We start from the raw sequence: 72,089 nt of genomic DNA on the forward strand, positions 1-72,089 counted from the left end.
CCTGTTTCTTGAAACGGTGGTCTTGTTGACCATCAACACTTGGTGCTCTTTCTTGATCTCAATCTCAGCAGCTTTTAGCATGCCAAAGAGTTCAGGTAACTCCTTGTTCATGTTCTCGCATATTGTAGTTCATCACAAAGTTCTTGTAACTTGGTGGCGGTGATTGAAGGACACGATTAATCCCCGATCTGTTAGGAATCACTATTCCCAAGTCATCGAGTTTCTTCGCATGCCCGGTCATGGCGAGCATGTGCTCACTAACGGAGCTGCCTTCTTCCATCATACAGTGAAGAAATGTTTCGATGCTTCATAGCATTCCATCGCCGCATGAGTCTCGAATATAGCTTTCAGCTCATTCATCAACTCATGAGGATCATGGTGCTCAAAACGTTTTTGAAGATCGGATTCCTGCACCGCACAGGATGGCACACTGAACTTGAGAGTACCGAGTTTTCCGAGTTGCGTAAACAGCTTTTACTTCATCGGATTCATCTTCTGCAGGAGGGTCACCTAGCGGTGCATCAAGCACAAATTGCAGATTTCCGCCGAGAGAGGAAGATCCTCACATGACGGAACCGATCGGTGAAGTTGCTACCGTTGCTCTTAAGTTTCTCTTTCTCTAGGAACTGATTAAAATTGATTGAGGACGCCATCTCTACAACATATATTTGCAATAGTTTAGACTAAGTTTATGACAAATTGAGTTCAAATTTTAATTCAACATAATTAAAACCCTAGGTGAACTCCCACTCAAAACAATATCCCTCGCATTGTCTTAGTGATCACACGAACCAAATCCACCGCACCTAAACCCGATCATCACGAGAAAAGGTGTGATTTCAATGGCGAACACTCATAGTGTTCATCATATCAACCATATGATTCATGCTCTACCTTTCGGTATCACGTGTTCCGAGACCATGTCTGTACATGCTAGGCTCGTCAAGGCCACCTTAGTATCCGCATGTGCAAAAGCTGTCTTGCACCCGTTGTATGTACTTATCGAATCTATCACACCCGATCATCACGAGATGCTTCGAAACGATAAGACTTAATAACGGTGCTACTAAGGATGAACACTTTATTATCTTGAGATTTTAGTGAGGGATCATCTTATAATGCTACCGTCGCGATCTAAGCAAAATAAGATGCATAAAAAGGATTAACATCACATGCGGTTCATATGTGATATGATATGGCCCTTTTGTTCTTGTGCCTTTGATCTTCATCTCCAAAGCACGGATATGATCTCCATCATCTTCGGGCATGATCTCCATCATCGTCGGCGTAGCACCAAGGTCAATGGCACCGTCTTCATGTTTGTCCTCCATGTAGCAACTATTACAACTACTTTGAAATACTACTCAACATGAAATTTAAAGACAACCATAAGGCTCCTGCCGGTTGCCACAATACAATAATGATCATCTCATACATATTCATCATCATATCATGGCCATATCACATCACCAAACCCTGCAAAAACAAGTTAGACGTCTCTAATTTGGTTTGCATATTTTACGTGGTTTAGGGTTTTCGAGAGAGATCTAATCTACCTACGAACATGAACCACAACGTTGATACTAATGTTTTCAATAGAAGAGTAAATTGAATCTTTACTATAGTAGGAGAGACAGACACCCGCAAAGCCTCTTATGCAATACAAGTTGCATGTCGAACGAGGAACAAGTCTCATGAACGCGGTCATGTAAAGTTAGTCCGAGCCGCTTCATCCCACTATGCCATAAAGATGCAAAGTACTCAAACTAAAGATAACAAGAGCATCAACGCCCACAAACCATTGTGTTCTACTCGTGCAACCATCTATGCATAGACACGGCTCGATACCACTTTGTAGGATAACGTTGCATAGAAAACAAAAATTTTCCTACCGCGAACACGCAATCCAAGCCAAGATGCAATCTAGAAGACGGTAGCAACGAGGGGGTATCGAGTCTCACCCTTGAAGAGATTCCAAAGCCTACAAGATGAGGCTCTTGTTGCTGCGGTAGACGATCACTTGCCGCTTGCAAAAGCGCGTAGAAGATCTTGATCACGATCGGTTCCGGCGCCACGAACGGGCAGCACCTCCGTACTCGGTCACACGTTCGGTTGTTGATGAAGACGACGTCCACCTCCCCGTTCCAGCGGGCAGCGGAAGTAGTAGCTCCTCTTGAATCCGACAGCACGACGGCGTGGTGTCGGTGGCGGTGTAGAAGTCCGGCGGAGCTTCGCTAAGCAAACCGGACAATATGAAGTGGAGGAGCAAAGCTAGGGTTTGGGAGGGGGTGGCCGGCCACTCAAGGGGGGCGGCCAAGCTATGGTCTTGGGGTGGCCGGCCCCCTCCCTTGGCCCCTCATTATATAGGTGGATCCCAAGTGTTGGTGTCCAAGTCTTCGAATAAGACCCGAAACCAAAACCTTCCATAGGAGGGGGCAAACCTAGCCCAACTAGGACTCCCACCCAAAGGTGGGATTCCCACCTCCCATGTGGGGGGTGGCCGGCCCCCTATGGTGGAGTCCACTTGGGACTCCACCCCCACTAGGGCTGGCCGGCCATGGAGGTGGAGTCCCTTGTGGACTCCACCTTCCTTGGTGGTTTCTTCCGGACTTTTCTAGAACCTTCTAGAACCTTCCATAGAACCTTCCGCGACATTTTATTTCACATAAAATGACATCCTATATATGAATCTTATTCTCCGGACCATTCCGGAACTCCTCGTGATGTCCGGGATCTCATCCGTGACTCCGAACAAATATTCGAACTTCATTCCATAATTCAAGAACTACCATTTCAACATCCAACTTTAAGTGTGTCACCCTACGGTTCGAGAACTATGCGGACATGGTTGAGTACTCACTCCGACCAATAACCAATAGCGGGATCTGGAGATCCATAATGGCTCCCACATATTCAACGATGACTTTAGTGATCGAATGAACCATACACATATATTACCAATTCCCTTTGTCTCGCGATATTTTACTTGTCCGAGGTTTGATCTTCGGTATCACTCTATACCTTGTTCAACCTCGTCTCCTGACAAGTACTCTTTACTCGTACCGTGGTATGTGGTCTCTTATGAACTCATTCATATGCTTGCAAGACATTTAGACGACATTCCACCGAGAGGGCCCAGAGTATATCTATCCGTCATCGGGATGGACAAATCCCACTGTTGATCCATATGCCTCAACTCATACTTTCCGGATACTTAATCCCACCTTTATAGCCACCCATTTACGCAGTGGTGTTTGGTGTAATCAAAGTACCTTTCCGGTATAAGTGATTTACATGATCTCATGGTCATAAGGACTAGGTAACTATGTATCGAAAGCTTATAGCAAATAACTTAATGACGAGATCTTATGCTACGCTTAATTGGGTGTGTCCATTACATCATTCACACAATGACATAACCTTGTTATTAATAACATCCAATGTTCATGATTATGAAACTAATCATCCATTAATCAACAAGCTAGTTTAAGAGGCATACTAGGGACTTCTTGTTTGTCTACATATCACACATGTACTAATGTTTCGGTTAATACAATTCTAGCATGATATATAAACATTTATCATAAACATAAAGATATAAATAATAACCACTTTATTATTGCCTCTAGGGCATATCTCCTTCAATGATAATTTCAAAACCACTCTGTTTTTCCTTCGTAGGGTCATGTCGTGGCAGAGCAGAACCGCTTCAGTATCTTTTCATCATGATACCCTGTCTTCTCAACTTCTGCACGATTGACAGTTTTGGCACCGCATCCTCGAAAACTGCTCAAGCATTAAATCTCCACTATATCCCCTTTTATTTAAACTCATCGAGCAGTTCGCCTCTTCATCCCCCTTCTCCGTACTAGCCATCGGCAAAAAAACCCCTCTCTGCATCCATTGCTTTCTCTTCCTCCTCTGCTTCTTCCGGCCTTTCCTTCGACTCCTTCTCCTCCAGCGAACTAGAGCCGGAGGTCAACCTGATGGCGATATACGAGGCCCTCGCCCCCGAGTATTGGGACGCGAGGGATTGGGACTCCTCCATCGAGTCGGAGGACGACGAGCCCCTCACCGATGGGGAAGAAGACCCCCAGTTCCTCGTCGACGGGGAGCTGGAGGCGGCGAGCGACGACGACCTCTTCTCGTGGGAGGCGGACCTCTCCTCCGACGAAGAAGAAGAGGAGACGGAGGAGGACTCCTCCTCCGAGGAGTACCCACCGGGCAAGCGCTTCCGCGCCGGGTCGGATGACGACGACGACGACGACGAGGATGAAGCCCCTGCCGGCGGCGTCATCAGCAGCGACGAGGAGCCCGCCGGCAGCAGCGCCGACGGCAGCTACGACGGCGATGACGAGGGCAGCGACGGCCCGTAGATTAGGGACTTAGTAGTAGTGCATTAGGCATCGGATGATCCTTTTGAGAGCCATTGGCTCTTCCTTGTAAAATCGCTTTGAATCAATGAAAAATGTTCTTCCAATTTGATTTTTCCATTGTCCAATTTCAAATCTTCCGATTGTCAAAGCAAGTCAACGCACCAAGAACCGATAGCAGCGTATCGGTCTTTCACCATCAAACGCCCATAAGGCTGCTCATAATATTTTGTAGTTCTAGAGTCGATGGCTGCGCATCGGCTGTTTTATTCTCAAGTCGATGTCTGTGCATCGGCTGTACTTAGCATCATGTTGCTTTGCACATATATTTCTTTTTATCAGCCGATTTCATACATCGGCCCCCATATTCCACTGTTCATCATCCCTATACTTGGGAAGAGAATTGTTTTTTTTTACTGGCCGATTTCGTGCATCGGCCTCCATATTTTACTGCCCATCATCCCACATACTTGGGAAATATTTCTTGAGATGCTGGCCATTGACGGCCACCGGGAACTTCACCCCATCCAACTGCTCGAGCATGTATGCATTGCCCTTCAAAACTTGGTCGACTTTGTACGGTCCGTGCCAATTTGGAGACCATTTACCATACACTTTATCCTTAGTCCCCAACGGCAATACAGCTTCCCATACCAGATCACCAACTTGGAACTCCTTTGGTCTCACCTTCTTATTATATGCGCGAGCCACCTTGGCTTTATTCTCCTTGATTTTCTCAAGCGACCATAGTCTGAGTTCTGTTACATCCTCAATGCTGTCACTCATCAGGGCTGCATATTCTTCAGTAGTTAAGTCATTCTGAAATGTAATCCGTCTCGAGCCAGCCGTGATTTCCCAGGGCAACACGGCTTCTTGTCCATAGACCAAATGGTATGGCGAGGTTTTTATTGCTCCATGACACGACATGCGGTAAGCCCACAAAGCCTCTGACAACATCTCGTGCCAACGTCTAGGGTGCTCGTCGATTTTCCTCTTAATCAGTTTGATAAGGCTAGGGTGCTCGTCGATTTTCCTCTTAATCAGTTTGATAAGGCTCTTGTTGGATGCTTCAGCCCTCCCATTTGCTTGAGCATAATATGGAAACGATCGGATCAGCTTGATTCCCATATCCTCGCAGAACTTTCTAAACTCCTTAGAAACGAAGACCGAACCTCCATCGGTCGTGATAGTCTGGGGAATCCCGAATCTATGAATGACATGCTCCATCACGAAACTGATGACATCTTTCGATGCTACTGACTTCATAGGGACGGCCTCCACCCATTTAGTAAAATAATCTGTAATGGCCAGAACCCATTCATGGCCTTTGCTCGATGCAGGATGAATTTTGCCGATCATATCCATACCCCAACCTCGAAATGGCCAAGGTTTGATGATGGGATTCATTGCTGATGCGGGTACCATCTGAATGCTCCCAAATTTCTGACATGCTTGGCACCCTTTATAGTACTTAAAACAATCTTCAAGCATGGTGGGCCAATAAAATCCCGATCGCCTGATCAGCCACTTCATCTTATGAGCCGATTGGTGAATTCCACAGGCACCTTCATGCACCTCATGCAAGAGCCGATTGGACTCGGCTGGTCCCAAACATTTGAGAAGTAGCCCTTCCAAAGTCCTGTAGAACATGTCATCGCCAATCAGGACGTACTTCATGGCTTTGTATCTTATCCGTTTAGGTGCCCCCCGAGCCGAATCTTTCAAGTAATTGAAGATATCGGCTCTCCAGTCATCTGGATCCATGAACTGCACCTGGACATTGGTTCCATCTGCTACGTCCTTGTATCCTGATGCCTTCTGTGCGAGGTCGTTCGCCTCGGTATTCTGCGACCTTGGGATCCAATTGAAATTTATATACCTGAACTGTGCCATCAGCTCACGGCATTGCATCCATAATGGGAAGAGCAACTCGCTCTCATATTTGTATTCCTCCGTGAGTTGAGAAATCACCAATTTGGAATCTCCAAAGATCTCCACTGCTTCTGCCCCGGCTTCAAATAGCAACTCCATTCCCTTGCAGATTGCTTCATACTCAGCGACATTGTTGGTGCAAGGGGTAGGTAACCTGATGGAGAAGGAATATGTTGCCCCCCGAGGCGACACGAGTAGCACGCCGATGCCGCAACCATCCTCACAGACCGATCCATCGAAGAACATGGCCCATGCATGCACAGACAGTGCTGCTATATCAGTGTTTATTCGTTCAGCGATAAGATCGGCCAACGCCTGTCCTTTGACTGCTTTCGCAGGTTGATACCGGATATCAAATTCCGATAATGCAAACATCCATTTACCGAGTCGGCCTTTCAATACAGGAGCCGACAACATATGCTTGATGACGTCTGATTTGCATATAACGATAATTTCTGCTGACAGCAAGATGTGCTGAATCTTGGTGCAGGTAAAAAACAGACAGAGGCACAACTTTTCGATCTCAGGGTACCTCGTTTCTGCATCCAACATCCTTCTGCTGAGGTAGAAAACCACTCTCTCCTGACCGTCATAAACTCGCACCACCACTGAGGCGATGGAGGTGTCAGCTACTAACAAGTAAATGTAGAATGGCCTGTCTTGCTGTGGTGGAACCAACACAGGTGGCTTCGTTAGATACTCCTTAATCTCGTCAAATGCTTGCTGTTGCTCTGCCCCCCAGCGAAACTCTTCATCAGCCTTAATTTTCACCAAGCCCATGAATGGCTCGATTCGCCCTGACAGATTGGAGATGAATCGTCTGACGAAGTTGATTTTGCCGATGAGAAACTGGAGTTCTTTCTTCGTGGTAGGTTGATACGTCCAATTTGCATCACTATTTTATATCGTAATTTGCTGTTATTCATTGATATATTTCATATTGGGACACAATACTTATGTTATTTCATCTATTTTGCATGTTTCATCATTATTGGAGGATCAAGCACCGGAGCCAGGATTCTGCTGGAAAAAGCACCATCAGAACGCAATATTTCGGAAGATCAACTGTGGAAGGAAATTATACCAAAAATCCTATTTTTCAAGATGACGAAGGAAGCCAGAAGGAGGAGCTGAGAGGACCCAGGGTGGGCCCACACCATAGGGCGGCGCGGCCCATGGCCTGGCCGCGCCACCATGTGGTGTGGGGGCCCCATAGCCTCTTTCGCCTCCTTTTCTTCGCGAAACCCTTCGTCCCGAAAACCTAAGCCACAGAGGGTACCTCGCGAAGAGTTACAGCCGCCTCTGCGGGGCGGAGAACACCAGAGAGAAAAGAGCTCTCCGGCGGGCAGGAATCCGCCGGGGAAATTCCCTCCGGGAGGGGGAAATCGACGCCATCGTCACCGTCATCGAGCTGGACATCATCTCCATCACCATCATCATCATCTCCACCATCATCACCGCCATCTCCACCACTGGATACCGTCACCGCCGTAGCAATTTGGGTTTGATCTTGATTGTTTGATAGGGGAAACTCTCCCGGAATCGATCTCTACTTGTTGTTGATGCTATTGAGTGAAACCATTGAACCAAGTTTATGTTCAGATTGTTATTCATCATCATATCACCTCTGATCATGTTCCATATGATGTCTCGTGAGTAGTTCGTTTAGTTCTTGAGGACATGGGTGAAGTCTAAATGTTAGTAGTGAACTATGGTTGAGTAATATTCAATGCTATGATATTTAAGTTGTGGTGTTATTCTTCTAGTGGTGTCATGTGAACGTCGACTACATGACACTTCACCATTTATGGGCCTAGGGGAATGCATCTTGTATTCGTTTGCCAATTGCGGGGTTGCCGGAGTGACAGAAACCTAAACCCCCGTTGGTATATCGATGCAGGAGGGATCGCAGGATCTCAGAGTTTAAGGCTGTGGTTAGATTTATTCTTAATTACTTTCTTGTAGTTGCGGATGCTTGCAAGGGGTATAATCACAAGTATGTATTAGTCCTAGGAAGGGCGGTACATTAGCATAGGTTCACCCACACAACACTTATCATAACAATGAAGATTATTTAGCCGCATGTAGCGAAAGCACTAGACTAAAATCCCGTGTGTCCTCGAGAACGTTTGGTCATTATAAGTAAACAAACCGGCTTGTCCTTTGTGCTAAAAAGGATTGGGCCACTCGCTGCAATTGTTACTCTCGCACTTTACTTACTCGTACTTTATTCAACTGTTACATCTAAACCCCCTGAATACTTGTCTGTGAGCATTTACAGTGAATCCTTCATCGAAACTGCTTGTCAACACCTTCTGCTCCTCGTTGGGATCGACATTCTTACTTATCGAAAATACTACGATACACCCCCTATACTTGTGGGTCATCAAGACTATTTTCTGGCGCCGTTGCCGGGGAGTGAAGCGCTATTGGTAAGTGGAATTGGTAAGGAAAACCTTTACTGTTTTTGCTGATTTTATTTCTGCTTGCTGCTATAAGTCATTATGGAGAGATCTTCTCTTCAATTTTTATTTGGGAAATCTACTACTACTGCAACTATAGTGGATGAGGCGCCAGGTGAGGAAGTGATACCATATAAAATACCTATGAAAATTATTGAACGTGTTATGGATAACCGCTATGAAGGGGATGGAACTGTCCACCCTGGAGATCATTTATTGTTCTTACATGAATTATGCGGTTTATTCAAGTGTGCAGGTATTGCTATGGATGAAGTGAGGAAGAAACTATTCTCTTTATCGCTGTCTGGTAAAGCGGCGCATTGGTATAAATTACTGGATAATGGGGATTCTCTTGAATGGAATGATATTGTGCCCCGGTTTTATTCTAAGTTCTATCCTCCAAGTGAAATTGACAAGGATCGGAATCGCATATATAATTTTTGGCCTCATGATGGAGAGAGTATTGCCCAAGCTTGGGGGAGATTGAAGTCTTTAATGCTCAAATGCCCCATTCATGAGCTTCCTGGTAATGTTATTATTGATAATTTCTATGCAAGACTTTCTTTTCAAGACAAGACCTTGCTGGATACTTCTTGTTCTGGATCATTTACACGCAACAAAGAAGATTTTAAGAGGGACCTTCTTGATCGGATCCAAGAAAATACTGAAGGTTGGGAGAACGACAAGGATAGAGAATCAGGTATAATTTATGATTATAAATGCATTGAAGCTTTTATGGATACTGATAAATTTCGTAATATGAGTGCTACATATGGTCTTGATTCTCAAGTTGCTGCAAATCTTTATAAAGCTTTTGCCTCTCATTATGAATTGCCAAAGAAGAATTTTGATAAGTATCATGAACCGTATAAAGATAAAATTGATTCATCTATTAATAAATGCGTTGTAGTTGAAACTGCTGATCATGTTATTCCTGAAGCTTATATTGAAAAAACTCCTTTCCCTGCTAAAATGAAGGAGTACTCTGTTATAAATAGTGTGGTTCATAAAAGTGAAAAGAAACCTGTAGAACCTGAAGAACAAATAAAAGTTGAACCTACTGTTGCAATAGTTAAAGATCTTGTGACTGAAAATGTAGAGGATGGTCATATTATTTTCTGTGAAGATGCTTCTAATATTGTTTCACATCCTAATAAACCCAAACAAGCTAGTGTTCCTATGCTATCTGTTAGAATTGGTGATCATTGCTATTATGGATTATGTGATATTGGTGCAAGTGTTAGTGCTATTCCTTATGAGCTTTACACGGAGATTATGCACGAAATTGATTCTTGTGAACTTGAAGATATTGATGTGGTTATTCAGCTGGCTAATAGAGAAACTATTTCTCCAATTGGTATTGTTCGAGATGTGGAAGTTCTATGTGGTAAGATTAAATATCCTGCTGACTTTTTGGTACTTGGTTCTGCTGCTAGTGATTATTGTCCTATTATTTTTGGTAGACCTTTTCTAAATACTTGTGGAGCTATTATAGATTGCAAGAAAGAGAAAATTTTGACTAAATTTGCTGGTGAATCTTATGAGTTTAACTTCTCTAAATTTACCAAAACTCCTTATAAAGCTGATCTGCCTAGTGATGATTTTAAAATGGAACAGTGTGCATCTATTGTTCTTGTTCCTAATAATCCTTTGCAGCAACATTTGGAGGATAGCGAGAGTGAAGTTTTTAGGAAAGAAAGAAATGAGCTTGAGGAAATTTTTCTTCGCCAACCTATTCTCAAGCATGATTTACCGGTGGAAGATTTGGGTACAACACCGCCACCAAAGGAAGATCCTATTTTTGAATTAAAGCCTTTGCCTGATAATCTTAAATATGCTCATATTGATGATAAGAAAATATATCCTGTTATTATTAGTTCTAAGCTTTCAGAGATTGAGGAAGAAAGGTTATTGGAAATATTGAAGAAGCACCGAGGCGCTATTGGCTACACTCTTGATGATTTGAAAGGGATTTCTCCTTCTATTTGCCAACATGCTATTAATATGGAAGATGATGCAAAGCACATTGTTGAACATCAGCGTCGTCTAATTCCGAAGATGAAGGAAGTGGTAAGGAATGAGGTATTAAGACTTCTTGAAGCTGGTATTATATATCCTATTGCTGATAGTAGATGGGTTAGTCCTGTGCATTGCGTTCCCAAGAAAGGAGGAATGACTGCTGTGCCTAATGATAATGATGAGCTCATCCCTCAAAGAGTAGTTGTAGGGTATAGAATGTGCATTGATTTTCGAAAAGTTAATAAAGTTACTAAGAAAGATCATTACCCTTTACCATTTATTGATCAAATGCTAGAAAGATTGTCTAAAAATACTCATTTTTGTTTTCTTGATGGTTATTCTGGGTTTTCACAAATTGCTGTTAAAGCTAAAGATCAACAGAAAACCACTTTCACTTGTCCCTATGGAACTTATGCTTATAGACGTATGCCTTTTGGTTTATGTAATGCTCCTGCTACTTTTCAAAGATGCATGTCTGCTATTTTTCATGGTTTTTGTGAGAGTATTGTAGAGGTATTCATGGATGATTTTTCCGTCTATGGGAATTCTTTTGATAGTTGCTTATAAACCTTGATAAAGTTTTGCGAGAGATGTGAAGAAACTAACCTTGTTCTTAATTGGGAGAAATGCCACTTTATGGTTAATGAAGGAATTGTATTGGGACATAAAATTTCTGAGAGAGGTATTGAAGTTGATAGAGCTAAAGTTGAAGCAATTGAGAAGATGCCCTATCCGAGGGATGTTAAAGGTATTCGTAGTGTTCTTGGTCATGCTGGGTTTTATAGGAGATTTATTAAAGATTTCTCCAAGATTTCAAAGCCTCTTACTAATCTTCTTCAAAAAGACGTACCGTTTGTTTTTGATGATGATTGTAAGGAAGCTTTTGAAACTCTAAAGAAAGCCTTAACAACTGCTCCTATAGTTGAACCTCCTGATTGGAATTTACCCTTTGAGATTATGTGTGATGCTAGTGATTTTCTTTGTAGGCGCTGTTCTTGGACAGCGAGTAGATAAAAAACTGAATGTTATTCATTATGCTAGTAAAACTCTTGATGCTGCTCAAAGAAATTATGCTACAACTGAAAAAGAATTATTAGCTGTAGTCTTTGCTTTGCGATAAATTTAGATCTTATATTGTTGATTCAAAAGTTACTATTCATACTGATCATCTTTGCAATTAGATACCTTATGACAAAGAAAGATGCTAAGCCGAGGCTTATTAGATGGGTACTTCTTTTGCAAGAATTTGATTTACATATTGTAGATAGGAAAGGTGCTGATAATCCGGTTGCTGATAACTTGTCTAGATTGGAAAATATTGCTTATGATCCTGTTCCTGTTAATGATAGTTTTCCAAATGAACAATTGGCTGTAATAAAGGTGAGCTCGCGAGACAGTCCTTGGTATGCTGATTATGCTAACTTTATTGTTTCCAAGTACTTGCCTCCAACCTTTTCAGCTCAGCAAAGGAGGAAATTCTTTTATGACTTGAGGCACTATTTCTGGGATGACCCACACTTATATAAAGAAGGAGTGGATGGTATTATGCGAAGATGTGTTCCCGAATATGAACAACAAGAGATATTGAGTAAATATCATGGTAGTGCTTATGGAGGACATCACGCCGGAGAAAGAACCGCGCAAAAGGTTCTACAATCAGGTTTTTATTGGCCAACTCTCTTCAAGGATGCGAGAAAGTTTATTTTATCTTGTGATGAATGCCAAAGGGTTGGTAATATCTCCAGACGTAATGAAATGCCTATGAATTATACTCTTGTTATTGAACCGTTTGATTGTTGGGGATTTGACTTCATGGGACCTTTTCCGTCTTCAGAAGGTAACACTCACATACTTGTTGCTGTTGATTATGTTACTAAATGGGTGGAAGCAATACCTACAAAAAGTGCTGATGGTGAGACCTCTTTAAGAATGCTTTTAGATATTATTTTTCCTAGATTTGGAGTGCCTAGATATATTATGACTGATGGAGGTTCTCATTTTATTCATGGAGGTTTTAGAAAAACTCTTGCTAAGTATGGTATTAATCATAGAATTGCTTCCGCTTATCATCCTCAAACTAGTGGTCAAGTAGAATTATCAAATAGAGAGATTAAATCTATTTTGGGAAAGACCGTTAATAAAACTAGAAAGAATTGGGCTAGTAAATTGAAGGATGCACTATGGGCTTATAGAACTGCTTATAAAAATCCCATGGGAATGTCACCTTATAAAATGGTTTATGGGAAAGCTTGTCATTTACCTTTAGAATTAGAGCACAAAGCTTATTGGGCTGTTAGAGAATTAAATAAAGATCCTAAACTTGCCGGTGATAAGAGGTTGTTGCAATTAAGTTCTCTAGATGAATGGAGAAGTGAAGCTTACGAAAATGCTAAACTCTTTAAAGAGAAAGTTAAAAAATGGCATGATAGAAGGATTATCAAAAGAGAATTTAATATTGGGGATAAAGTCCTATTGTATCGGTCTCGTCTCAGACTCTTTGCAGGGAAATTACTCTCGAAATGGGAAGGACCATATGTTGTCGAGGAGGTGCATCGTTCAGGAGCAATCAAAATTAGCTCTCTCCAAGGCAATGCTACGCAAGTGGTGAATGGACAAAGACTCAAGCATTATATCTCAGGTGATTCCTATAATGTTGATGTTGATATTATTCAAATGGAAACACCGGAGGCTTTCATCAAAGGGCAAATTGACAGTCCGCCAGAACTCGACTTTGAATAGGTAACAGTACTGGTAATGAAAAGTACGCAATTTACTTTCCGAACAATATTTTTGCTGTTTTTGGAAAATATGAAAAATTACGAGTTCGAAACGGAGTGGAAAGGACGCACGAGGGGGTACCACCATAGGGCGGCGCGGCCTGACCTGGGCCCGCGCCGACCTATGGTCTGGCCGCCCCGTCGCCCCTTTCCGACTCTGGTTCGATCTGGTACTTTCCGTTTGTCGTGAAATTTTTTGCTATATAATCCCCCGGACCCCTGGAGGTCCGTATATCGTTTTCTCGACGTGTTTTGTTTCGAGTTGTTTCTGCCAGGATCTGTTTTCAGTTTAGAAGCACCATGGTCTCCAAGAACAAGGGCAAGAAGTTTCCGGATGAAGATGATCGAGATCTTGGGTGGAAAGAGGAAAACAAGGACGTCAAGGAAGAGGATGAAGAAGAGGTGGAGGAAGATTCACGCGCACACCCGCGTGCTACCATCGCAAGCATCAAGGTGGTGGACAACCCTTTTAGTGCAAACAAGAGCGCAAGAATTCGCACTGGAGGAGCAGTTCCACGTCATTACCTAGCTCCAAAAACATCTCTATCAGGAGGGAAGGAGCCTGAGGCTGAAGAGTGGGGAAATAACTCCAAGAGCTGGGACTCGCCGTCGGACAGACTCCTTAACTGCGTCGAGCACAATTCAGAGATGATTCGCAATCTCACATACAGGATTGATGAGCTTCAGGAGCTTATTGAGAAGCTTGTCAGGAATTCATCACCACCATCGCCAAAGGAGAATTCATCATCGGTATTGGCATCCCCTTGGTTTGTTCCAAGCTTGGGGGAGTGCCGCGGTATCACATTATCACTACCTTTTACTTTTATTGTCAAGTAGTGTCATATCATGAGTAGGGAAGTTATCATATAAGATGGGTTGCAGTTTGGAAGTATCTCTCCTTTAGTTGGTTATCTATGTATCCCTTGGTGTGAGTTATCGTTATGGAATATTAATGAGAAGTCTTATCATTTACATATTGCACATCTTATTCTAGTTTGCAATCTCTATCATATGATTTACCTTGTTGTTAGTATTGGTATCACTTTGGGAGCATTGAATAAATCTATTTGGTTTTGGCAAACTTAGCATTGGTCAATAGCAACAACACTTTGAGGTTTAAGTAGAAAAGAGAAATACATGTAGTTGTTTCATTTGTCTTTCTTTCTTGTTAGCTCATAGCTTTTTATTCTGAAGTTAAAATTGTTTGTGCTTACAAGGAAGATGCATGATTGTTTCTATCACATGTATATTTGTTTGTTTCCCTCAACTCTTATGCTTGCTAATTAACCTTGCTAGCCAAAAACCTGTACTGAGAGGGAATACTTCTCGTGCATCCAAACCTTAACCCAAACCTATGCCATTTGTGTCCACCATACCTACCTACTACATGGTATTTTCTGCCATTCCAAGTAAATACTTCATGTGCTACCTTTAAACAATTCAAAACTTAGTATCTCTTATTTGTGTCAATGTTTTATAGCTCATGAGGAAGTATGTGGTGTTTTATCTTTCAATCTTGTTGGGCAACTTTCACCAATGGACTAGTGGCTTCATCCGCTTATCCAATAATTTTGCAAAAAGAGCTGGCAATGGGATTCCCAGTCCCAAATTAATTAAACTAAATAGACACTCCTCCATGGTATGTGATTGATGGACGGCACCCGAAGGATTCGGTTAGCCATGGCTTGTGTAAGCAAAGTTTGGGGGGAGTGTCATCATCATAATAAAGCTAAATAAAAAGGCACTCCTTCATGGTATGAGATTGTTGGCAGGCACCCGAGGATTCGGTTAGCCATGGTTTGTGAAAGAAAGGTTGGAAGGAGTGCCACACAAAATAAAAATAATATGGGAGCCGCTCTTTGAAGGTTTGTCTGGCAAGGGGGTTAGAGTACCCGCTACCAGTCGTTGACAACAACAAACACCTCTCAAAATATTACCTTTATTATCTCTATATGATTTCAAAACTGAAAAAGCTCTAGCACATGATTTAATCCCTGCTTCCCTCTGCGAAGGGCCTGTCTTTTACTTTATGTTGAGTCAGTAAACCTATTTCCCTCCATCTCAAGCAGGCATTTGAGTAGTTGTGATCAAACCATTATATTGTGATTTACTTCATCATGTCTTTTATTCTTCCTTGTTTAGTACAAGTTTTATCTGAATGAATATAGCTTTGCAAGTTATCAATGATCATGAAGAGACAATTATGATTGAGTATGCAAGTTGTGCCTTATAAACTTTAACATGAGAGCGCTGCTCAATGAGATAAGTATAATCTGTTAATTGTTCTCTGACCAAGAACGAAGTTTGCCATCACCAATTATGATTTCTTATGCACCTTTATTTGTGATTACCTTATACTTGTTTCAAGTTGAGTTATATGAGGAAGTTGTTTACTATAATGTCTTGTGTGAATGAATATGATGCTTCTTGTCCATATTTTATTTATCGACTCTTCACTCTATAAACATGTGGTCCTGTTTACCGAGCTCAGTTTCGCTTGGGGACAAGCGAAGTCTAAGCTTGGGGGGAGTTGATACGTCCAATTTGCATCACTATTTTATATCGTAATTTGCTGTTATTCATTGATATATTTCATATTGGGACACAATACTTATGTTATTTCATCTATTTTGCATGTTTCATCATTATTGGAGGATCAAGCACCGGAGCCAGGATTCTGCTGGAAAAAGCACCGTCAGAACGCAATATTTCGGAAGATCAACTGTGGAAGGAAATTATACCAAAAATCCTATTTTTCAAGATGACGAAGGAAGCCAGAAGGAGGAGCTGAGAGGACCCAGGGTGGGCCCACACCATAGGGCGGCGCGGCCCATGGCCTGGCCGCGCCACCATGTGGTGTGGGGGCCCCACAGCCTCTTTCGCCTCCTTTTCTTCGCGAAACCCTTCGTCCCAAAAACCTAAGCCACAGAGGGTACCTCGCGAAGAGTTACAGCCGCCTCTGCGGGGCGGAGAACACCAGAGAGAAAAGAGCTCTCCGGCGGGCAGGAATCCGCCGGGGAAATTCCCTCCGGGAGGGGAAATCGACGCCATCGTCACCGTCATCGAGCTGGACATCATCTCCATCACCATCATCATCATCTCCACCATCATCACCGCCGTCTCCACCGCTGGACACCGTCACCGCCATAGCAATTTGGGTTTGATCTTGATTGTTTGATAGGGGAAACTCTCCCGGAATCGATCTCTACTTGTTGTTGATGCTATTGAGTGAAACCATTGAACCAAGTTTATGTTTAGATTGTTATTCATCATCATATCACCTCTGATCATGTTCCATATGATGTCTCGTGAGTAGTTCGTTTAGTTCTTGAGGACATGGGTGAAGTCTAAATGTTAGTAGTGAACTATGGTTGAGTAATATTCAATGCTATGATATTTAAGTTGTGGTGTTATTCTTCTAGTGGTGTCATGTGAACGTCGACTACATGACACTTCACCATTTATGGGCCTAGGGGAATGCATCTTGTATTCGTTTGCCAATTGCGGGGTTGCCGGAGTGATAGAAACCTAAACCCCCTTTGGTATATCGATGCAGGAGGGATCGCAGGATCTCAGAGTTTAAGGCTGTGGTTAGATTTATTCTTAATTACTTTCTTGTAGTTGCGGATGCTTGCAAGGGGTATAATCACAAGTATGTATTAGTCCTAGGAAGGGCGGTACATTAGCATAGGTTCACCCACACAACACTTATCATAACAATGAAGATTATTTAGCCGTATGTAGCGAAAGCACTAGACTAAAATCCCGTGTGTCCTCGAGAACGTTTGGTCATTATAAGTAAACAAACCGGCTTGTCCTTTGTGCTAAAAAGGATTGGGCCACTCGCTGCAATTGTTACTCTCGCACTTTACTTACTCGTACTTTATTCAACTGTTACATCTAAACCCCCTGAATACTTGTCTGTGAGCATTTACAGTGAATCCTTCATCGAAACTGCTTGTCAACACCTTCTGCTCCTCGTTGGGATCGACATTCTTACTTATCGAAAATACTACGATACACCCCCTATACTTGTGGGTCATCATAGGTGGCTTCATCGTTCGCATTGCCTCCTGGCTCTTCAGGCCGATCTCAATTCCGCGTTCATGAACCAAGAAACCCAAGAATTGACCGGCCGTGACACCAAAAGCACACTTCTTTGGATTCAATCTTAGTCTGAACTTTCTAGTTCGGTCCAGGACGTGTCGTAAATCCTCCAAGTGCCCTTCCACTGCAACAGACTTGACCACCACGTCATCAATGTAAATCTCCACCAATTTGCCGATCAGATCATGAAAGATGTAATTCATGGCTCTTTGGTACGTTGCGCCGGCATTCTTCAGCCCAAATGTCATGACTACATACTCAAACAAGCCCACCGAGCCTGGTACTCTGAATGCAGTCTTGTGTATATCTTCCGGAGCCATGAAAATTTGGTTGTAGCCGGCATTGCCATCCATGAAACTTAGAACCTTATGACCAACAGCTGCATTGATCAATGTCTCTGCTACCGGCATTGGGTACTCATCCTTTGGAGTGGCTCTATTGAGATCCCGAAAATCTATGGCGACGCGTGATGACCCACAAGTATAGGGGGTGTATCGTAGTATTTTCGATAAGTAAGAATGTCGATCCCAACGAGGAGCAGAAGGTGTTGACAAGCAGTTTCGATGAAGGATTCACTGTAAATGCTCACAGACAAGTATTCAGGGGGTTTAGATGTAATAGTTGAATAAAGTACGAGTAAGTAAAGTGCGAGAGTAACAATTGCAGCGAGTGGCCCAATCCTTTTTAGCACAAAGGACAAGCCGGTTTGTTTACTTATAATGACCAAACGTTCTCGAGGACACACGGGATTTTAGTCTAGTGCTTTCGCTACATACGGCTAAATAATCTTCATTGTTATGATAAGTGTTGTGTGGGTGAACCTATGCTAATGTACCGCCCTTCCTAGGACTAATACATACTTGTGATTATACCCCTTGCAAGCATCCGCAACTACAAGAAAGTAATTAAGAATAAATCTAACCACAGCCTTAAACTCTAAGATCCTGCGATCCCTCCTGCATCGATATACCAACGGGGGTTTAGGTTTCTGTCACTCCGGCAACCCCGCAATTGGCAAACGAATACAAGATGCATTCCCCTAGGCCCATAAATGGTGAAGTGTCATGTAGTCGACGTTCACATGACACCACTAGAAGAATAACACCACAACTTAAATATCATACCATTGAATATTACTCAACCATAGTTCACTACTGACATTTAGACTTCACCCATGTCCTCAAGAACTAAACGAACTACTCACAAGACATCATATGGAACATGATCAGAGGTGATATTATGATGAATAACAATCTGAACATAAACTTGGTTTAATGGTTTCACTCAATAGCATCAACAACAAGTAGAGATCGATTCCAGGAGAGTTTCCCCTATCAAACAATCAAGATCAAACCCAAATTGCTACGGCGGTGACGGTGTCCAGCGGTGGAGACAGCGGTGATGATGGTGGAGATGATGATGATGGTGATGGAGATGATGTCCAGCTCGATGACGGTGACGATGGCGTCGATTTCCCCCTCCCGGAGGGAATTTCCCCGGCGGATTCCTGCCCGCCGGAGAGCTCTTTTCTCTCTGGTGTTCTCCGCCCCGCAGAGGCGGCTGTAACTCTTCGCGAGGTACCCTCTGTGGCTTAGGTTTTCGGGACGAAGGGTTTCGCGAAGAAAAGGAGGCGAAAGAGGCTGTGGGGCCCCCACACCACATGGTGGCGCGGCCAGGCCATGGGCCGCGCCGCCCTATGGTGTGGGCCCACCCTGGGTCCTCTCAGCTCCTCCTTCTGGCTTCCTTCGTCATCTTGAAAAATAGGATTTTTGGTATAATTTCCTTCCACAGTTGATCTTCCGAAATATTGCGTTCTGACGGTGCTTTTTCCAGCAGAATCCTGGCTCCGGTGCTTGATCCTCCAATAATGATGAAACATGCAAAATAGATGAAATAACATAAGTATTGTGTCCCAATATGAAATATATCAATGAATAACAGCAAATTACGATATAAAATAGTGATGCAAATTGGACGTATCAACGCGCCATCGGCCGTCCTTTTTCTCTACAGGTACGACGTTAGAAATCCACTCAGCATACCTGCATGGCCTGATGAATCCTGCGTTCAGCATTTTCTCGATCTCTTTCTTGACTTCCACTAGAATTTCGGCCTTCATCTGTCGTGCTCGCTGCTGGAACGGCCGAAATCCTTTCTTCAGAGGGAGCCGATGCTCAATGATGCTCCTGTCTAACCCTGGCATCTTTGTGTAATCCCATGCAAAACAATCTGGGTATTCTTTCAACAAAGCTATCATCAGGCTCCTCAGATGTGGATCTAATTTTTTGCTGATAAATGTTGGTCGTGGCTTATCCCCAGGACCAATGTCAATCTCTTCTAGCTCATCAGCTGATGTAAACCCATATCCTAGCTTTCCGTCACCTGCTAGATCGATGCTGAACACAGGCAAAACATATGGTGAGGATATTATGGGCCGATTGCCTGAATCGGCCTCCTTTTCCATTGCATTACTCAATGAGGGTTTACACCTTAATTGTGCTCTACGACAACTACGTGACATGCTTGTGGCGAGATCATTGCTTTTTATTTTTTGGGGCCGATCGCAGGGATCGGCCTTGCCACGTACGTCTACTGACTTTGGACTCGCTACTCTGTCAGGCCGGTGGATAAGACCAGCCTCACCCCGTTTTTTGACGCTTCGATGCGCTCACAGCCGTCCAAACTGATTCCAGAGATCGGCTCTTGGTCGTCTGCATCCCAAATATTCATGCCAGCTAATGAGATCTCGATCGAGTCATCTGCATGAATGACCTCCACTTCATCTCCATCCCACTGTATCAGGCATTGGTGCATCGTGGATGGAATGCAGCAGTTGGCGTGAATCCAATCTCTCCCTACCAGGACAGCGTAGGTGCTTTTGCTGTCGACGATGAAGAACGACGTAGGGATGGTTTTCCGGCCTACGGTTAGATCCACGTTCAGAACGCCTTGCGCTTCTGACGCTTGGCCGTTGAAATCGCTTAATGTGACGTTGGTCTTGATCAGATCTTTGTTAGAGCGTCCCAAACGCCGTAGCATGGAGTATGGCATTATATTGACTGCCGCTCCCGTGTCAACCAGCATCTTGTTGACAGGCTGCCCATTGATATAGCCTTTTAGGTAAAGGGCCTTCAAGTGCCTGTAGCTCCTCTCTCGTGGCTTCTCAAAGACGACTGGCCGTGGACCGCAGTCGAACTGTGCCACTGGCACTTCTTCAGTTCTTGGAGCATAAAACTCCGACGGCAGTATGAACACCATATTTGTGTCAGCCGATGCCTCTGCATCGGCTTTTGTCTGCTTGGGGCGCCATTCTTTCTTTGGCGGGCGCGCCTCCGTCTCCAATGTTTGCTGAATTTTCACGGCCAGATCGGGCCGTGCTTTCCTTAACGTGTACAGGTAATGCGCTTCGGCTTCCTCCAACTTACGTAACCGCTGAACCCTGCGCTTCTGGGAATGACTGAGTCCATCAGGGCACCACCTTGGCCGGTGGTACCTATCTTCTTCTTCCTCTTCTGACTCCTCGAAGTCTTCATCTTGGGATGACTCAGCTCGTTTATTCTGAGGTGGGAGAGGCCCTAGACGCTTGAACACTGACACTTCACTTGTGCCCTTCCTCTGCTGTCTACATTCTAGGCAGTTGTCGATTGTAGGCAATCGGCTCATTCCTGATTCCCAGCAATGCTTGAAGAAAGGACAATCCCAGTGCCTGTCCATGTCTTCCTGCTCTCTTGACCTCCCTTTAGCGCGGCGTTCATATCCTTCATCGTCTCTGTCATATCGACGATGTTTTCTGTTGTCTGCATCAGACCGACGATATCTGTCGTCATCTACGTCATACCGCCGACGTCGGTCATACTGATATTCATATTTGTTAAGGAGATGCGCGGAGAGTGGTCGTTGGTACCGCACGCTTCTCACTTCTTCCTCGGTGAGGTACCGTCTGTTATCATATCGGGGCCGGTCGCGTGGATCGGCCTCCTTCTTATCCTTGCCATGGGAGTGACTGCTCTCCTCTTTATCTTTACCATGGTGGTCTACAGGCCCTGCCATGTTGATATCGAACGAGAAACCTGGCTGACGTTTCGTGGCATGGTTGAGCTCCACCATGTTGACGCCAGGAAACGGTTGCATGTCCACTTTCATGGCAAATTGACCGAAGATTAATCGGCCTTGCTCTATCGCCATCTGAATCTGTCCACGCAACACTTTGCAGTCGTTGGTGGCGTGGGTGAACGTGTGATGCCATTTGCAGTATGGTCTCCCATTCAACTCTTGCACCGTAGGGATTTTATGGCCTTCGAGTAACTTCAGCTGTTTTTCCTTCAGGAGCAAATCGAAGATCTGCTCAGCTTTGTTTATGTCAAAGTCAAACCCTTTTGCAGGCCCTGGTTGTTTCACCCATTTGCAGGACACGGGTACTGCCCCCCGAGCCCATTCAGCCACAGCGACTTCCTGATCTTCTGCAGAGTCTTCAACTTCATCTGCCTCGACCAGGCTTATCGGGCGCTTGAACTTGTCTTGGTACAATTCTGGGTGGCGCTGTTCATATAATGTTAACTTCTGAACCATATGCGCCAGCGAATTGTACTCCACTTGGAAAGTCAGATCCTTGAGTGGCGCTGCGAGGCCTGCCACTGCCAGCTCGACTGCTTCTTTTTCAGTTAAACGAACCGAATAACATTGGTTCTTGAAAGTTCTGAAACGCTGAATGTACTCAGACACTGTCTCTCCCCGCCTTTGCTGCACCTGTGTCAGATCGGCAATGCCAGCTTCGGTAGCTTCTGAGTGATATTGTACATGGAACTGCTCTTCCAGTTGCTTCCAGGTACGAACTGAGTCTGGTGGCAATGAGGTGTACCACCCAAAAGCTGGACCCGTGAGCGATTGCGCAAAGAACCTTACACGTAGCGGGTCAGATGCTGAAACCATGCCCAAATGTGCCAAATATCGGCTCACATGCTTAATTGAGCTAGACCCTTCTGATCCACTGAACTTTGTGAAGTCAGGGAGCCGATACTTGGGTGGCAGCGGGATCAGGTCATATTCGTTGGGATACGGCTTGGAATAGCCGATTGTTCTCCTCTTTGGCAGGATACCAAACTGGTCTCTCAGGATTGCAGTGATTTGATCCATGGTATGAGCTGCAGGGGTTGAGCTTTCATGACTCGTTCCGGTGGCATATTTAGCTAGCCACGCCTGTTTCTCAGCGTCTGCTCCAGAACTCCCTCCTGCTCCAGCAATCCCTCCTGCTGTAATCTGGTTCGTGTGCGTCCAGTTGTTGCAGTCCGGCACGTATGTACACACGTATCCATGTGGGATCTCTTTGGGCGGCTCATACAGGAATTGGTAATCGCCAGGATCACCTCCAACCTTGTAGACAACGTATGCCGGTGAACCTTGTTGCTGAGCCGCCAGCGTGAATGGGAGTTGCGGCCTGGTGTGGAACGGTATCTCTCCCTGGTGAGTCCCTAAGGCAGGTCCTGACGGAGAATACTGATGCTTCATGATTTCCTGAACCACACGGAGCGCAACACGCTCAAAAGCGTTCACCAGGCTCTCAGAATGACGATGTAGAGAATGAGCCACCATATAATTGGTTTCCTGGCGCAGGGCTCTAGTGCGCTCCTCCGAAGGAAGAGACTGATCTACTCCATCGAGCACGCCTTCAGGTGTGAATCCTTTGAACCTAATGCCATGAGAACGGGTTTTTTCGAAAGAGCCGATGAGATCGGCTTCGAAGAGAGCCTTAAGCTCGTCATACTTCTTCTTGTGCTCGTCAGGCAGCTCTTCGTACTTGACTGGTTCGCCTGACATCTCAGCTGCAGATGTTGACGTGGTTGTTGCAGATTGTCCCACCGGGCGTGCCAGAATGTGTTGCCTGCCAAAACCCACCGGCGAGCAGCGGCGAGCAACACGAAGAGCCGGGAGGCTTCCAAGACTGATGGTGGGCCCTGGTCCCTCGACGTCGTCCCGCAATGCTCTGGCACACGTCCTGACGGTCGCAAGGGCGTGCCACCTGACCTATACCTGGTCAGGGAGGTGTTGGATCGCTTCGATTAGTTTCCTGCATGGTAGACACGTAAACATTAAATGAGCCTCGATCGGCTCTCAGGTTACCCTGTTCATCGGCTCAAGGAGCCGATTGACCCATGGTTCATGTTAGATCTTGCAATAACATGGGTGTCCTGCTTCATTAATATTAAGCTAAGTCGATCTACGACAGTTTAGGGTTTTCACCGTATAACCGGAACATCCTACGCGTAGTTGAGCCTAGCAGATACGAAAGATGATGGAAAACTAACCCTAAAAGAGGCCTAAAAACCAACATAGAGTCGATTCCCGGAACATCCCTTCTAGGATCGGTAAGCCATACCTAGCGCACTACCAGATCGTTCAACCCGTTTGCAAGGCCTAACCATACGGATATCAAACTAATCCTTGAAGAACAAGGAGCAACTATAACAGATCAAATCTACTAAATAAAGATGAAGCAAGATGCCACCCTTACACCTAAGATAGGTGTAAGGGCGGCTAGATATCGAGGGGCAGCATAACTAAGCAAGCATATCAGAAGAACAACGATGCAAGCCCCAAAACATCTACGATAAGTAGTGTTACTCGCCATCAAAAAGGCTTCAGCACGAGTAACACCAGATAACGAATAAACCTATACTGCCTAGATCGCAAGATGCGATCTAGGCAGCATGATGCTTACCCGGGAGAAACCCTCGAAACAAGGGGTGGCGATGCGCCTAGATTGTGTTTGTTGTGAACGTGATTGTCCTCCTTTCTCAATAACCCTAGATACATATTTATAGTCCGTGGACTTTCTAATTCGGGAATAAACCTAACCGTGTACGGGTTAAACTCTATCTCTTGATTCTAATCTATCATAATATACAGATACACGGGCAATCTAGCCCAAATTCTAGTGCAAGGCCGCTTCAGAGACACTCCACGTGTATATCCTCCAAGCCCATCTCAATTACGGCCCATCTCCCGATTTGGCCAAAATCTGGTGATAACAATCACATACCATGAAAATCTTGAGAGGATCTATATCCATTAGTATCTGAGGATTCAAATCAAATAGTTTAGCCAACAGAAATGCTATAGCATGTTTAACATCACTTGGCTATAGAGCAAGTGGAGCTGGCAACCAGAATAGCAGTTAGGAAATTGTAAGGGTTATTGCCCCTATGTGTGGTTTTGGTAATTAGTGACAACCCCTATGGACTAATGTTTTCATTGAGTTTATATGAAGGAATATTCCATAGGTACTACTTGTATTCCATGTGTTGGATTCAAGTATGGATGCCATGAAGATAACGATATAACTTTTGTATTGGCATCAAGATCATCGATTTGAAGATATATATGTGATATGATTAAGAAGAAGAAATGAAGATGGAGTTCTTATGTGGAACTCAATATTAGCCATGCTCTAGCTTATGTGATAAGCAATGAGTGATCAAGATCTTGAGTGCTTGATTCCAAGTGAAGAATTCAAGTTATGGCTCTAAGTCGGTGTCATGATAGTCTTATAAGTTGAGCTATGGTTGACTAAGATTTGGAGCATGCAAACAAATGAAGAATTCTATATACACATCAAGATAGTATGATAGAGCATGAGAAGATACAAGGTTGACCAATACAAAGAGTGAAGAATAGATTCAAGTTTGGTCAACACATGAAGCATGAAGAATGTGCCACGAGAAGTCATGTGGTATGGTAAGCCGTGTCAATTATGCTTTATGAACTAACCCATCATATATGTTCCATTGTGTTGTCTATGTGGGTTAGGTATCTTTCCATGGGCATGCATCAAAAGTGAGATCTCATATAGCCCATGAGAGGATGACGTCAAGTGATGATCGTCATCAAGATTGAGTTGGGCAAGTTCAAGTTGAGCATCTCAAGAGGATCATATGCTTGAAGCTTGCCATCCATTTGGTGATAATGGACATGTGAAGATGTGCATCAATGGAGCATTCCCATCAAGGTGTATGGGGGAGCTTTTGTGAGTCTTCACGAAGCAACAATGATCAAGTGAGGCATTCCGGCTTGAGTGGAGCTTGAAGAGTTATCATCAAGATCAAGCGAGATGCGCAAGGCAAAGGTATGGCCTTGATATATTTCCCTTTTACCGGTCTCAAGGTGGTTGTTGGGAGACCGGGGTTATAGGATACATAGCCGCACTATCAAGAGGAGCTTTCGGTTGGGTAACTTGATCACATCGTCTTAGGGAGCTCAAACCTTTGCATTCTGTGCATTCCATAAATCTTATTGCTTCTTGGTGTTTCTCTGTGTGAGGTTCTTGAGCTTGTTGCTAGCTTCACAACAAGCCCAAGTTCATCGAAAACGGAATCCATATGCATCTTCTATTGTGTTTTCGAGCTTGGAGGTTTTACCGGTGTCTATTTTATAGATATGTCAAAACATTCATGTTGTGGTTTTACACCGTGGTTGGACAATGATGTTTCTACGCATAAAGTTGTAGGGCTTGTTGTTCTAATTCCAACAAGCCCAAGATCATCGAAATTGGAGTCCGGACGCAAAACTTATCATGGTTTTTGTAAAACATGTTTTCATGTTTGGCCCGGTGGCGCCGGCTGTCTCACCGGCTTGTCCGGCACAGACCGGCTCCCACACCGGTGCCAACCGGAGGGTTTCCAGGGGGGCTCTCAGGGCCGCCCGGTCCCTGGCCTGGTCTGACCGGCTCTCCCACCAGGCGGTCCGGTCCCTGGCCCGGTTTTGGCCCGGTTTGCCAGTCCATCCTGCCAGGTGATGGCGTGTAACTCACACGTTCGTTGGGAACCCCAAGAGGAAGGTATGATGCGCACAGCAGCAAGTTTTCCCTCAGAAAGAAACCAAGGTTTATCGAACCAGGAGGAGCCAAGAAGCACGTTGAAGGTTGATGGCGGCGGGATGTAGTGCGGCGCAACACCAGGGATTCCGGCGCCAACGTGGAACCTGCACAACACAACCAAAGTACTTTGCCCCAACGAAACAGTGAGGTTGTCAATCTCACCGGCTTGCTGTAACAAAGGATTAACCGTATTGTGTGGAAGATGATTGTTTGCAGAAAACAGTAGAACAAGTATTGCAGTAGATTGTATTTCAGTAAAGAGAATTGGACCGGGGTCCACAGTTCACTAGAGGTGTCTCTCCCATAAGACAAACAGCATGTTGGGTGAACAAATTACAGTTGGGCAATTGACAAATAAAGAGAGCATGACCATGCACATACATATCATGATGAGTATTGTGAGATTTAATTGGGCATTACGACAAAGTACATAGACCGCCATCCAACTGCATCTATGCCTAAAAAGTCCACCTTCAGGTTATCATCCGAACCCCCTCCAGTATTAAGTTGCAAAGCAACAGACAATTGCATTAAGTATGGTGCGTAATATAATCAACAACTACATCCTTAGACATAGCATCAATGTTTTATCCCTAGTGGCAACAGCACAACACAACCTTAGAACTTTTCATCCTTTGTCCCAGGTGTCAATGCAGGCATGAACCCACTATCGAGCATAAGTACTCCCTCTTGGAGTTACAAGCATCTACTTGGCCAGAGCATCTACTAGTAACGGAAAGCATGCAAGATCATAAATAACACGTAGATATAACTTTGATAATCAACATAACAAGTATTCTCTATTCATCGGATCCCAACAAACGCAACATATAGAATTACAGATAGATGATCTTGATCATGTTAGGCAGCTCACAAGATCCGACAATGATAGCACAATGGGGAGAATACAACCATCTAGCTACTGCTATGGACCCATAGTCCAGGGGTAGACTACTCACACATCACACCGGAGGCGACCATGGCGGCGTAGAGTCCTCCGGGAGATGATTCCCCTCTCCGGCAGGGTGCCGGAGGCGATCTCCTGGATCCCCCGAGATGGGATCGGCGGCGGCGGCGTCTCGGGAAGGTTTTCCGTATCGTGGCTCTCGGTACTGGGGGTTTCGTCACGGAGGCTATTTGTAGGCGGAAGGGCAGGTCAAGAGGCGGCACGGGGGCCCCACACCACAGGGCCGCGCGGCCAAGGGGGGGCCGCGCCGCCCTAGGGTGTGGCCCCCTCGTGGCCCCTCTTCGTCTCTCCTTCGGACTTCGGGAAGCTTCGTGGAAAAATAGGCCCCTGGGCTTTGATTTCGTCCAATTCCGAGAATATTTCCTTACTAGGATTTCTGAAACCAAAAACAGCAGAAAACAGCAATCGGCACTTCGGCATCTTGTTAATAGGTTAGTTCCGGAAAATGCACGAATATGACATAAAGTGTGCATAAAACATGTAGATAACATCAATAATGTGGTATGGAACATAAGAAATTATCGATACGTCGGAGACGTATCAGCATCCCCAAGCTTAGTTCTTGCTCGTCCCGAGCGAGTAAAACGATAACACAGATAATTTACGGAGTGACATGCCATCATAATCTTGATCATACTATTTGTAAAGCATATGTAGTGAATGCAGCGATCAAAACAATGTATGTGACATGAGTAAACAAGTGAATCATAAAGCAAAGACTTTTCATGAATAGCACTTCAAGACAAGCATCAATAAGTCTTGCATAAGAGTTAACTCATAAAGCAATAATTCAAAGTAAAGGTATTGAAGCAACACAAAAGAAGATTAAGTTTTAGCGATTGCTTTCAACTTGTAACATGTATATCTCATGGATATTGTCAACATAGAGTAATATAATAAGTGCAATAAGCAAGTATGTAGGAATCAATGCACAGTTCACACAAGTGTTTGCTTCTTGAGGTGGAGAGAAATAGGTGAACTGACTCAACATTGAAAGTAAAAGAATGGTCCTCCATAGAGGAAAAGCATCGATTGCTATATTTGTGCTAGAGCTTTGATTTTGAAAACATGAAACAATTTTGTCAACGGTAGTAATAAAGCATATGCATCATGTAAATTATATCTTATAAGTTGCAAGCCCCATGCATAGTGTACTAATAGTGCCCGCACCTTGTCCTAATTAGCTTGGACTACCGGATCATCACAATGCATTGTTTTTACCAAGTGTCACAAAGGGGTACCTCTATGCCGCCTGTACAAAGGTCTAAGGAGAAAGCTCGCATTGGATTTCTCGCTATTGATTATTCTTCAACTTAGACATCCATACCGGGACAACATAGACAACAGATAATGGACTCCTCTTTTATGCATAAGCATGTAACAACAATTAATAATTTTCTCATTTGAGATTGAGGATATATGTCCAAAACTGAAACTTCCACCATGGATCATGGCTTTAGTTAGCGGCCCAATGTTCTTCTCTAACATATGCATGCTTAACCATAAGGTGGTAGATCTCTCTTACTTCAGACAAGACGGACATGCATAGCAACTCACATGAAATTCAACAATGAACAGTTGATGGCGTCCCCAGTGAACATGGTTATCGCACAACAAGCAACTTAATAAGAGATAAAGTGCATAATTACAAATTCAATACCACAATAGTTTTTAAGCTATTTGTCCCATGAGCTATATATTGCAAAGGTGAATGATGGAATTTTAAAGGTAGCACTCAAGCAATTTACTTTGGAATGGCGGAAAATACCATGTAGTAGGTAGGTATGGTGGACACAAATGGCATAGTGGTTGGCTCAAGTATTTTGGATGCATGAGAAGTATTCCCTCTCGATACAAGGTTTAGGCTAGCAAGGCTTATTTGAAACAAACACAAGGATGAACCGGTGCAGCAAAACTCACATAAAAGACATATTGAAAACATTATAAGACTCTACACCGTCTTCCTTGTTGTTCAAACTCAATACTAGAAATTATCTAGACCTTAGAGAAACCAAATATGCAAACCAAATTTTAGCATGCTCTATGTATTTCTTCATTAATGGGTGCAAAGCATATGATGCAAGAGCTTAATCATGAGTACAACAATTGCCAAGTATCACATTACCCAAGACATTTATAGCAATTACTACATGTATCATTTTCCAATTCCAACCATATAACAATTTAACGAAGGAGAAACTTCGCCATGAATACTATGAGTAGAAACCAAGGACATACTTGTCCATATGCTACAGCGGAGCGTGTCTCTCTCCCATAAAGTGAATGCTAGGATCCATTTTATTCAAACAAAATAAAAACAAAAACAAACCGACGCTCCAAGAAAAAGCACATAAGATGTGATGGAATAAAAATATAGTTTCAGGGGAGGAACCTGATAATGTTGTCGATGAAGAAGGGGATGCCTTGGGCATCACCAAGCTTAGACGCTTGAGTCTTCTTGATATATGCAGGGGTGAACCACCGGGGCATCCCCAAGCTTAGAGCTTTCACTCTCCTTGATCATGTTGCATCATACTCCTCTCTTGATCCTTGAAAACTTCCTCCACACCAAACTCGAAACAACTCATTAGAGGGTTAGTGCACAATATAAATTGACATATTCAGAGGTGACACAATCATTCTTAACACTTCTGGACATTGCATAATGCTACTGGACATTAGTGGATCAAAGAAATTCATCCAACATAGCAAAAGAGGCAATGCGAAATAAAAGGCAGAATCTGTCAAAACAGAACAGTTCGTATTGACGAATTTTAAAATGGCACCAGACTTGCTCAGATGAAAATGCTCAAATTGAATGAAAGTTGCGTACATATCTGAGGATCATGCACGTAAATTGGCTTAATTTTCTGAGCTACCTACAGGGAGGTGGACCCAGATTCGTGACAGCAAAGAAATCTGGAACTGTGCAGTAATCCAAATCTAGTACTTACTTTTCTATCAACGGCTTAACTTGGCACAACAAAACACAAAACTAAGATAAGGAGAGGTTGCTACAGTAGTAAACAACTTCCAAGACACAAAATAAAAGCAAAGTACTGTAGGTAAAAACATGGGTTGTCTCCCATAAGCGCTTTTCTTTAACGCCTTTCAGCTAGGCGCAGAAAGTGTGTATCAAGTATTATCAAGAGACGAAGTGTCAACCTTACCTTGGGCTTTACCCTTACCTTTCTTATTGTTTTTCTTTCCCTTTGGTTTAGGAAATATATGATTTCCCCCCGGTATAGAGGTGAATTTCAGAGTGCCTTCTCCAACATCAATGACTGCTCCCAATAGTTTCAGCAGGGATCTTCCGAGTGTGAGTTTTCCTGTTTCAATAACAAGATAATCAATGGATATTGTTCTTCCAAGAATGGTTGTATGCACACCTGCGGCTATTCCTTTAGGAATTATAGTGGAGTTATCAATGAGAGTTATTTCTTCTCCTCCTTCCTCAACTCCCCAAAGTTTCAAAGATTTATAAATACTTTCAGGCATAAGGCAAAATTCATACATAATATCACAGTAGGCATGGAGAGTTCGATCACCGATAACAATTTTAATAGCAGGATCCCACAATGAGAGTTTAGAGTTCACTAAAACTTGTTCAAGACGATTACGAACGTGGCAATAGTTATCATCCAAGCGAGATGTACTTATCTCGAGATTGTTTAATCTACTATATATGCTAGTGAGGGCTGAATCAAAGTTATTAGCTGAATCATGTGATGCAACCAACTTCTTTATGGCATTAAAAGCTTGATCCCCATTGCAATGAAGGAAATCTCCTCCCACTAGAGTATCCAAAGCATATCTATAACGAACCATAAGACCAAAATAAAAATTACTAAGGAGCAAACTTAGAGTCATTTGAGGTTCAGTTTTACGATAAGAAGTAAAGATTCTAGACCAAGCATCCTTAAAACTCTCCTCATCCCCTTGTTTAAAAGTGAAGACTAATTCTTCAGGCGAAGAAGTAACAGGTTCAGAGCTAGACATGGTAACAAAAGTAACTAATTTTTTTTTGTATTTTTAATATAGAGTGCAAGACAATAAATAAAGCAAACTAGATAAAGTAAATGCAAGTAAACTAATTTTTTTTTTTGTGTTTTTGATATAGCAAACAAGATAACAAGTAAAATAAAACTAGCAACTAATTTTTTTGTATTTTGATTTAGTGCAGCAAACAAAGTAGTAAATAAAACTAAGCAAGACAAAAACAAAGTAAAGAGACTGAGAAGTGGAGACTCCCCTTGAAGCGTGTCTTGATCTCCCCGGCAACGGCGCCAGAAAATATGCTTGATGGCGTGTAACTCACACGTTCGTTGGGAACCCCAAGAGGAAGGTATGATGCGCACAGCAGCAAGTTTTCCCTCAGAAAGAAACCAAGGTTTATCGAACCAGGAGGAGCCAAGAAGCACGTTGAAGGTTGATGGCGGCGGGATGTTGTGCGGCGCAACACCAGGGATTCCGGCGCCAACGTGGAACCTGCACAACACAACCAAAGTACTTTGCCCCAACGAAACAGTGAGGTTGTCAATCTCACCGGCTTGCTGTAACAAAGGATTAACCGTATTGTGTGGAAGATGATTGTTTGCGTAAAACAAGAGAACAAGTATTGCGGTAGATTGTATTTCAGTAAAGAGAATTGGACCGGGGTCCACAGTTCACTAGAGGTGTCTCTCCCATAAGACAAACAGCATGTTGGGTGAACAAATTACAGTTGGGCAATTGACAAATAAAGAGAGCATGACCATGCACATACATATCATGATGAGTATTGTGAGATTTAATTGGGCATTACGACAAAGTACATAGACCGCCATCCAACTGCATCTATGCCTAAAAAGTCCACCTTCAGGTTATCATCCGAACCCCCTCCAGTATTAAGTTGCAAAGCAACAGACAATTGCATTAAGTATGGTGCGTAATGTAATCAACAACTACATCCTTAGACATAGCATCAATGTTTTATCCCTAGTGGCAACAGCACAACACAACCTTAGAACTTTTCATCCTTTGTCCCGGTGTCAATGCAGGCATGAACCCACTATCGAGCATAAGTACTCCCTCTTGGAGTTACAAGCATCTACTTGGCCAGAGCATCTACTAGTAACGGAAAGCATGCAAGATCATAAATAACACGTAGATATAACTTTGATAATCAACATAACAAGTATTCTCTATTCATCGGATCCCAACAAACGCAACATATAGAATTACAGATAGATGATCTTGATCATGTTAGGCAGCTCACAAGATCCGACAATGATAGCACAATGGGGAGAAGACAACCATCTAGCTACTGCTATGGACCCATAGTCCAGGGGTAGACTACTCACACATCACACCGGAGGCGACCATGGCGGCGTAGAGTCCTCCGGGAGATGATTCCCCTCTCCGGCAGGGTGCCGGAGGCGATCTCCTGGATCCCCCGAGATGGGATCGGCGGCGGCGGCGTCTCTGGAAGGTTTTCCGTATCGTGGCTCTCGGTACTGGGGGTTTCATCACGGAGGCTATTTGTAGGCGGAAGGGCAGGTCAAGAGGTGGCACGGGGGCCCCACACCACAGGGCCGCGCGGCCAAGGGGGGGGGCGCGCCGCCCTAGGGTGTGGCCCCCTCGTGGCCCCTCTTCGTCTCTCCTTCGGACTTCTGGAAGCTTCGTGGAAAAATAGGCCCCTGGGCTTTGATTTCGTCCAATTCCGAGAATATTTCCTTACTAGGATTTCTGAAACCAAAAACAGCAGAAAACAGCAACTGGCACTTCGGCATCTTGTTAATAGGTTAGTTCCAGAAAATGCACGAATATGACATAAAGTGTGCATAAAACATGTAGATAACATCAATAATGTGGTATGGAACATAAGAAATTATCGATACGTCGGAGACGTATCACCAGGCTGCACGAAAAACTCCCAGATCTGCCCCAAATGGTCATATTTCGTTTGGCAATAAAAGGGGCTTCTTCCCCAACAGTTTCCTAGGGTTCTTGAGCACATTTTTGACCACCATTGTTGAACCTCTTGAGCTTGCTTCCTCTCCCTTCCCTCCTATGATTCTTGCATATTCTTGGGGGATCTGAAAGAGGAGATCTAGATCTACAACCTCCACCAATCCATTCCTCCTCTAAGTGAGGGGAAATCTTGGGATCTAGATATTGGAGTCATTTGTTGATTTTCTCCTTTGTTCTTCCTCTCTAATCTCATCCTAGCATTTGTTGCTTTGGTGAGATTTGAGTGTGAAGGATTTGAACACCTTTGGTGTTCTTGCTTTGCATCATTGCATAGTGTTGAGCTCTCCACCATGATTAGTTTGAAGGAGAAACCGTGAGCTTGTTACTCTTGGAGGGTGACCTCCTAGTTGGCTTGGTTGGTATCCCGGTGACCTCTACGTGGAAGATTGTGAAGGGGCTCGGGCTTCTCCTTCGTGGAGCTTGTGAAGTGGTTGTGGAGCTTGCCATCTCCAGAGTGGAGGAAAAGCTAGCCATAAGGAAAGGGCTATTCCTTCGTGGGATAGGCTCGCAGAATAGGGTGAGCCTTCATGGCGTTGGGGAATCCTTCGTGGGACCTCAACCCCTCCAAACGTGACGTACCTTCTTGCAAAAGTAAGGGAACACGGGAATACATCTTCATCTCCGCGTGCCTCGGTTATTTCTATACCCGAGCTTACTTTCCTTGTGATAGCTGATGTCTACGTTCCCCCTCCTTTCCTGTAGACAGTGTTGGGCCTCCAAGAGCAGAGGTTTGTAGAACAGCAGCAAGTTTTCCCTTAAGTGGATCACCCAAGGTTTATCGAACTCAGGGAGGAAGAGGTCAAAGATATCCCTCTCATGCAACCCTGCAACCACAAAGCAAGAAGTCTCTTGTGTCCCCAACACACCTAATAGGTGCACTAGTTCGGCGAAGAGATAATGAAATACAGGTGGTATGAATATATATGAGCAGTAGCAATGGTGCCAGAAAATAGCTTGCTGGCGTGTAGTTGATGGTGGTAGTATTGCAGCAGTAGTAACACAGTGAAACAGTAAACAAGTAGTAGTAACGCAGCAGTATTTAGGAATAAGGCCTAGGGATTACACTTTCACTAGTGGACACTCTCAACTTTGATCACATAACAGAATAGATAAATGCATACTCTACACTTTTGTTGGATGATGAACACATTGCGTAGGATTACACGAACCCTCAATGCCGGAGTTAACAAGCTCCACAATAATGCTCATATTTTAGTAACCTTTAGTGTAAGATAGATCAACAGACTAAACCAAGTACTAGCATAGCATGCACACTGTCACCTTCATGCATATGTAGGAGGAATAGATCACATCAATATTATCATAGCAACAGTTAACTTCGCAATCTACAAGAGATCATGATCATAGCATAAACCAAGTACTAACACGGTGCACACACTGTCACCTTTACACACGTGCAGGAGGAATAGAACTACTTTAATAACTTTGCTAGAGTAGCACATAGATAAATTGTGATACAAACTCATATGAATCTCAATCATGTAAAGCAGCTCATGAGATTATTGTATTGAGGTACATGGGAGAGATGAACCACATAGCTACCGGTACAGCCCCGAGCCTCGATGGAGAACTACTCCCTCCTCATGGGAGCAGCAGCGGTGATGAAGATGGCGGTGGAGATGGCAGCGGTGTCGATGGAGAAGCCTTCCGGGGGCACTTCCCCGCTCCGGCAGCATGCCGGAACAGAGACTCCTGTCCCCCAGATCTTGGCCTCGCGATGGCGGCGGCTCTGGACGGTTTCTGTGGGTTTCGTCGAACTTATCAGGGTTTTCGATCCAGGGGCTTTAAATAGGCGAAGAGGCGGCGCCAGAGGGTCGAAGGGGTGCCCACACCATAGGGTGGCGCGGGCCCCCCCTGGCCGCGCCGGCCTAGGGTTTGGTGGGCCTGTGCCCCCTCCCTGGTGGCTCTCGGGTGTTCTGGATGCTTCCGGGCAAAATAGGAACTTTGGCGTTGATTTCGTCCGATTCCGAGAATATTTCGTTACTAGGATTTCTGAAACCAAAAACAGCAGAAAACAGGAACTGGCACTTCGGCATCTTGTTAATAGGTTAGTTCCAGAAAATGCACGAATATGACATAAAGTGTGCATAAAACATGTAGATAACATCAATAATGTGGCATGGAACATAAGAAATTATCGATACGTCGGGGACGTATCAGCATCCCCAAGCTTAGTTCTGCTCGTCCCGAGCAGGTAAAACGATAACAAAGATAATTTCTGGAGTGACATGCCATCATAACCTTGATCATACTATTTGTAAAGCATATGTAATGAATGCAGCAATCCAAGACAATGGTAATGACATGAGTAAACAAGTGAATCATATAGCAAAGACTTTTCATGAATAGCACTTCAAGACAAGCATCAATAAGTCTTGCATAAGAGTTAACTCATAAAGCAATAATTCAAAGTAAAGGCATTGAAGCAACACAAAAGAAGATTAAGTTTCAGCGGTTGCTTTCAACTTGTAACATGTATATCTCATGGATATTGTCAACATAGAGTAATATAATAAGTGCAATAAGCAAATATGTAGGAATCAATGCACAGTTCACACAAGTGTTTGCTTCTTGAGGTGGAGAGAAATAGGTGAACTGACTCAACATTGAAAGTAAAAGAATTGTCCTCCATAGAGGAAAAGCATCGATTGCTATATTTGTGCTAGAGCTTTAATTTTGAAAACATATAGAGAGCATAAAAAGTAAAATTTTGAGAGGTGTTTGTTGTTGTCAACGAATGGTAGCGGGTACTCTAACCCCCTTGCCAGACAAACCTTCAAAGAGCGGCTCCCATTTTATTTTATTTTGGGTGGCACTCCTTCCAACCTTTCTTTCACAAACCATGGCTAACCGAATCCTCGGGTGCCTGCCAACAATCTCATACCATGAAGGAGTGCCTTTTTATTTTAGTTTTATTATGATGACACTCCTCCCAACCTTTGCTTACACAAGCCATGGCTAACCGAATCCTTCGGGTGCCGTCCAACAATCACATACCATGGAGGAGTGTCTATTTTTGTTAATTAATTTGGGACTGGGAATCCCATTGCCAGCTCTTTTTGCAAAATTATTGGATAAGCGGATGAAGCCACTAGTCCATTGGTGAAAGTTGCCCAACAAGTTTGAAAGATAAACACCACATACTTCCTCATGAGCTATAAAACATTGACACAAATCAGAGGTGATAAATTTTGAATTGTTTAAAGGTAGCACTCAAGCAATTTACTTTGGAATGGTGGAGAAATACCATGTAGTAGGTAGGTATGGTGGACACAATTGGCATAGTGGTTGGCTCAAGTATTTTGGATGCATGAGAAGTATTCCCTCTCGATACAAGGTTTAGGCTAGCAAGGTTATTTGAAACAAACACAAGGATGAACCGGTGCAGCAAAACTCACATAAAAGACATATTGTAAACATTATAAGACTCTACACCGTCTTCCTTGTTGTTCAAACCCAATACTAGAAATTATCTAGACCTTAGAGAAACAAAATATGCAAACCAAATTTTAGCATGCTCTATGTATTTCTTCATTAATGGGTGCAAAGCATATGATGCAAGAGCTTAATCATGAGCACAACAATTGCCAAGTATCACATTACCCAAAACATTAATAGCAATTACTACATGTATCATTTTCCAATTTCAACCATATAACAATTTAACGAAGGAGAAACTTCGCCATGAATACTATGAGTAGAAACCAAGGACATACTTGTCCATATGCTACAGCGGAGCGTGTCTCTCTCCCATAAAGTGAATGCTAGGATCCATTTTATTCAAACAAAACAAAAACAAAAACAAACCGACGCTCCAAGAAAAGCACATAAGATGTGATGGAATAAAAATATAGTTTCAGGGGAGGAACCTGATAATGTTGTTGATGAAGAAGGGGATGCCTTGGGCATCCCCAAGCTTAGACGCTTGAGTCTTCTTAATATATGCAGGGGTAAACCACCGGGGCATCCCCAAGCTTAGAGCTTTCACTCTCCTTGATCATGTTGCATCATACTCCTCTCTTGATCCTTGAAAACTTCCTCCACACCAAACTCGAAACAACTCATTAGAGGGTTAGTGCACAATAAAAATTAACATATTCAGAGGTGACACAATCATTCTTAACACTTCTGGACATTGCATAATGCTACTGGACATTAGTGGATCAAAGAAATTCATCCAACATAGCAAAAGAGGCAATGCGAAATAAAAGGCAGAATCTGTCAAAACAGAACAGTTCGTATTGACGAATTTTAAAATGGCACCAGACTTGCTCAAATGAAAATGCTCAAATTGAATGAAAGTTGCGTACATATCTGAGGATCATGCACGTAAATTGGCTTAATTTTCTGAGCTACCTACAGGGAGGTGGACCCAGATTCGTGACAGCAAAGAAATCTGGAACTGCGCAGTAATCCAAATCTAGTACTTACTTTTCTATCAACGGCTTAACTTGGCACAACAAAACACAAAACTAAGATAAGGAATTGCTACAGTAGTAAACAACTTCCAAGACACAAAATAAAAACAAAGTACTGTAGCAAAATAACACATGGGTTATCTCCCAAGAAGTTCTTTCTTTATAGCCATTAAGATGGGCTCAGCAGTTTTAATGATGCACTCGCAAGAAATAGTATTTGAAGCAAAAGAGAGCATCAAGAGGCAAATACAAAACACATTTAAGTCTAACATGCTTCCTATGCATAGGAATCTTGTAAATAAACAAGTTCATGAAGAGCAAAGTAACAAGCATAGGAAGATAAAACAAGCATAGTTTCAAAAATTTCAGCACATAGAGAGGTGTTTTAGTAACATGAAAATTTTTACAACCATATTTTCCTCTCTCATAATAACTTTCAGTAGCATCATGAGCAAACTCAACAATATAACTATCACATAAAGCATTCTTATCATGAGTCTCATGCATAAAATTATTACTCTCCACATAAGCATAATCAATTTTATTAGTAGTTGTAGTGGGAGCAAATTCAACAAAGTAGCTATCATTATTATTCTCATCAAGTGTAGGAGGCATAGTATTATCATCATAAAAATTACTCTCCATAGTAGGCGGCACTAAAAGACCATTATCATTATAATCATCATAAATAGGAGGCAAAGTATCATCAAAGAAAATTTTCTCCTCAATACTTGGGGGACTAAAAAGATCATGAAAACCAGCTTCCCCAAGCTTAGAACTTTCTATATCATTATCAACAATGGTGTTCAAAGCGTTCATACTAATATTACTACCAGCATGCAAATAAGATTCCATAGGTTTTTTAATTTTCGCATCAAACAATCCATGTTTTAAATCAGGAAATAGAATAAGAAGATCATTCTTGTCCATTATGCCAAACTAGTGTAAACAAGAAACAAAAAGTTGCAATTGCAGGATCTAAAGGAAATAGCTTTGAGTACTTACAACGACGGAAAATAGCTTGGTAGCCGAGGTCCGGAGTGTGAGTACCTTTTACCTTTCCTCCCCGGTAGCGGCGCCAGAAAATAGCTTGATGTCTACGTTCCCCCTCCTTTCCTGTAGACAGTGTTGGGCCTCCAAGAGCAGAGGTTTGTAGAACAGCAGCAAGTTTTCCCTTAAGTGGATCACCCAAGGTTTATCGAACTCAGGGAGGAAGAGGTCAAAGATATCCCTCTCATGCAACCCTGCAACCACAAAGCAAGAAGTCTCTTGTGTCCCCAACACACCTAATAGGTGCACTAGTTCGGCGAAGAGATAATAAAATACAGGTGGTATGAATATATATGAGCAGTAGCAATGGTGCCAGAAAATAGCTTGCTGGCGTGTAGTTGATGGTGGTAGTATTGCAGCAGTAGTAACACAGTGAAATAGTAAACAAGCAGTAGTAACGCAGCAGTATTTAGGAATAAGGCCTAGGGATTACACTTTCACTAGTGGACACTCTCAACTTTGATCACATAACAGAATAGATAAATGCATACTCTACACTTTTGTTGGATGATGAACACATTGCGTAGGATTACACGAACCCTCAATGCCGGAGTTAACAAGCTCCACAATAATGCTCATATTTTAGTAACCTTTAGTGTAAGATAGATCAACAGACTAAACCAAGTACTAGCATAGCATGCACACTGTCACCTTCATGCATATGTAGGAGGAATAGATCACATCAATATTATCATAGCAATAGTTAACTTCGCAATCTACAAGAGATCATGATCATAGCATAAACCAAGTACTAACACGGTGCACACACTGTCACCTTTACACACGTGCAGGAGGAATAGAACTACTTTAATAACTTTGCTAGAGTAGCACATAGATAAATTGTGATACAAACTCATATGAATCTCAATCATGTAAAGCAGCTCATGAGATTATTGTATTGAGGTACATGGGAGAGATGAACCACATAGCTACCGGTACAGCCCCGAGCCTCGATGGAGAACTACTCCCTCCTCATGGGAGCAGCAGCGGTGATGAAGATGGCGGTGGAGATGGCAGCGGTGTCGATGGAGAAGCCTTCCGGGGGCACTTCCCCGCTCCGGCAGCGTGCCGGAACAGAGACTCCTGTCCCCCAGATCTTGGCCTCGCGATGGCGGCGGCTCTGGAAGGTTTCTGTGGGTTTCGTCGAACTTATCAGGGTTTTCGATCCAGGGGCTTTAAATAGGCGAAGAGGCGGCGCCAGAGGGTCGAAGGGGTGCCCACACCATAGGGTGGCGCGGGCCCCCCCCCTGGCCGCGCCGACCTAGGGTTTGGTGGGCCTGTGCCCCCTCCCTGGTGGCTCTCGGGTGTTCTGGATGCTTCCGGGCAAAATAGGAACTTTGGCGTTGATTTCGTCCGATTCCGAGAATATTTCGTTACTAGGATTTCTGAAACCAAAAACAGCAGAAAACAGGAACTGGCACTTCGGCATCTTGTTAATAGGTTAGTTCTAGAAAATGCACGAATATGACATAAAGTGTGCATAAAACATGTAGATAACATCAATAATGTGGCATGGAACATAAGAAATTATCGATACGTCGGGGACGTATCAATAGCCATCATGCTTGAAGTACATATATCTTGCTATCACTTGTGCTACATATACCTTGTGCCTATCTTGCTTAGCTCTAGTTATTGTTGTTCACTTAGTTAAGCCTAGCATATTTAGGTTTTGTGCTTGTAAAATAAACGTTATATTAATTCCGCATTCTTACAAGTCAAATCCGTAAGAGTTTTTGAAACGCCTATTCACCCCCTCTAGGCGACATCTCGTCCTTTCAGAAATTAATACCAACCTTAGCTAGTGATGTTGTCCAACCTTGGACAAGGAAATTAGCTTAGCAATGAATCAAGCCATGCTAGCATCAAACTAACCAAAAGCCATAGAAGCTACCTAGCTCCACTAGCCCAAGAACACCATCAGTATTAATTTAGTGGAGTAAAACACATCATTACTGAATCTATTTTTTATCTACATGTTTTATCCCACATCATTGTAACAGTGGAAATGAGATCTAGATCACCTACTTCTAGGTAAGCCACCATTCAAATCCATACTTAAATCAAATGAAGTGCACCCAAATAGTAGTAAAAACTACTACTGCAGTTCACTCAATTCATGTACATAGAAGCAACCCACTAGTAAATTTACTAGCCAAGTTCATCATTACGATAATAGTTCAGACTAAAGCTTATAGAGTTGAGTAAATTAACTCAATTAATCTACGAAACAACAAAATAGAGTATCAAGTAACCCAAAAGGGAAGTAGTGGATCAATTCAATAGCAACCATCAAGGAACACTTGTTCCTGATTTATTAAGCATAATCAGAGACTAACATTCGACACAATAATCCACTAAATAAAGTTTAGCCATCTAGCAGAGCCACAAACAAACATGCATATGCTATAACCAGAAGAACTTCCACAACCAAGTAACACCATGTCACATAACTATAAGGGGCTAAGGCAGCCATCATTGATAACCACAAATTTTAGCAAGCTCCAGAGCATTTTGATCAACCTAGGAATTTAACTAGGCCATGAATCACTAGAAAGGAGCAACCATGGGCCATTTCTAGCAGTAGATCGAGTAGCCAGAGAGCAAGAGCAAGCATAGGAGGAGAAGGGGAAAGTACCTGGCATCAGCAACATTAGTGCGGCGTCGACGACCTTGGCAGAATGATGACATAGGGAGCACGGCGGCATGGCCAGCACCAAACCGCAACCTAGCTGACGGCTGAGGTGCAACACCGTCACCACCAAGCACCCATGAGGTCCACCGCACCTCGGCAACGATACGCATCACCACATCCCCGAACCCAAGTCGAGGACACGCCCATCAAATCGAAGCGGACCATGCAAAGCAGAGTAGCACAACATGTCGAATGTGATCGACGACGATGGGCAGAACGGCCGGAATTCATCGAAGGGAGGCGGCAATGGCGTAGGAGATCGAGAGTCACGGGAGCAGGAAAGGAGATTAGGGTTAGGGTTTCTGTGTGTGTGTGGGGGGAGTACGACCGATGGGCTGGACCAACCGAGTCGGTTAGACCTAACCTAGTGGGTTGGTTTGACCAGTAGGGCCAAGGGGCATTTTGGTCTTTTTCAAAATACCCAAAACTCATTAAATCCTAAAAATCCAAAAAATAAAATAAAATAGGAAAAAAATAATAATAAATTATTCCGTCTTAAAATTTATTTTAATAATGTTTAGGAAACTCTAATTTCTCAATTCAAAATAATTTTAAGAATTAAATAAGGGCATTATTCTTAAGCAATAAAAGTAGGCAAACTTAGGAAAACTTTAAAAATAATCTATAAACTAAAATGGCATTTTCTTAAAAATATTTTTAAAATAAATATGAGAAAATTATTTTTTATTAGAGGATTTATGAGAATTCCAAAAAAAACTAAAAATCTATTGTCAATGCTTTTGAAATTCATTTAAATAATAACAAACCCGTATTCTTAAAATGAATTCAATACGTTATACCAATTAAAGTTTAGGGATTTGAACATCACATAAGGGGGGTAATACCACATAATCCACTAAAGCATGCATCATTTGGACCTTTAACCATTGTCCTTACTGGACAATGTTGCTACTTTTTAGAACCCAACGTCCCGGTAAGTCCAAAGCATCCAACTGCAATACCTTGCAGTATTCATGCAAGTGCATCGCTGATGACCCACAAGTATAGGGGATCGCAACAGTCTTCGAGGGAAGTAAAACCCAATTTATTGATTCGACACAAGGGGAGACAAAGAACACTTGGAAGCCTTAACAGCGGAGTTGTCAATTCAGCTGCACCTGGAAACAGACTTGCTCGCAAGAGTTTATCGTATAACAGCTTTATAGCGATGAGTAGTGAAATAACAGCAGCAGAGTAACAGAGACAGCAGTAGTGATTTTAGTAAACAGCAGGATTAAAATACTGTAGGCACGGGGACGGATGACGGGCGTTGCATGGATGAGAGAAACTCATATAACAATCATAGCAGGGCATTTGCAGATAATAATAAAACGGTGTCCAAGTACAAAGCAATCAATAGGCATGTGTTCCATATATAGTCGTGCGTGCTCGCAATGAGAAACTTGCACAACATCTTTTGTCCTACCAGCCGGTGGCAGCCGGGCCTCAAGGGAAACTACTGGATATTAAGGTACTCCTTTTAATAGAGTACCGGAGCAAAGCATTAACACTCCGTGAACACATGTGATCCTCACATCACTACCATCCCCTCCGGCTGTCCCAATTCTTTTCACTTCGGGGCCATTGGTTCCGGACAGCGACATGTGTATACAACTTATAGGTAAGACCATAAACAATGAATATCTTGATGAAACAATAACATGTTCAGATCTGAGATCATGGCACTCGGGCCCTAGTGACAAGCATTAAGCATAACAAGTTGCAACAAGATCATCAAAGTACCAATTACGGACACTAGGCACTATGCCCTAACAATCTTATGCTATTACATGACCAATCTCATCCAATCCCTACCATCCCCTTCGGCCTACAGCGGGGGAATTACTCACGCATGGATGGGGGAAACATGGCTGGTTGATGTAGAGGCGTTGGCGGTGATGGCGGCGATGATCTCCTCCAATTCCCCGTCCCGGCGGAGTGCCAGAACGGAGACTTCTGGCTCCCGCGACGGAGTTTCGCGATGTGGCGGCGTTCTGGCGACTTCGACTTCTCCCCGTGCGTTTTTAGGTCGAGGCCGATAAATAGTCCGAAGGAGGGCGTCGGAGGCCGGCCGAGGGGGCCACACCATATGGCCGCGCGGGCCCCCCTGGGCCGCGCCGCCCTATGGTGTGGGGCCCTCGGGCCTCCACCTGAGTTGTCCTTCTGGCTCCGTCAGTTTTCTGGGAAAATAGGGCCTTCTTCATAAATTCCGAGGATTTTCCCGAAAGTTGGATTTCTGCACAAAAACGAGACACCAGAACAGTTCTGCTGAAAACAGCGTTAGTCCGTGTTAGTTGCATCCAAAATACACAAATTAGAGGCAAAACAATAGCAAAAGTGTTCGGGAAAGTAGATACGTTTTGGACGTATCAACTCCCCCCAAGCTTAGCTTATTGCTTGTCCTCAAGCAATTCAGTTAACAACTGAGCGATAAAAGAACTTTCACGAACACATTTGCTCATATGATGTATATATTCTCATGCTATGGCTAATACTTAAGCAGTTCATAATGAGATACATGCAAATAAGATCATCTAACAGCTATGTCAATCATGGAGAGGTACCAACAATTAATAATAAGCATCATGAACCATGTATATAAGCAGGATTGCAATGTTCATAAGAGAGTATGATAAAGTGGTATCTCGCTTGCCTGTATTTGATTGGCAAAACATAAATGCCCGGGCACCTTTGGAGTTCATAGAAAGACTAGAAGTAGTGATTGTCAAAGATAAAAGCATCAAAGTTATACCACAATCAATCATATTTTGAGACAAGCATATTATACTAAGAATGACAGTTGTGCTCTCAAGATAGTGCTCAAAGAAATAATGGAGACACAACATAAAAGTAAAAGATTGACCCTTCGCAGAGGGAAGCAGGGATTAACATGCGCTAGAGCTTTTCATTTTTGAAATCAGGAGTAAAATTATTTTGAGAGGTGTTTGTTGTTGTCAACGAATGGTAATGGGTACACTAACTACCTCGCCAACCGGACTTTCAAGAGCGGCTCCCATGAATTATTGCATATTTATTTGGCACTCCTTCCAACCTTTCTTTCACAAACCATGGCTAACCGAATCCTCGGGTGCCTGCCAACAATCTCATACCATGAAGGAGTGCCTTTTTATTTTATTTTTATTATGATGATGACACTCCCCCCAACCTTTGCTTACACAAGCCATGGCTAACCGAATCCTTCGGGTGCCGTCCAACAATCACAAACCATGGAGGAGTGTCTATTTAAGTTAATTAATTCGGACTGGGAATCCCATTGCCAGCTCTTTTTGCAAAATTATTGGATAAGCGGATGTGCCACTAGTCCATATGAGAGTCCGTCAAAAGTAAATGACAAGGTTGAAAGCTAAACACCACATACTTCCTCATGAGCTATGAAACATAAACACAAATTGAGAAGCATTTTGAAGGTTTTAAAGGTAGCGCATGAGAATTTACTTGGAATGGTTTGAAATGCCATGCATAGGTATTTATGGTGGACACTCTGGAATAACTTGGTTTTCATGTGTTTGGAAGCACGAGCAGCGTTCCCGCTCAGTACAAGTGAAGGCTAGCAATAGACTAGGGAGCGACAGATCAAGAGAGCAGTAACTGTCATAATCATGCTTGCGGCAAAATAAATTAACGGAGGCATAAAAGTGATACAAGAACTCTGAAGCAATATAAATCATCGAGGCTTAATTGACTTTGGTTCAGTCATATGCATGCGTGAGCATGTGCCAAGTCGATATAAATGAATTATTCAGAGGAGGATACCACAATGCCATACTTACTTATGAATAAAACAATGCAAACAAACATCCATGACATGCTACTCATATTAATAAATTGGAGCTAAACATGAGAGATCATAAACTACTAGACTTTCTCAAATAACATATACTTCACATGAACCAACTAAGCATGCTCATATGGATGAGTATATGTACAAAAATGAAAACAAATAGAGTTCATACCAGCCTCTCACCACAATCCAATTGTCGTAGATCGTCATTATTGCCTTTTCACTTGTGTAGCTTGGATAATATGAAATGAAAACCACGCTCCAGCCACCGAAGACTATTGAACTCATAAAGAACTTTACAAACCAAAGAAGAACAGCAAATATTTTTGGTGTTTTCGAATTTGAGAACAAGAACAAGAGGAAACAAACAAACAAAGCAAAATCTTTTTGGGTTTTCTTATAGCAAACTAGCAATAGCAAATAAAGCGAAACAAATGCAAGAAACCAAAGCAAACAAATGGTGAAGAGAAACAACAGAAATATTTTTGGTCTTTTTGTGTTTTGGGAAAGAAACAAAGCAAAAACAAGAAATAGCAAACTAAAAGAAACACAGAAAAGCGAGATGGCAGAAATCTGCCAAAACCTGACAGCAGTACAGAAATCGATTTTTACAAAAATCTTACGTTGCTCGGCTTGAAAAGTGTTCAACTAATGAAAGTTAGATAACAACCTGGGGAACCTGCACAAAAATTGGCAGCTCAAAATAACGCTCTGGCTGTGCGCACGAATTTTTCTAGTAACAGTCCAGAATCTGTTTTCAGGCAGCACTTCCCCAAATATCCTCTTCCTCTCATTAGAAAACCACTCAAACGAACAAAACAAATATGTACAAGTATCCAGCAATCATAATATGCAAAGAATGAGTGATGCCGGTATACCTCCCCCCAAGCTTAGGCTTTTGGCCTAAGTGGAGTTCAATCCCATCGATCCCATGAGGTAATATCTCCGTAGTATGACGAAGATGGATCATATTCCGGGTATGTGCTAGAAGAAGCACCCGGATACGTGACGGTGTAGTCGTGGGAGGCCTCGGCGTCCTCGGAGTCATGCTGCTGGTGGAAGTCTTGTATCTTCATATGTTCATCCACCTCCTCCTTAGTGCACGACCATGATTGCCTGTCAATACTGAACAAACCTGGTTGGGGAAGAGGGATTTCCTTCTCATCCCCGTCAGAAAACAACATTCTATAGACCATATTATCTAAAGTAGAATCAGCGGTAACAAAATGATGACTCTTCATAGCAGCAATATCGAGTTTCCTAGGGGCCAATGGCACATCATTGGGATCAAGAGGAAGCCTTAGATAAGTTAAAACGCGCAGTGCAATAGTTCCTCCAAAAATAGGCCCTCTATTAGACAGGCGGCGAGCAATAAGAGAACCAAGGTGATAAGATGTCCGACCAGTAAGTGCAATATTCAAGAAAGCAAGATGGTAACTAGAAATATTGCTAGTGTTCTCCCTACCAAGAATGCTAGTAGCAATGTAATATGCAAAATACTTAATGGCGGGGAGTTGAATGTTCCTTATCTTGCCACGCTGAATGGTGCGACAATCATCATCGGTAATCCCTCGATAGAGCTCCAACAAGTCCCGGGGGTTGTCATCAATCCTACTTGCTGTACCTACAGGGGCAATATCCAATGCACGACAAAAATCTTCCAATCCCATAGTAACAGGATTACCATAGATCTTGAATGCAACTGTCGGCTCATATTGCTTGTTGTGGAACCTGAAGCTCTCGACGAAGATTTTGGTGAGCATGTAGTATTGCTCCCTTTCATCACCCACATAGGTGGTTAAGCCCGCCCTGTTGACAAGGGTGGAGAAATCCTCCAATATCCCTGCATTCCTCAGAAAATCATAACATGGAAAAGACGAAGCATTAGGAGCCCCGTTGTCCTCTTCGGGCGCGAAGCTAGGCGCGATGATATCCTCGTTGTACGATCGCCTAAGCCGGGTAGCGGCCCTAGAAGGCCTCCCGGTGCTGGTTGTTCCTTTCTTAAACAACTCTCCAAAGTTGAACTTCTTCATCTCTTCTCAAGGAGCAAATGTGCCAAATTTCAGCAAGAAATCTGGTCTGAGCAAAGAGATCGAGAAATCTGGAGCTCTGGAGCAAAAACGCGAGTGAGAGGAACCTGGTGCGAGTTTTTTCGGGAGAGAGAAGGTGCTGGGAGAAAGAGATGGCAAAGTGGGGCAAGGAGGGGCCCACACCATAGGGTGGCGCGCCCCCCTCCTTGGCCGCGCCGGCCTGTGGTGTGGCACCCTCTGGTGCCCCACAGGTCATCCTCTGGTTCTCCCAGGTGCCTCGTCGAAAAATAGGACCAACGGTATAATTTTTGTGAATTTTTGAAAACTTTGAAAAATGCACATTTCTGGGTATTTAATTTATTATTACTGGCCAGGAAAAAATTTTGAAATCTCCGATTAACTAAGGAACTTTGCAAATGAAAAATGCTACAGCAACTAGAGCAAATAGAGGAAGAAAGAGATGTTGTTTACCTCATCTATGCATATAAAAAGTATTTGTTAACAAGGTTGATCAAGTCTTGCCACCAAATAAATTTACATAGCATAAGAAGAAATAAACCTCAAATCAATCATGTTACCTTGAATTGTATTGATATGGATCCAATCACGAGAGTTTGATATTCTTCTTTAGGCTCATATATAGGACAATCAATAGTTCCAACTTTGATAGTTCTCACATTAGAAATAGTATTGACTCCACATACTTTATCAATCTTCTTGGGGAAATAGACGGTATGCTCTTTATCATCAACATTGAAAGTAACCTTTCCTTTATTGCAATCAATAACAGCCCCTGCGGTGTTAAGAAAAGGTCTCCCAAGAATAATAGACATATTATCATCTTCAGGCATTTCCAACACAACAAAATCAGTTAATATCAAGCAGTTAGTAGTAACTTGAACAGGAACATCCTCACATATACCAACATGAATAGCAGTAGATTTATCAGCCATTTGCAAAGATATATCAGTAGGTATCAACTTATCTAGGTAAAGTCTCTTATAAAGAGAAAAAGGCATAACACTAACACCGGCTCCCAAGTCACATAGAGCAGTTTTAACATAATTATTCTTAATAGAACAAGGAATAGTAGGTATACCTGGATCGCCCAACTTCTTTGGAACTTTGCCATTGAAAGAGTAATTAGCAAGCATAGTGGAAATTTCCTCATTGGGGATTTTCCTTTTGTTAGTAACAATATCTTTCATATACTTTGAATAAGGAGGCAATTTAATAGCATCAGTCAAAGGGATTTGCAAGAATAAAGGTTTCATCCAATCGCAAAATTTATTATAGTGTTCCTCTTCCTTTGATTTTAGTTTCTTAGCAGGAAAAGGCATTTGCTTTTGAACCCAAGGTTCTCTTTCATTACCATGTTTCTCAGCAATAAAATCTTCTTTAGTGTACTTTTTATTTTTAGCATGCTTTTCAGGTTCTTCTTCAACCTCTTCTTTATCAGGAGTATCATTCTTATCATTATCTTTATCATGTTCATTATCACTTTCAGTTTCAGCATCAGAAATAGAAATACTATTAGGATCATTAGCAGATTCAGGGGGTTCTACAACATTTTTATGTTTCTTCTTCTTTTTCTTCTTAGAATGAGAACTAGGTTCAATGTGTTGAGAATCTTGTTCAATTCTTTTGGGATGCCCTTCAGGATATAGAGGATCCTGGGTAGAGACACCACCTCTAGTTGTTACTTCATAAGCATATTTCTCTTTAGAATTATTCCCTAACAAGTCATTTTGCACTTTAGTGAGTTGATCAATTTGAGTTTGAATCATATGAAAATGTTTAACAAGCATCTTAACATCATTGGAGGTTCTCTCTACAATATCATGCAATTCACTAATAGCTCAAGAATTTTCCATTAAATGATTCTCTACTCTCATATTAAAATTTTCTTGCTTAACAATATAATTATCAAACTCATCTAAGCATTGTGCAGGAGGTTTCGAATACGGAATATCTTCCCTAGTAAAGCGTTGAAGGGAGTTTATCTCAATCATGGATGAAGGGAGAATTATCTCACATATATCTTCTATGGGAGGAAGATTCTTCACATCTTCAGGTTTAATACCTTTCTCCTTGAGAGACTTCTTGGCTTCCCTCATATCTTCATCATTCAATTTAATTAAACCCCTCTTCTTCAATATTGGCGTTGGTGTTGGTTCAGGTGTAGTCCAATCATCATGATTCCGGCCTATTTTAGCCAATAATTCTTCAGCGTCGTCTGGAGTTCTTTTCCTGAAAACACAACCAGCACAACTATCCAGGTATGCCCTAGACTCAATGGTTAGTCCACTATAAAATATATCAAGTAAATCATGCTTTTCCAAATCATGATCAGGCCGAGCTCTAATAAGAGAGCAAAATCTCGCCCAAGCCTCAGGCAATTTCTCTCCATCTTCCTGGTCAAAATTATAAATTCTCTGCAAAGCAATATGTTGAGCACTAGCAGGAAAGTATTTACGGAAGAAAACATCAAGCAATTCTTTTGGATTTTTAATAGAATTAGGTGGCAAACTATTATACCAAGTTTTAGCGTCATCCTTTAATGAGAATGGAAAGATTTTAGCAACAAAGTAAGTACGCATCTTGACATCATCAGAAAACAAGCTACTTAGAGTAGATAACTCAGTCATGTGTTCAACATCACTTTCTTTTTCAGTACCACAAAAGGGTGTTTTCTCAACAATAGCTATATGAGATAGATCAAGAGAAAAATCATAATCTTTATCCTTAATGTTTATAGGAGATGTGGCAAACTTAGGATCAGGAGACAGTTTATATCTAACAGCATGTTCTGCAAGCAACTTTTTAATTTTTCTTGCATCAGTAGTAGCATTGCATTTTTCAATAAAATCATCATTAAGCTCCACATAATCTTCATCAGGATCATCACTAAAATAATCAAGTTCAGGTGAATTAACAGGTGTAGTAGCATTAGGAGTTTCAGTATTTTCAATTTGTCTAGACCTAGCAATTGTAGCATCTAGAAAGGATCCCAACGAACCACTATCATCAAGCACAGCAGAAATATTATCAATATTATGAGAGTTTTCAGATTCAGCAGAAGTACCCGCATGTGAAGCATGTGGCGGTGAAACAAGTTTATCAATCATAGATGGTGAATCAAGTGTAGCGGAGGTATTCAGAATTGTACCTTTTCTTGTAGTGGATGGTAATATGGCGACTTTAGAATCGCGAGGTTTACCCATGATGGAGAATTTGCAGCGAACAATATTAATCCAAGTGAACTTCCAAATAAAGCTATGCTCCCCGGCAACGGCGCCAGAAAATAGTCTTGATGACCCACAAGTATAGGGGATCGCAACAGTCTTCGAGGGAAGTAAAACCCAATTTATTGATTCGACACAAGGGGAGACAAAGAACACTTGGAAGCCTTAACAGCGGAGTTGTCAATTCAGCTGCACCTGGAAACAGACTTGCTCGCAAGAGTTTATCAGTAGTAACAGTTTTATAGCAGTAGCAGTAGTGAAATAACAGCAGCAGAGTAACAGAGGCAGCAGTAGTGATTTTAGTAAACAGCAGGATTAAAATACTGTAGGCACGGGGACGGATGACGGGCGTTGCATGGATGAGAGAAACTCATATAACAATCATAGCAGGGCATTTGCAGATAATAATAAAACGGTGTCCAAGTACAAAGCAATCAATAGGCATGTGTTCCATATATAGTCGTGCGTGCTCGCAATGAGAAACTTGCACAACATCTTTTGTCCTACCAGCCGGTGGCAGCCGGGCCTCAAGGGAAACTACTGGATATTAAGGTACTCCTTTTAATAGAGTACCGGAGCAAAGCATTAACACTCCGTGAACACATGTGATCCTCACATCACTACCATCCCCTCCGGTTGTCCCAATTCTTATCACTTCGGGGCCATTGGTTCTGGACAGCGACATGTGTATACAACTTATAGGTAAGACCATAAACAATGAATATCTTGATGAAACAATAACATGTTCAGATCTGAGATCATGGCACTCGGGCCCTAGTGACAAGCATTAAGCATAACAAGTTGCAACAATATCATCAAAGTACCAATTACAGACACTAGGCACTATGCCCTAACAATCTTATGCTATTACATGACCAATCTCATCCAATCCCTACCATCCCCTTCGGCCTACAGCGGGGGAATTACTCACGCATGGATGGGGAAACATGGCTGGTTGATGTAGAGGCGTTGGCGGTGATGGCGGCGATGATCTCCTCCAATTCCCCGTCCCGGCGGAGTGCCAGAACGGAGACTTCTGGCTCCCGCGACGGAGTTTCGCGATGTGGCGGCGTTCTGGAGGGTTTCTGGCGACTTCGACTTCTCCCCGTGCGTTTTTAGGTCGAGGCCGATAAATAGTCCGAAGGAGGGCGTCGGAGGCCGGCCGAGGGGGCCACACCATATGGCCGCGCGGGCCCCCCCTGGGCCGCGCCGCCCTATGGTGTGGGGCCCTCGGGCCTCCACCTGAGTTGTCCTTCTGGCTCCGTCAGTTTTCTGGGAAAATAGGGCCTTCTGCATAAATTTCGAGGATTTTCCCGAAAGTTGGATTTCTGCACAAAAACGAGACACCAGAACAGTTCTGCTGAAAACAGCGTTAGTCCGTGTTAGTTGCATCCAAAATACATAAATTAGAGGCAAAACAATAGCAAAAGTGTTCGGGAAAGTAGATACGTTTTGGACGTATCAATCGCTTGCTTATGTCACTTGATTAGTTTATCAAATTACTTGAAAAATACTATTCTTATTACTCCTGCATTACATAGAAAAGTATTTTTTTTCCAATTATGAATATGACTATGTGGTGGGCGATGGAACCATGGTAAGAGAATTTTGGAGGTTCCATTGCGACTGGTGGGTTAATTCTATATAGGATTAACAACAAATATCGTCTAGCGATTCTTGCACCGTAACACCCGTGTTAACCATAAGGTTCTGGAGAGGGACGGTGAAGTCAGTTGTACCTTTTTTTTGCTTTTGCATATCAACGGATGCACTTTACCGGATCCATTGTCGTCCTGCAGGGAGAAATAGGAGGGTTGGGGTCCCCTAAGTCTCCACGGTACTGTGATCTATGATGGGTTGTAGAAGACTGGTGAAGGCTACCAAGGTTGAAACTTTACCAAAGGGGTACATGGACCGGCGTGGGTATATCATCGATCAAGGTAGGAACTACCAAAGTGTAGGGCCAACGGGGATCCAAGGTCTAAATTACAATAAAGGTGGGTATGCAGGGTCACGAAGTAGGATAATGATTGGCTTGGACCTTAGGCTGGGCCCAATACTAAAAGAAGTATGGTCGGGAAAGTACGCCCGGTTGTGCAACAAGGCAAAGCTCTCTTATGGGAAATGTAACACACTTTGAAGAGTGTATCAATTGTGGCTTTTCACTCCTTATTCTGGGAAGGAATTGCGAACGCGGCAGGAAATGAACTCCATGAAGTTCTACACAACCTCTAAAGCCTAACAGACATAGTTTTTCAGAATAAAAGCAACATTTTGAAGAAATATTTACGAAAACATGCATTGCCTACGATTTATAGTATGGCAGTAGCTAGTGCATTAAACACTCAATTCTTTAATGAACTTGCGGAGTACGCTCGCAATCATCCTTTTTCTGAACCCAATTCTTAGACAATGAGAATACCACCAGGGAGGCGTTGAAGTGAGGCGTTGTTTAATTAAAAAAATAGCACCCTGGATTTGAAGCATTTATGCTGCCTTTGTTGCAAGAATCAAGCCAAAGACTTCTGCTCGCATTCCCGAAGAGACAGCGGCGATCGCCGAGATGTAAACCTGGGAACAGAAGCTGCCATCAAAAAGTTGTATGAAGACACCTAAGCTAACAGACACTGGCTTGCCATCATGCCCTGGAGACCATGCAACATCGCTGTGTCGGTGAAGACAATCGGTGTTCGAATGGTGGATGCCATGTATCCCTGATTGAAGTTCGATCGTAGCTTGGTCAAGCCAGAAAAACTTGGTGGTTCTCGAGCATGAAGCTACAAGGGGACGGACGATGAACAAGGGGTGGCAAGTAGGAGCGGCGTGGTGTCCGTCAAGCTATATTCATACAAAAAGATCGGGTCGTGAAAAACAGCTTTGGGGGTGCATACGGTGTGAAAAACTGGACTAGAAAAACAGCTTTAGGGGTGCATACGGTGTGAAAAATTGTTATTCTACAAATAAAAAAACATACCCGATGTCGTGGGCATCCCAGAGCTACATATGGATCTGGCCGTGGTCACATAGCTAGAGAGGACACACAGTTAGTTAAGATTTTTCGAGTCGGTGTCCTATTCACAACTGACATGTGGGCATGTCCCATTTTAATGGGGGAATTGTTAAATATGATAAAACTTGACTTATTGTAAATACTTCGCCATAAATTATGGATGGGAATTGTAAGTTGGGTTAAAAAGCAGAATTCACTCTAACTACTGTATAATAATGCAAATCATTAGAAACTCTAAATTGATTCCGGCTGTAGCGAGTCTGGAATTTGTGAGGAAAGAAAACACACCAAACTTCACACGTACATATTGCTGAGACCTCCTACACGGTTGTACAAATCTATTACCAACTCTTGGCTCCGTTTTTACTCTGCTACTAATCTACGTAATTGTGTAACTAAAATTTTGGAATACTAAAACAGAATATAAAACCGAGAGAAGCATCTTTTGCTGATACCAATATTCATAAACTATACGATGAGTACCTTTCAAACAGATAAATAATAACGACAACTTGACTAGATAAGTGCCCGTACATCTGTTGTACGTTCATAGGTATCCTGCCAGTCTATTCTTAAACAACTCCGGTGGACAGTAACGTTGCACATACTCTTAACTAATCCTCCGAAAAGAACAGCTAGATCTTGACTAGATTAATGTACTGTGCACACCACATGATAATGTTCACATCGCCATCGGGCTGCGTAAGAAGAAATGCGTGCAAGTCAGACAAAATGCAGATTAACGAAGCTTTCGTCTCACCTATGGCGTCCCCAAATTAATCCGTACATATAGTCAACTGAAACGGCGTGGGTGACCTGCATGTTGGGTTTGAATTTCGCTGGAATTTTCGTTTATGTAGTCAAGACTCGGCAATTAATTTAAAATCCAGCGAATATCGATGCCGCCTCGCGTTTTTCCCTTTCAGTGTTTGCAAGAGCCGCTGGTCGATTCGATCAACAACCGGCCAGAATCGATTAAGCTTTCAATCTCTTAGTCGTCCTCGCCCACAGATCAATCATATTCATTTCGAAACAAACGGATTAATCATGTTGATGAGCAGTGCTCATGTGAGCACAACCGCTAATCAATTGAATTTTTTCTCCAGGTTATTTTAAATTCAGGACAGCTACGACAGCGCAACATTAAGAAAATTATGAGCTACTCACAGATCAAATAATATAATTGCAACAACTATTACAAAAATATCTTGATGAGATCAGTTTCCGTACTTCTTTTGTACAACCCCAACCCATCCAATCAGCTCATTTTCTAACTGTAATCTAATCCAGCTGCTGCTTAACAGAGCTTGTCCGACTTCAAATAACTGACAAATATCTGAGTAGATAAGGAGGATTAGGCAAGATGCTTTAAGCTTGTGCCCAATTGTATAGCTAGCTAGACTCTCATAAGACAAACAAATAAATGTTTACACATGAATGGTCTATAAGGTTTCAACGGTGAGCATGTGATAACACATATAGATCAGAAAAGCACCCCATGAATCCATGATGATTAAGGGAGATTCGCACATACAGACACAAGATACTTTTCATCGTGTGCTGATCTGGTTACTTCCTTAGTGTACTTCGCATGCAAGAAAATTAATCGATAGGAAGGCTTTTTTTTTACTTGTATGTTTGAGCCCTTTACTGAAGATTGTAGTCAAATTTTATCTCAATTAGTAAACCAATGTCTTCCAAAATATTTGTAGATCGATGTTTGACAAAAGAACCATACTACAGAAGAACAAAACTGTAACTAGGTTCCGTTCCTTACTAATAGAAAAGCAACACACATATATGAATTTCATCTTTGCCATTTTGGGAGTGGACTGCGTGAGATGAAGAAACAAACATAGGTTTAAATCGGCAGTTTTGGCATGAATGGTGACTGGTGATGCTCTAAATCCATGAACGACATTTAGTCATTAGGAACATTAGATCTGTCAGCCAATAATTTCACTGGATTGATACATCGAAGCTGAGATGTCAAAACAAAAAATTAATGCCTCTAAATTTCTTTGAACGTTTCTCTGGCTACTTTGCATAGTAGTACATTCCCCAACAATGGCACTACTTTTTCAAGAGAATAAATAAATAAAAGCATGTCGATATGCATCTGATAAAATGAACTACTTTGAACGTTTCTCTGGAGTAGATATATTTGACTAGCATTAATTATTAGAAGGTTAAATGAAAGTGTTGGAAGGTTTACTTCTATGCATCAACGTGATGGAACTTTTAAATTTAGATGTAGATTAATTTAGGATGTTAAATTATAAATCTAGTTACTGATAAAATTGAATTGATGGACAAACTCAACCTTGCTCACAACACAACCACCAGAAATATTTTCAGCTAGTAGCCCAATTCGGAATTACCCCAATTGTCTAGTTATGATATAATATGTTGAATTGCAAGTGCACTTTCCTCCTTACCCTATTTGTTAAATCTTTTGGGTTAACTGGTTCGTGCATACAATTCTACATAGTATTCGAGCCAGGGTCCTGAGATAAATATCCGGATGGCGCAATTTAGATAAAAATGGAAACCTACTTCTACTCCACATTCAGGCTTCAGGGGCTACACCTGACACTACGGGAACCAGCCGAGGGGCCGACGGCCGGAGGCCGTCGGCACAGCACCACCTGCCGTCGGCCCACGTCTGTGCCGACGGCCGCCGTCGGCACACCGCCGTCGGCACAATAATGCCTCAGCACAGACTGGCTCGCCGTTGGCCCAGCCTTCGCCGTCGGCACAGAAGCCAGCCCGACGGTCGAACGACGCCGTCGGCACAGTAGCCGTCGGCACAGTCGACGTGGGGCCCGCGGAGCGTCTAACGGCCGTTTGGGTAAGGGAGTTACTGTGCCGACGGCCAAGCCGTCAGCCTAGACACTGCCATCGGACGACCAGGGGCTGCCACGCGTCCACGCCCCCTGCTCCTGTGCCGACGGCCAAGCCGTCGGCCCAGGTCCTTCGGCCCAGACGCGCTGCCGCCCGCTCCGCGCCGCCGCTGGGCACCACCTTCCTGTGCCGACGGCGCCCCTGCCATTTGGCATGTCCAGGTGGCTGTGCCGACGGCTATGCCGTCGGCACAGACATGACCATTTGTTTTCCCGCTTCGTTTCCTGGCCCAGCACAGCACGCACAGCATAAATAGCAGTAATATACATTGAAATGCATCACAAATGTTGCACAGCACATAATCATCATCAAATGTATTAACAACATCATCGTGATACAAATATGTAGCATGTAGCATACACGATCATCATACATCGTCAACACATGGCACACATGATCGACACACACCCGCTAGACACCTAGCTAAGGGGGAACTAAGATCAGGGGGTCCAACCAAGTTCCTGACTTGTAAATTCAGGCGTCCGGCCTTTGTCAAGGTAGACCGAAGTAGAACCATGGCCTGAACCATCGCCAGCAGGAGAAAAACCTGAAGCACCGGGAGAATGGCGGCCGGGGTGCATCGGTGTGCCCTCGCGCGACGAACCAGGAGAGGGTCTGACAAGGTATTAACTTGTCAATGCCTATGGATTGTAGGCTAGGGTTTAGTTGGAAGTAGAGGGCAAGTAGATCTCGAAGGTTTCAGCCGAAAAGTACTCGACGATTATGAAAACTAGGGTTTGTAAACAATGATTCGATGATTTCTGCGTCCCTCGACTCCCCCTTATATAGGAGGCGGAGCCGAGGGATTCGTGCCGTACAAGTTACAGAGTCCGGGAAGGTTTCTAACTCATCCCGCAAGATTACAAATAAGACTTTCTATTACAACTCTAGCTTTCCTTAATAATATCTTGGGCTTCCGAATCTTCTTATTCTTCGGGTAGTGGGCCTTCAGTAAACCCCGGGTACTATCTTCGGCAGGCCCATTTGGGATGCCTATGTCAGTAGCCCCCGAGATTTTGCTTGAATCGTAGGGTCAAGGAAAATCTCCACTGTTTATTTTTACTCGACAGCTTCGACTTTTCTATACTTCTTCTCATAAACATCTATATTATACAGGGATAATGGTAGTTGGGGTTAGTTCATCTGACGGATCAGGTACTAGTTAACTGCTCTAGTGGCAATCCGCAAAAACCTACTTCAAGATCACGTCCCTGGACATGACCTCGGGATACCGGTGTAAACTTCGACAGGTGCCGCTTAAGGTCTTACCATTCTGTCGAGTCCCAGTAAAATTTATCGAGTACCTAACGCGTCCGTTAGGATTTTTCTTCGTATCTGTTGATACGGATAAAAGTAGCAGAGCGCAGTCTTCGGCGATGCCACGCCCAGCAGAACGGATCTGGGGTCTTACCTTCGCAAATTTGCGGCATTCAGAAATTGATCGCAACTTTGGCGTTCTGAGAATATATTGTCGAGTGCTTTTTCGGCTGTTGGAATGGCACATTTTATCGAGTCAAAGATGACTTATATTGCTCTCCCGATGGGAGTATATGCAGAGTTATTTATAACTCGAAATATACTCTTTTGCTTTGCTATCTTTCTTTTTGCTCTTTCATTCTTTTCTCGTCTTCTGTCTTCTCTCTTTTTTTATGATTTCATCGGGCACGCGAGCAGCGTTCCCGGTGGGAGTAGCCCCCGAGGCTACAGCCAAGGACTTGTACTTGGTTGTAGGCTCCACGCCTTATGCCGCTATATTTTCTTTTTATCTCCCGAAGTTTTATAATTCCTCGGGTGCGCGAACAGCGCTCCCGATGGGAGTAGCCCCCGAGGCTATGAGCAAATATTTTGTATTTGATCATAGGCTCACGCCATTTCTATTTTGTCTTTCTGGATCTTTTTTCTTTTTTCCAAAGTAGCCCCCGAGCATTTGATCAAAAACTTGTATTTGATCAAAGGCTCATCATTATTTTTCCATGTCACCTTTTATGAAATTGTAGAGTCGAATTTCTTCTTCCGCCAAGGTGACATTATTGCTGACGATAGCCACGATTGCGATCCGAAAATCGCGAGAAGCCTTCTCCCACTGCCTTGCGGGCCCAATTGATCCACTATCTTGACACGTCGTGCAAGTGGGGGACACACGTCCTCCGCTTTTTCTGGCGCACGCACCGTAACTTCCCCAACGTTAAGTTACTTGTTTACCCTTGTTGCTACGTGTCTATCATCTGTCACACATTTTCCTTATCCAACGGTTCGTCGTTTCACCGCACCCTTATATAAGATCATCTTCTTCCTCCTTGAGCACTTCCGCTCGCGCCGTCCTCCTTTTCTCATCTGCAAATTTCCTCCTGCGACCCACAACCTCCTAAGCTCCTCACCTCTAAGCTGCAAACCCTGCGCCATTGTTGATGCCACCGCGTCGATTGACAAGGCACAGCACGCCGGAATCCTCCATGGCCGCCGTGGATCTTGGGGCGGCGGAGTGGGAAAGATCGAAAATTTCCACTCAAGACGTCAACATGCTGAAGAAGCTGGGGATCAGCAAGAAACCCAAGGCATTGTGCTTCCCCAGTGAGGAGAGCTACCCAACCCCTCCAATGGGGTACCGGGTAAGTTTTGTCGACCACCTCATCCGCGGTCTTTCCGCCCCCATTCATCCTTTTCTCCGTGGACTTCTCTTCATCTACGGTCTGCAACTCCACCACCTCACGCCAAATTCAATCCTCCATATCTCCATTTTCATCACTTTGTGCGAGGCCTTCCTTGGCGTTCAGCCTAACTGGGCGCTATGGAAGCGCATTTTCTTCTGCCGCCGTAATGGCTCGCCCAATGTCGCCTATAATATAGGCGGCGTTGTAATTTCTGTTCGGCCCACTGTCGACTACTTCGACGTCAAGCTTCCTGACTCAGTTCAAGGATGGCGCAAGAAGTGGTTGTACATTCAGGAGGAGAATCATGGATGTGCGGAGGACAACATCCCTCCTTTTGATGGCGCCGAGAAAATCTTTCGCCACCGCTCCTGGGACGCGGAGGCCACCGAAGAAGAAAGGGCGTCGACAGAAACCTTGATGGCTCGTATCCACGAGTTGCAAAATACTCGCGGCAAAGAATTATCGGGTATCCAAATCACTGCATACTTTCTTAGGACTAGAGTGCAGCCGCTTCAGGCTCGCAAATATCCTCTCTGGAAATATGCCGGCGACAAGGACGTAGATCGGCTGTCGGTGAATTTAGAGGTCAAGGATTTAGAAAGACTTGTCCGAAAAATTTCATCTCTCAGCAAAAAAGATGCTGTCCCTTCTTCTTGCCGTGTGACGCCATTCAGTGCCGCCAATCCACTTCCCGAGGTAATCTTTGTCTATTGTCTTGTTGTTGCTTTACTATCTTTTCTGTAACTTCATTTCTGACATCTCTCCCTGCTTTATTTTGCACAGAATCATCCAGACCTTGTCTCGCTTCCTCCTCTTCCTGAAGGTGGAGAAGTCGAAGAAAGGGCCATTGTCACTGATGACAATCAAGAAGCTCCGTCTTTTGTGAATGAACCCGTGGATTCTCGAAAATCTGCGGGATCTTCCGAAGGCACTGCGTCGGCACTATCTCCTCCTCCTGCTGTTTCTCCAAAAGGCAAAAGGAAGAGGAATGGCGTCGAAGACTCCGGCACTTCCAAGGCCGAAGAAGTTGATCCTTCTCGTCAGAAGGAATCTTATGATCCATATCTCGCATCCCTCGTCAGCTCGTAAGTCACCTTGATTTCCCCTTATTTCTGTAGTCAAAGTTTTTTGTCTCATCTTGCTTTTTATGCTGTCGATCTTTAATTGCAGTGATGATGAGGAAGAAGTACCAACTCATGACGTGGCTCCTCGGACGAGCGCGTCACGTACTTTACTTGTTTTGGAGACGCTAGTTGAAGGAGAAGAATCCTCGCCTCCTCAACAAAACGTCGTCACCACCACTCCTCCTTCAAGCCCCCTTGCTCCTTCACCAAAAAGGACAAGGGTTGAAACGATCATCGAGCCTGCCCCTCAATTGGGTAGCTCTTCGCATTCGCTTTTAGATGATGTAAGTTTTTGACTTTCCTGCTAGTATCTATATTTCCTCTGTTTACTTCTTTTTGTGCCTTCAAATTTTTCTCGTACCGATATTTTCTTTTTCTGTTCTTCCTTGACAGCCCATGATCAAAGAGCTTGTTCGCATTGGATCCCAATTCATTGGGTACCGTGAATATGCCAGCAGAACTGAAGGTAATAACTTTTTTGCTGTCGTTGTTTCTGACTCCTTGCTCCTGTTTTTTGTCGCAATTTTGACCTTTCTTTTCTATTTCGACAGAGAAACTTGCAGAGGCCAACAAGCTTGCCGACACTCTTGCTCAAAAACTGGAGCAAAGTGAAGCGGCTCGCAAGAAAGCCGAACTTGTTGCTAGCGAAGCCAAAGCAGAGGCTAATGAAGCCAAGGCAAAAGCTGCTAGTGTCGAGGAACTGCAGAAGAGACTTGAAGATGCTGAAGCTGCTTTAAACGAGCACAAAGCCGCACAGGACACCCGTGAAAAGGGAATCCTCAAGCGCTTGAACACGCAAAATCGTCGCTTCCTCGGTAACTTTGTTGATCCCTTCTATTTTTCTTAAGACTTGCTTTCTTTTGTTTTTACTTGCTGTCGACTAACATATAATTTCTATGGCAGGTCAAACAAACCAAGATTTTGACCTTGAGAATCCCACCAATGATCCTCTGCTTGACGCACTGTCTTATCTGGAGTTTCATGGCCAAGAAATTCGCGAAGGCGTGGTGAATGCTGACGCAGGATTGTCGAAGTTGTTTCCCTACTTCTTCCCGAAGAAAGAGGAGCCTAAGACTTTCCTTGCCCTTGCCAAGAACTTCAATCCGCCAGAGGATCTTGGACTGAAGATGCGCCAGGAGAACATGAAGGTTGCTGTTGAGAACACTATTGCTTTGGTCGCTGATAGTCAACAAACTGTTGACTGGATGAAGGTTGGCGACACCGATCAGATAGAGTAATCAAGATGGAGGTCGTTGATCAAGGCAGCCAAGCCCAACACGAAGAAAATCCTGGCCTATCTCGGGATCAAACCATCTTCGACTCCTAGCTCATCAAGGCCGGAGGTCTAGTTGCATGCCTCTTTGTTTTTTGCTTTCTCTGTCTCTTTTGCCCTTGTCGCCAATTTAGCTGTGGCGACAATTATCCTGGTAGTCCTTTTGGAGAAACTTCTTTTGTAATGTCCATGTAAATTTTCCTAGAAATTAATGAAATTCCTTCTGGCACTATCATTGATCCTGGCGCTTTCTTTTCCAGTTGATATTTGATAACTATTCGACCAATCCTTGCTCTGCCGATGCTTCACCTGCTTCTTCCTTCTCGAAGAAAATGCTAGTTGATAACGACCCCCTTGAAGGTTCTTCGAGCAAACATTTCTCGGAGGATTTGCAAGAACTTCGACAACAACTTCAATCCATGAAGAAACAAACTCTGGCAATGATGGAACAGTCTCGGAAAGCATCCGAACAAGAAAAACGTGCTCTCCAACAAGCCAAAGAGGCTATGGCTGCCAAGGATACTGCTGTATTGGAAGCAAAGGAAGCCACCACCCGTGAAAATAGCATGCTCGAGCTAATGTTGGAGGCTAGCACAGATATGTTAGGTATGTTTTTCCAACCTCACAATGCCTCCTCTTTATTTTGCTGTGCCCCCCTTCAAATTTCTTGCCTTGTCGCTTAATAGGCTCGGTTCTTGATGCTGCCGCCGAAGATCGAAGAGTAAACGAGAGAACAAATCTTCTTGTCAATCTTTCCCTTGACCATGGCTATTTATTCTGGGCCACCCCTGAACGAACCCAGCAAATTGTCAAGTTCCAAGATCGTGCTTGCCAAGTGCGCGAATTTCTCAATTTTTGCACGACAACATTAACCCTTGTTTACAAGACTTTGTTTCCTCGGAATGAAGTTCCCAAAACTCTTCCTGAATTGCTGGAGGTATTCAGAGATGCTCCCCGCATTCATAATTTTGTGCGAGCTCAATTGACTGCTGGAGCAAGGTTCGCCATGATTGTGATAAATATTTGCCATCCAAAATTAGACCTGACGAAGATTGTTGCTGATTGCCTGGCCAAGAAATCGCGGCGAAAAAATGATATTGACACAATCAATGAGATGGTAACTCCTGTGGCCGAGTCGATGATAGATGAGCTTCTTCGGATGGACTCAGAATTCTTCGTCAAGGGGTCCTATGCTGAACATAAAACAACCAGAGGCTTGTCCATAGATAGTATTTTAGGCTTTGACTGATTTGTACTATATTGGACAACATTATGTCTGTATCTTTTTTGATTTCCGAAGAAATTTGTTGTATATTGTAAAGTGCTCTATATTGTTGGAGCCCCCGAGCCTTCTGGCTAGAGTTTCTACTGTTTTTTCCATCTCGAAGATTTTTCCTCTTGCCGTAAGAAGATATCTTTATTTTTTCACCAAATAGGTTGCAAGCCTCCGAGTATCTTAATGTCGAAGTTCTATATTTTTGTTGCGAGGTTCTTAGACCAAAGCAATAAGATTTTTGACGTGTAGACTATATTTATAATTGTTAGCTTCCGATTTTTTTATATTTGGCGAGGTATAAGTGTACCAAGGCGAAATATTTCGGTAAGTCTGGTTTGTCTATATTGTACGTATTTTGAGACTTGAAGGCGTTGAGCCCCCGAGCGTGTCGAAGAATAAAAAGTATATCTCCACTATCTTTATTATATTTGCAGCACCGCGAGCCCGCCTCATTAAAAACCTTTCCGGCCCCACTCGGTGCCCCGAAAAGGAAAATAGTGCGTCTGAAAACTCGCGGGCGTTTCAGTACATTGTATTTTTACAGAGAAGGACTATATTTCAACTCTAGGCATAGAACCGCCTGAGCTGCGCTACGTTCCAGGGGTTTTTCACGGGAGCCCCTGTCTTCTTGTCCTTGATCCTGTATGCGCCTCCGTCGATGACTTCCGTGACAACGTAAGGCCCCAACCATGGTGATTCGAACTTCTCAGTACTTTTTTGATTTAACCACAAGACCAAATCCCCAACTTGAAAAGATCTTGGTCTTAACCGTCGACTGTGGTAGTTTTTGAGGTCTTGCTGGTATTTGGTGACTCGTGAAAGTACTTCGTCGCGAGCTTCGTCGAGTGCGTCCATATCATCCTCCCGAGCTTTTTGTGATGTTTCTTCGTCATACTCTGTTACCCTTGGAGAATCATGCTCTATTTCAATTGGTAGTACTGCTTCGGCTCCGTGGACGAGAAAAACGGAGTTTCTTGTGTCGCCGTATTTGGTGTTGTTCGGATGCTCCACAAAACACTTGGCAATTCCTCTGGCCAAGTATGTCGAGCTTTTTCAAGCGGTCCTAGCAGGCGCTTTTTAAGGCCGTTGCAGATGATACCATTGGCTTTCTCGACTTGTCCGTTAGTTTGCGGGTGCCCAACTGACGCAAAGTGCAATTTAATGCCTACTTCTGCGCAGTATTCCTTGAATTCCTTGGATGTGAAGTTTGAACCATTATCTGTAACAATGCTATGAGGCACCCCAAACCGAAAAACGAGGCCTTTCACAAACTTTATTGCCGACGCTGCATCTGGTGAATTTATTGGCTTCGCTTCTACCCACTTAGTGAATTTGTCGACAGCGACCAGCAAGTACTCATATCCTCCTGGCGAAGCTTTGTGCAACTTGCCCACCATATCAAGTCCCCATTGGGCAAAGGGCCACGACAATGGTATTGGTGTTAATTCCGCCGCTGGAGAGTGAGGTTTGGCGGCGAATCTTTGACACGCGTCGCAAGTTCTTACTATTTCCTTGGCATCCTCGATTGCTGTCAACCAATAGAATCCCGCCCGAAAAACTTTGGCTGCAATAGCTCGACTACTTGCGTGGTGGCCACATATTCCTTCGTGTACATCCTTCAGAATTATTCTTCCTTCCTCTGGTGTGACACACCTTTGCAGAACGCCTGAAATACTTCGCTTGTATAACTCCCCCTTGATCACTGTGAAAGCTTTGGATCGTCGAATAATTCGCCTGGCCTCAACTGGATCGTCGGGTATTTCTTTCCTGAGGATATATGATATATACGCTTGCATCCAAGGAACTTCTACCATCATCACAAGTTCTTGGTCCTCTTCATCCTCCGTGGTTTCTTTGAGGGGCGCCGAAGTTTTTCCTTCCTTTGCTTTTTTCTGCACCCTTTTCGGCTTCGTGGATCTCTCCGCTATTTCTTCCCAAAATACTCCTGGCGGGATTGGGAGGCACTGCGATCCGATGTTTGCGAGAACATCGGCTTCATCATTGCTCAATCTACTGATGTGATTTACCTCACACCCATCAAACAGCTTCTCAAGCTCATTGTACACCTCCTTGTATGCCATCATGCTATCATTGACTGCGTCACATTGGTTCATAACTTGCTGAGCCACCAATTGTGAGTCGCCAAAGATTTTTAGTCGAGTTGCACCGCAAGCTTTCGCCATCTTCATCCCGTGTATGAGGGCTTCATATTCTGCTTCATTGTTGGATGCGTTAGGGAACGTCATCCGAAGGACGTATTTTAATTTGTCGCCTTCAGGTGATATAAGTACTACTCCTGCGCCAGCTCCTTCTGCTCTCTTGGACCCATCGAAGTTCATGGTCCAAGTTCTCGACAAATCTGGGGGTCCCGTGTTTTGTAGCTCCATCCACTCTGCAATGAAATCTGGCAGAACTTGCGACTTGATTGCCTTTCTTTTTTCATACGTGATGTCCCGAGGGGAAAGTTCTATTCCCCAAAGGGAGACACGCCCTGTAGCTTCTGGATTGTTTAGTATATTTGAAAGAGGTGCTTCGTTGACTACTATTATCGGGTGTGCCGAAAAATAGTGGCGCAACTTCCTTGCCGTTGCAATTACTCCATATGCTAGTTTCTGGTACTGCAGGTACCGCTGTTTGGAAGGCGATAAAACTTCACTGATGAAATATACTGGTCTTTGCACTCCATGGAGTTTTCCTTCTTCTTCTCTTTCAACAACTAGCACCGTGCTAACCACTTGGGGCGTGGCTGCAATATACAGCAGGAGAGGTTCCTTTTCCTTCGGCGCCACCAAGATTGGTGGTGTCGAGATTGTGCGCTTCAAATCCTCGAAAGCTCTGTCGGCCTCTTCGTTCCACTGGAATTTCTCTCCTTGCTTTATCAGAGCGTAAAATGGTAACGCTTTTTCTCCCAGCCTGGCGACGAATCTACTCAAAGCTGCGACTCGCCCAGTTAGCTGCTGTATTTCTTTCAACTTTGTTGGCTTCCTCATTGTTACGATAGCTTGTATTTTGTCGGGATTTGCTTCAATTCCTCTTGCTGAAACTAGAAACCCCAGAAGTTCTCCTGCTGGAACGCCAAAAGAACACTTCGTCGGGTTCAGCTTGAGGCAGAATTTGTCGAGGTTGTCAAAGGTTTCCTTGAGATCCTCGATCAGCGTTGCCCCCTTTTTTGACGTTATGACGACATCGTCGATGTATACTTGCACGTTTTTCCCAATCTGTGTCGCCAAACACTTCTGCATCATCCTCTGATATGTTGCTCCCGCGTTTTTTAGACCAAATGGGCATTGTTCTGTAGCAAAACACGCCGTAAGGTGTTATGAACGCTGTTTTGGCCTCATCGTCTTCTTTTAGTCTGATCTGGTTATAACCAGAGTATGCATCCAAGAAGGAAAGACGTTCACATCCTGCCGTGGAGTCAATGATTTGATCGATCCTTGGGAGGGGAAAGTGATCCTTAGGACAATGTTTATTGAGACACGTAAAGTCGACGCACATGCGAAGGACTGTCGTGTGTTTCTTCGGCACCATCACTGGGTTAGCTACCCATGTGGCTTCTGTAGATATCTCTTTTATAAAACCAGCATCCTTAAGTCGATCTATTTCTGATAGCATAGCTTTGCGGTTTGGTTCCGAAAAACGCCGCAAGGGTTGTTTGATTGGTCTCGCGAGAGGATCCAAGTTGAGGTGGTGCTCGGCAAGTTCCCTGGGTACTCCTGGCATGTCAGCTGGACACCATGCGAAGATTTTCCAGTGCTCACGGAGGAACTTGACGAGCGCGCTTTCCTATGCGAGATCCATATTTGTTGCAATGGACGTCGTCTTTTTCGGGTCTGTCGGGTGAATCTGTACCTCCTTAGAGTTTTTCTCGGTATTGAAAGTTGATTCTTTATTTGGCCTTCCAACGTATGGCAGTACGTCGTAGTCAGTCATACTTCTTGACGCCAAATACTCAGCTTGCATCCCGAAAGTTTCTGATATCCGTTGAAAATCCTTATCGCACTTATCGGCTAAGGCGAAGCTTCCTTTGACTGTGATTGGTCCCTTCGGTCCAGGCATCCTCCATAACAGGTATGTATAGTGTGGCACCGCCATAAATCTAGCGTATGCTGGTCGCCCCAACAGAGCGTGGTACTGCGACGGAAAATCCACAACTTCAAATTCCAGCTTCTCGATTCTATAATTCTCTCGGGTTCCAAACTGAACATCGAGATTGATCTTCCCCAATGGATAACTTGGTTTCTCCGGTGTGATACCATGGAACCTCGTGTCTGTTGGCTTCAAGTTTGCTAGGGATATATTCATTTTCCTCAATGTATCTGCATACATAAGGTTTAAACTGCTGCCGCCGTCTATGAACACTCGAGAGACATCAAATCCCGCAATAACTGCTGGTAAGATAAGTGCTGACTGTCCTGGTCGAGGAACTTGCTGCGGGTGATCTGCTATGGTGAAGCCAATATCTTGCCCTGACCAATTAAGATATTCAACTGTTGGTGGAGGCATTTTTTCTGCCATGAACACCTGTCGTGAGATTACTTTTTGAGCTCTGTTGGATGGCCTTCCCTTCTGAATCATCGACACCGCTCCGTTGGAGTTAGGATCAACGTAAGGTGGTGGTGGAGGTGCTACCGCTATTCTGAGCTGATGTCGATTGTCTTCTGTAATCGCGGGGGGAGGTGGCAAGTGAATCTCGCTCCTGGGTTCTCGAGGATTTCTCTGTGCTGCCCGAGCGTTAGCGTGCTCTGCCCACCTTAACATTGCCTGGAAATTGCGACAATCTTTCTGCAGATGTCCTGATTGTCTTTTTCCGTTGCTATCGAGGAAAAAGTGCATCTGACATGGCCCATTCATCATCTCTTCAGGAGACACGAAAGGCCTCGGGAACCTAGGCCCGCTATTTTGCCTGTTGTTTCGAGAATCGTCTCTATTATCGCCTCGCTGCTCATTGCTTCTCTGATAATCATCTCTGTTGTTTCCTCCTGTGTTTGCCCGAAAACCTGCCGAAATTTGTCCTGGAGCATCATAGTTCGGGTATTGCCGAGGAAATCGTCGCCTTGGTTGATAATTGCGACCACGGTCCTCCTCTGGCGACCTGTGCCGTTTGTTGTGGACAGCATCTTCTCCATCTGCCCATCTGTTTGCTATTTCCATTAACGCGGATACTGTCTTTGGGTTGGTCCTTCCCAAGTCCTCGACAAAATCTCCACGCCTGATTCCTGCGACAAACGCATCTATCGCTCTCTCGTCAGATATATTTTCTGCCGAGTTTTTGATGATGTTCCACCTTTGGATATATTTTCTCATTGGCTCGTCTGGCTTTTGTCGACATGCTCTCAACTCCTCTAACGACGCAGGTTTTTTGCACGTGGACCTGAAGTTCTTGACGAACACGTCCTCGAAGCTTTCCCAGCTGTCGATAGATCCTGGAGGAAGTTTCTTTATCCAAGATCGTGCAGCTCCACTCAAATGCACCTGGATGCTTTGCATAGCTGTTGCCCTGGTTCCTCCTGTGAGCTTCACCGTCTCGAGATAATCAACTAGCCAGTCCTCTGGATCTTGAAGGCCGTCGAATTTCTTGAAGTTTTCAGGTAACTTGAATCCTGAAGGGACTCGAGTTTTTCGGACTCTCCTCGTGAAGCACGGCAAGCCACACATATCCTCGTCGTTAAGCTCTGGGGATTGCCGATGTTCCCTTCTGCTTTGCCGCGCTCTGTCGACCCTTGCTTGTGCTGCCGTGTCTCTTGCTCCACTTGGTCCTTCAGGGGCTGCCGCTGCTGCTGCTGCAGGTCGTGGACTATTTTGCCTTGCCGCTCCTTCGGGAGGCGTTGATACAAACGCTGTCCCCATAGCTCCAACTCCTGCTATCGCCATATTGTATAGTGTTTCCCTTGGATCTCCTGGAGGTGGTTTAGATGCGAGGATAAAAGCATGTGTGTCGAGGTTTTGGACCAAGTGCTCTCTTTCTGCTTCGGGTATGTGTTGTAACCTTGATCTTGCTCTGTTCCGAGCCTCTCTGTGGCTATCACCCGAAGTTCTAGATTGTCGACTCAGCTCTGCTCTTCTCCTGCTGGATGCAGAAGCTGCCTCCTTTCTTCTGTTTAACTCAGCTGTCTGTTTTTCCAATTCCCTTGCCGCTCGTGCGAGCCTATATTGATATGCTTGTAATTCCTCTGGCGTGGCTGTGGTAGCCATTGGTTCTGAGCCGTCCATAGCTCTCGCGGCTCTATCCCATGCTGCTTGCGGGAGTTGAACTCTGTGTCGCGGCTGTGGCCCGACGTATTTATTGCCCAAGCCTCGTCGCAGATCGGAGGGATCGACGTATGGATTTCCCAGATCGTCGAAAGCCTCAGATGTTTCCTCTTGATCATTGCTTGGCTCTCCAATGGCATAAATCTGATGATATTTTGTATTCAGATCTATGTTGGGTTTGGTGACACCATCGTTGAGATTGGTGAAGACCTTGCCCACTGCAGTAGATTTGTCGATGAAGTTGTAACTGTCGACACTGCTTGAGCTATCGCTTATATATGAGTCCGTAGATGACTCAAACGACATGTCGCTGAAGATTTTGGCGAGTTTCTCTCTTGCCCTGATGCTGATGTAGCGTGTCGACGAAGTTTCTTCTTCTCCTGATTCGGTTGACGATGTATAGCTTGAAAAATCGGAATCGACCGCCGACGATCCCGACGAAATCGGAATTTCGACACGATACGATCCTTCCTTCTCGACGCGAAAGCGAAACCTTCCGAACGTCATCTCCATAGGCTCCGCCAGATACGCATATGCATCCAAACGGGAGGGTGGGTGAGGAACAAAATCGACAGGACCAGCAGCGATCTGTTTACCTCGATCCATTGCGTTACTTGCAGTTGATGATGTCGAAGATCTTGAACGTGCCATCGAGATCAGATCCTTACGCCTCTAGTTCCCACAGACGGCGCCAATTGACAAGGTATTAACTTGTCAATGCCTATGGATTGTAGGCTAGGGTTTAGTTGGAAGTAGAGGGCAAGTAGATCTCGAAGGTTTTAGCCGAAAAGTACTCGACGGATTATGAAAACTAGGGTTTGTAAACAATGATTCGATGATTTCTGCGTCCCTCGACTCTCCCTTATATAGGAGGCGGAGCCGAGGGATTCGTGCCGTACAAGTTACAGAGTCCGGGAAGGTTTCTAACTCATCCCGCAAGATTACAAATAAGACTTTCTATTACAACTCTAGCTTTCCTTAATAATATCTTGGGCTTCCGAATCTTCTTATTCTTCGGGTAGTGGGCCTTCAGTAAACCCCGGGTACTATCTTCGGCAGGCCCATTTGGGATGCCTATGTTAGGGTCGGTTCCGCGAACTTCCCGTGCCCTACATGTTTGACAAGAGTTAGCATCTTAGACATGCGAAAGGAAAGCGGTGAAAGCAGCTTAGACAATGGTTAGGCACAGGACTTACCGGAGTCCGTGCGTAGTATGTGGCCGCGAAAGCTTCCCTCGATGGGCACACTGGAGTCGGCCCCGGCCTAGCTGGCTCCTCGGCCGGAAGTGCGATCCTCTCTCCAGTCAAGAAGAACGTCCTGAGCGCCTGCAAGATAGTTTAGATGTCAAGCGCTGCAGATATAAAAAAAGGGGAGGTGGGACTTGTCATGTCTTCGAACCATAAAAGATTGGAACTTACACGACTCGTCGCCTCCTGGTACTCTTCCCAAGCCGCTCTCTTGAGGTCCCACTCTGCTACAACCGTCAAATACTTCTCATAAGCGGCCGCGTAGGCGGCCTCAAAGTGAGCCTACAATTTCCAAGAAAAGGAGTCATGTCAATTTAGCCATTCAGGGATGAATGTTGGAAAGAAGATGGAAATGAGAAAACTTACATCCGTACGACGGTGTCGAGGAGGCGCGACCGGTGGGTCGCCGGTGGTGAGGGTAGACCTGATCTGCGTGAGGGTCCTCTGCGGCTTGATCACCCCACTAAGAAGCTTCGTGCGGCCATGCTCCGCGCCGCTCCCCGCCACCATAATCGCCGTCAAGTCGGTCTCCTGCTCAATAGGATCATCCACCTCCGGATGAAGACCCTTGAACACCGAGCAGTACTTCTCCAACTCCTCTTCGGCATAGCCGAAGTACTCGGGCAGCGAGGGCTGAGGCTGGCTCAGATCGGGCTGCTTCAGCTTCATCTTCTGCCACCCTCCCACCTCGGTGAGAGGCTCCCGAGTTCCGCCTCCCTGACCAGAAGATAAATGTTATGTGTATCAAGTAGTAATATGAGGGGAAATAAATGCAAGTTGTTCCATGTATATATGTACCTTGTGCTTCCTGTAGCGCTCAGTGCTGCGGCTTCCCGCACTGTGTGTTCCTCCAGTGCCCCGGTTTGCCTTGTTGCGCGCGCTCTTGGCGTTGAAGTCGGCGTCTTCGCCAACCCACCTCGCTACCAAGGCCTCAAATGCGTCTTCCTTATTCTCGCACCATAGGGGCATAACCTGAAAAACCAAAACTCATTTGAAGAACACATAATGCAATCCCAACTATGCAGCAACATAGAGTCTCATTGAATATTTACTTACCTTCAAGTAATCTTCCTTTGTCAGCTGATGATCGTCCCTGATATTGTCAGCTTTCTTGACCCTCGTGCCCTGCTCAGCCTTGAAGTGCCCGATGCAGGTATGCTTCTGATTGTACCACTGTTGCCTTGTCAACCTCTGACAAGCCCTAGTCAGTACCGCCTTCCCTTGCTCAACCATATCATCAGGCACCTTATAATGGGTCTGCAATCATGCATAAGAATAATTGTGAGAGAGACATGAGTTAGCATAGTGTGGTCATCAACTATGAAGTAAACTCAAGAAGCATGCTTTACCCAAAACTTGGTGTACACGGCGTCAGAAGCTGTCCCAAAGCCCGGGCAAGGAGCTGCCTCATAGTCTGCCCAAGTCTCGGCTAGCTTCTTCTCACCGCCGGGGACCGGAGTGTAAAAGCCCGGCCAGTACTGCCTAATAAGAGCTCCAATCATGCTCGACGGCTGGCGAACCCCCTTGTCATATGTCCAATTGCTGCGCAATAATCAAAACATTAGTATGCCAA

The sequence above is a fragment of the Lolium perenne genome, chromosome 7 (assembly GCF_019359855.2).
Source record: "Lolium perenne isolate Kyuss_39 chromosome 7, Kyuss_2.0, whole genome shotgun sequence".
Lineage (NCBI taxonomy): Eukaryota > Viridiplantae > Streptophyta > Magnoliopsida > Poales > Poaceae > Lolium > Lolium perenne.